At 42.9% G+C, this 72,089-nt stretch overlaps 2 protein-coding genes across 2 annotated transcripts in view; both read right to left on the bottom strand.

The window, feature by feature from the left end:
- Window positions 1-17,937: 17,937 nt before the first annotated feature.
- LOC114569102 (serine protease 33-like) lies at window positions 17,938-31,891 on the bottom strand. Its single transcript, XM_028598936.1, has 7 exons — window positions 31,861-31,891; window positions 31,599-31,672; window positions 27,480-27,506; window positions 22,378-22,540; window positions 21,085-21,356; window positions 19,842-19,981; window positions 17,938-18,188 (listed from the first exon to the last, which is right to left on the bottom strand). Exons 2-7 carry the CDS (start codon window positions 31,642-31,644, stop codon window positions 17,949-17,951), a joined length of 888 nt encoding a protein of 295 aa, XP_028454737.1. The 5' UTR covers window positions 31,645-31,672; window positions 31,861-31,891; the 3' UTR covers window positions 17,938-17,948.
- A 24,981-nt stretch (window positions 31,892-56,872) lies between these two features.
- LOC114569250 (trypsin II-P29-like) overlaps window positions 56,873-72,089 on the bottom strand; it is a 15,823-nt gene continuing 606 nt past the window's right edge. The window contains exons 2-6 of the mRNA XM_028599067.1: window positions 62,232-62,397; window positions 60,959-61,187; window positions 59,606-59,693; window positions 59,117-59,256; window positions 56,873-57,254 (exon numbers count right to left, since the gene is read on the bottom strand). Of these exons, the coding sequence (XP_028454868.1) occupies window positions 57,006-57,254; window positions 59,117-59,256; window positions 59,606-59,693; window positions 60,959-61,187; window positions 62,232-62,397 (872 nt within the window). The 3' untranslated portion in view covers window positions 56,873-57,005. The remainder of the gene's footprint in view (window positions 57,255-59,116; window positions 59,257-59,605; window positions 59,694-60,958; window positions 61,188-62,231; window positions 62,398-72,089) is intronic.

The raw sequence follows: 72,089 nt of genomic DNA, 5'->3' as shown, positions 1-72,089 counted from the left end.
AACCCTTTAAATTCCAATTTTAAATTTTTGAAGTAACAATTATTTATGAAAAACCCAACACAACATGAATTATTTTCCATAAAATAAATCATAGGGGGATGGGGCTTTGGTGGGGATTAGAGTCTTGTATATGTCAAAGATAAGCAACAAAACTGATTTGATTGCATTAGTATTTTTTATGTAGTTCCAGATACTCCCTCGGGACACCTTCGTGGACAAAAATGCCCCATTCACTTCCGTTATTACCACATGTTTTTATCTCACTGCCTTTACAGTGGTCATATTTGACATTTTTACAGTATTTCACCAGATTCAACCATTTTGCCCTTGTAGGCCGATGCAAGAAGTCATTGTATTTTTGCCAGTTATATTATGGAGCCGTGTGTGTGTGTATGTATGTGTTTGTGTGTGTGTTTGTGTGTGTGTGTGTGTGTAAATCTGTAAGCAAGCAATGATCATTTTAGGGCTGAAAAAAGGCTTCTTTTGAAGGATGCATTTAATGTGTCTTTGAAGACGTGCTTGAATAAAAACTTTGTCTCCTGCATTTGCTGTAAACTGGCGCTTATCATTTCAAATGGTTTGTGGGACATGGTGGCCCTGAAGACTGGTCTCCCACTATGGACAGCCCACAGGCTCCGGGTGGATTCCCCTTTGGACCGGTACACACCAGCCAATGTGAAGTCCCACGTATGTTAAAATCTCTTGAGCATCCACATTACTCCATCCTGAGATTGAACTCCTCCCGTGTAGCTTTGTCATTTCCTGAATCAGCTGGATCATGTCAGGAGTGAAGAAAAGGTCGAAAGAGGATGCCACATCATGGATTCTTGATATAGCATATCTCGTGGGCTCTGACATCGTGCCGGTCGGTGCTTGAATATTGCGCAGCGTCTCAGTATTAGATGGAGACCAGACTTGCCAATTCTTCACTGTCCATTCAAGGTTAGGATGGACAGGATCTTCAGTGTCCTCTCCACTTTCAGAGGAAGGGTTAAGGCCAGGACACATCAGGCCAATTATATGGCGAGGTCAGTGACTCAAATCTGTTCGGTGTGTCCCGTGCCGTCGTCCGTCTGGGGGGCTGTCAGCGTTATTTTTGGCCGACCTGACATGTTCGGTTGGCGGCAGGGAAGTCGGGACTCACCCGGAAATGACGAGCAGAATGAGGTGACTACAGTCTCTCAAAATCTGATGAAAATCTTTTAAACCGACCTTTGTTGATCTGAAATGGAGACAGATTCAGCAACTGCACGGCCTATTTCTCTCTTCAGATGTTTTCAGAAACATGTCTCGGTGAACTATTTTAGTACAATATGAGATCGTATTCTGAACGGCCGCCATGACAGTCTGGCTCTGAATTTCCGGAGAAAACAAACCCATGTGACGCGTTCGTCCAATCAGCTGCCGGTTTTCATTTCTTGGGCAACAATACAGAGTAGCGCGGCCTGCTGTTATAGAGATGTATTAAGTCTTGTCTCCTCTCGTCTGTTTGGTCTGTTCTGTGGCAGTTTTTTGGACCTCGGGGACGCGACTGATCATATTGACGGGGTTTCTGTCAACGGTCGCCCGTCGGCTATATGTGTCTACACTATTAGAGGCACTCACCAGTGACCATTTTGTGTCAGACCCCAGGAACTTGTGTCATCTTCAGATGAGTCCTGCAGTTGGCTGGAAGATAAAGGCTCCTTCTCTTTGCTCCAGGTCTTTCTCCTTCTCTAGAGCCAGGTGCATCAACACACTAATAGTTGGTTTTCTTTACAGCAAATGCAGGAGACAATGTTTTTATTCAAGCACGTCTTCAAAGACACATGAAATGCATCCTTCAAAAGAAGACCTTTTTTCACCCAGATTTACACAAACTCTCTCTCACACACAGACACACAGACACGCATGCATGCATGCACACGCACACACACACGCGTGGCTCCATAATATAACTGGCAAAAGTAAGGTGCACATTTTTTCACCCCTAAAATTAGCATTGTTTGTTTACAGATTTACACAAACTCTCTCTCACACAGACATGCATGCATGCATGCATGCATGCACACACACACACATATACATACAAACCCACCCAAACACACACACACACATACATACATACACACACACACACACACACACACACACACACACACACACACACACACACAAAATACTGTAAAAATGTCAAATATGACAAAAAAAACATTACAGAATGCATGGTTTTATACTGTAAAAGCAGTGAGATCAAAACATGTGGTTATAATGGAAATCAATGGGGACATTTTTGCCTCGAAGGTGTCCAAAGGGAGTATCTGGAACTACATAAAAAATACTAAAGCAATCAAATCACCAAAGCCCCATCATTATATGGAAAAAAAATCATTATTTGTTTTTTGTTTTTATTAATAATGACATACTTCAAATACGTAAACTGTCATTTAAAGGGTTAAAATCCTGAAAATGATTGAATGTCTGATGGTTTTGATTAGGTTAGAAGTTGTTTAAGAGATTTATGAAAAAAAAGCTGAAAAGAATATTGATATATGATGATTTAATAACAGTTTTTGTGTGTGTCGACATTTTTGCCTCGAAGGTGTCCAGAGTGTACAAAATGAATCATTTAAGTATAAAAGACATGTAAGAGTAAAAGACACTGGATTTAAAAAATTTGACTAAAAAGAAAGGTTCCCACAAAATGTCATGCCATAAGCAGTAACACGGCAAAAATGATCACAAAATGAAAAATGTACAAAAATGTCCGTGGAGAGCATCAGGGTTAAATTCTTCTCTCCTTGCTATCAGCTGTCTTTTCAGGCAAACGTGCAGCCCTCCTCCACCAGTGTCTAGGCTCCATTGCGAGAATATGTCTGGATCTACCCCTTTAAAATATTTTTAACGATGAGTCTAATCCCCAAAGCCCTTGATAAAACTGAGTGGTGGACAAACTGTTGATGATAACACCACAACATTAAAAAAGTAGGCATGCTTTACTGTATGATTGCATTAGTAGCCTTATATAAACGTTGCACATCATGCTAACTTTCTTAACGAGAATTGAAGCTTTTCTATTTGCATTGGCAGACAAAAACTCATGATAGACCTCTTCAAATTATAGCACAGGGCCTCATGAATGATAATCATAAAACAAGCTATATATATATACATATATATATATATAGCTTGTTTTATGATTCATTAGGAATAAACGGTTTTAGTGTATTAATAAATGGCATTTTGTTGAAATATTTAATGTGTTTAACTCTCACTGATTCTTGCTTACTCATTACATGGCATTAGTAGTTTCAGGAGTAGGACTTGGTATACATATACATTCAGGGAAGCGCAAGGACGGGTACAGCTTTATCAATACTAGTTAAACAACAGTTGTACAGTTTTATTCCCAACTTGTATATATTTTAAATTATTTGTTCTTATATTCTATCATTATTATTTCATTTATATTATGTGTGTGCTGTGTGTCTGATATTGTGCTGCTGCAACACTGGTATTAGTTGATCAAGTCATACCTGAGGTCATGTCCAGGAACGGATCACTGGCCTCGCCGTCATCAATATCAATCACTCAGTAGGGGAGCAGATTTCATACGATGACATCATTGATGATTTTGCATCACAGAAAGGTCAGGTTTTAGTTGTAGTGGGTTTTCTGTTCTTAGTGCTATAGTGTAATAATTAGATTCTCTTTAGTGTGTCTTCACATTTGTGTGATGAAGGATTTGTAATATTTGTAATATTTATTTTATATTGTGTCTTTTGGCAATGTTGGAGGTAGAGATTGTGCACCTTTAAAAAGCTCGGAGGCGGTCTTGTCTTGTCCGGGTCATTAGTAGTGCGCTGAAGCACAGAAGGGAGGGGACGGGATGAGGAGGAGGGAGTGGCATGCTAGTCTTTGTTTTGTTTGAAAATACTTTGAACATCAACAAGAAGTAACGTCACCCAACATCGCTTAGAGCACCTTTAAGAGAACGTTCCGCACTGTTCTCCAGTTAACAACCTTTATCTGACATCCATCTTTGCTGCAGCCGGGGATCGAACCGTGGACCTTCTGCTGCTGTAACTGAGCTAACTCTGGACAACAGTGTCCTCATGTGGCCAAACCACGCAGCTGCAGCCATGTCCAGAGCACGTGGAGAAGTGCATCAGTTCAATGACAACATTCAGGCTTTCTACTTTAGGAGGAAAGCTGCAAACATTCAACTCTTAGATTCATCTCAACTATTTGGATAATCCAGTAATCCATTTGAATCAAAAACTGGTCAACTAGTGTGATGTCAGTGTGTTAAATGTGAATAAGTTCTAGTGTCTTCTCTCCTCTGGGACAGGAAACTCAAGAGTTGGGGACAAAACAAGACATTTGAGGACGTCATCTTGGGCTTTTTGGGAAAACGGGGGGGGCGCAACTCAGGGTTCAGTGTCTTGCCCAAGGACACTTCGACATGGGACTGCAGGGCCAGGGCTGATTGGCAGGCGACCACTCTACCACTGAGCCAAAGCCGCCCCCATACATACATTAAACATGTATGGTTCACATGAATACACTCAGACAGTTTAGAATGGTTAAACATGTATGGTTAGGGTTAGCTCTATATAGTAGTATATAATAGTACATTTTAATAATACATTTTATTTAAAGGCGCCTTTCTCGGCACTCAAGGACACCGTACGGGTTATAAAAGACATTAAAGCAGCAAAAAAAATACAACAGCAATAAAACAACAGAAAGAGGTGTGGGGGATAAGAGAGGGGCGGAGGCGATTGATGTTTCGTAGGTGGAAGTAGGCAGACCGGGTGATGTTATTGATGTGGGGTTGAAAGGATAGTGTGCTGTCAAGGATGACAGCCAGACTCTTAACCTGGGGAGTGGGTGAAATGGGGGAGTTATCAATAGTTAGAGAATAACTGTCGGTTGTGGATAAGGTGGATTTGGTGCCAATGAGGAGAATCTCGGTTTTATTACCGTTTAATTTGAGAAAGTTTTGGGTGAACCAGGTTTGTATGTTGAATAAAGTGATAAAAAGATCCTAATATAGTTTGTCGGAAAAGTCACAGTAAGCAATAGTATATCAAAAAAGTGATAAAAAAGTGATAATATAATATATTGAAAAAAGTGATAAAAAATCACAATACAGTACGTCAATAAAAGTCACAGTATATGTCGAAAAAAGTCATAGTTTAGTATGTCACAAAAGTCATAGTATACTATGTTGAAAAAAGTGATAACAATTTTGTTATATGTCGAAAAGAGTCATAGTATAGCATGTCACAAAAGTCATAGTATACTATGTTGAAAAGAATTATAAAAAAAAATCAATAATATTGTATGTCATAAAAGTGACTAAATAAAGTCATGGTATGTAATAAAAAGTCAGACGAGGTGGCAGAGTGGTTAAGTTGATGGACTGCTAATCCATTGTGGGGGCGGGGGGGTAGTGTTAAGTGTACTGTAAGTCTGTGCTACCAACATTGTCATCTTATGTTCAGCTAGCTTTACGTTTTCTGCCTCTGTCTGTTCTTTCATGATGAAGGATGAAATCTCCCGTGTGCCCTTATGTGTTTTAATGTGCTGGGTGATGTCATTTTCCCCGCCATGCGCTACATTAAAATCAATGCGACACACCATATGAAAAGCGTGGAGGTTGTCGATATGACTAGGTAAGATGCATGTCAATTGTTGCGCCCAACATGTTGAAATTTACAGCTATATTTAGATTTCTTTGCGGGAACACCACCTTCACCTGCCTCTTTATTGGAGCCAAATTCATTGACATGGTACGTACTGTATATGCGAGTCCCACGGCCATAGTCTCAACCAACGGCCTTCATTCACAGCCATTCCCCGTCGCACGGGGCTCGCGACAGGGATGCCCGCTTTCTCCCATGCTATTTGCGATCTCTCTTGAATTCCTACTGACCCGATGGTTTTGTTACTTAATGACGACTCTAAATTACATCTGCTTGGGAGACAGAAGAGAATTTGGTTAGTCGACTCAACCACAACCAAGAAAACCCCCCCGACACACACACTTTGTATAAAACAGATGTCGGCGTATTTTCTGGACATAGTTATGCTTGAGCTCTCTACAGCAAGGATTAACAAAGGAGAGGGTTGTTGTTCTTGTTCTTGTTCAATTGTGTTTGTATGTTCTGTATGTTTAAAAATATATGAAAAAAACAATAAAAAATTGATCATGAAAAACAAAAACAAAACATTGAAGGCCGCTGCTCTAGCTGAAGGGCCGGAGGGACCGAAACGTTAGATTTCTGTAAAGAAACGGTGATGCGATAGCAAGAGGAAGAGCAGAGGGCGAGTTATTCTTTTGTTCCAGTTTATATTTTCAAACGCACCTGCACAGAATAATTTCTGGATGTGCGAATAGTTTCTTAAAGAAATACAAAAAAAATCAATGAACAATAAAATGAGGGAATTAAAATGTGACTTATTGTAACGAACATCAATCATAGTTACTGATACACTCTAAGAAGTGATGTGTTAAAAATGATGTGTTGAATTTCAACACATCTACAGAGTGGGCTCAGGGACAACACATCTTTTACACTCCTATGTAGAAGTAAAATGTGTAACAACACATTTTGTATATATATATATATATATATATATATATATTAAAAAGTGGTGGGTACAAAATGACTCATGTTAACATACATTTGATGAAACCTGCATCAGCGTTGGTTGACATTTGTTAGCAAATATTAACTAACGTTACCTAGAGCAATATATGGTTGCAGACTCTGATGGTTTCTTTCTGTGATTATCTGTCTCTCTTAGTTACGCTGTTATAGTTCTAGACTGCCGGGGGACTTCCTTCCTTTGACACACTGAGCTGCTCTCTCCTCTCCCTTTCTATTACTATTACTATTACTATTTGTGTGTATCCCGTCCCAGAAATGCTTGTTACTAATCCTAGCTTCTGGGGAGTTTACTCCCCGGAGTCCTTATGTTTTTTCCCCCAGCGTATTTCCTTGGAGAACGTTGGCACCAAGATCCTGGTTCCAGCTGTCGCCGTGGTCCTGCTGCACTCCCTGCTGAGCTCAGCGGTGCCCTGCAATGTCATGCTGCTTCCTGCTGAACCCTGCTGCTTCCTGCTGAACCCTGCTGCTTCCTGCTGAACCCTGCTGCTTCCTGCTGAACCCTGCAGCTTCCTGCTGCTTCCTGCTGAACACTGCTGCTTCCTGCTGAACACTGCTGCTTCCTGCTGAACCCTGCTGCTTCCTGCTGAACCCTGCAGCTTCCTGCTGCTTCCTGCTGAACCCTGCTGCTTCCTGCTGAACCCTGCTGCTTCCTGCTGAACCCTGCTGCTTCCTGCTATGTCCATCCATGCTCTGCTGGGCCACGCTACATCCTGTAACGCTCTGCAGCTCCCTGACATGACATGAACTACTACGACTACCATTGAAGTCACTGTTCCATTATTAATGTGACTATTATCGCCACTGTTCATCACACCCCCAACCGGCCCGTCAGACACCGCCTACCAAGAGCCTGGGTCTGTCCGAGGTTTCTTCCCAAGAGGGAGTTTTTCCTCGCCACTGTTGCACTGCTTGCTCTTGAGGGAATTACTGTAATTGTTGGAATTGTTGGGGCTTTGTAAATTATAGAGTGTGGTCTAGACCTACTCTATCTGTAAAGTGTCTCGAGATAACTCTTGTTATGATTTGATACTATAAATAACATTTAATTGAATTGAATTGAATTAAGGTACACATCAGTGTCTTTAAAAAAAATAAAGTATTAAAGCAGTAAAGTATTTTAAAGTATTTTATTCCAGACACCAGCTTTTATTCTGAAAAGTAGAAGCTTGGGGACGGCACCAGGCGGGACGGCATGAGACGGGTCGGCATGACATGGGATGCTCCAGGCTGCAGCCATACAGTCTTGGGCACGACAAGCGAAGAAAAAATAACTGTATATGCAGCTCTATTGATATCGGTAATTGTGCGTGCGTGTATTAGCTTTAAAATGCGTCGTTTCCTTGTCCCAAGACAACAGAAGTCAGCATTAAGGGAGGAGACAAGACCCAGCAAAAAATATAGGAAATATGATCCTGAGTTAAAGTTAGGTTTCACCTGGTGGGGGTCTGAGGCTGCACCTCTGCTGCAGTGTTACAGAGACTGGGAGGAATGTCGATCACGCGTTTCTAGTTGTCTGTGGAGAGCAAGCGATTTCCCCCAAATCTCCACTAAGGCTATGAAAGTCCTAATCCCCTTCACCTCCAACTGCTTGTGTGAGTGTGGGGTTTCCCAAATGTTTTGAGTGTAGCCCCGAATGTATTTTGAAAAGTTGACTGATAAATATGAAACCGGATGTCGCTTGTCCATTCTCGCTGTAAAAACCTGTACAGCTTCAGGTTTATGGATGCGCTCTGCTGTGGACATGCTGCGGCAGATGTGTCCTGTTTGTGCTCCGTGTATTTCTGCCCTAGCCAGCTAGTTTCCGGTTTCCACCTCCGATGTAGAGCAGCGTTCAGCCACTTCCCTAAACTTTGTCTCATTCAGAGACCAGAGTCCCAAACGGGGCTCTGAGTCTGTCAGGAGGTCTGAGATCTACCGTATCAGCAGATATATTACGTAATGCACAGCAGACTATGGTGCAGGTAGATTATTTTCTGAAATATAGTGAATTTATTCTTGTAATAGCCTATTATAACTTTATTTTTCACAAAATATCACGACTCCTCCAAATCTCGGAGAACACGGATGAGATATATTTTGAATGTGCACAAAGTTTTGGACATGAGCAGAAATCTTGTTTAACCATCTGAAATATTACAGTCCAGGGGTTTATTAATAAATTAAAAATGAATAATGTATAATTGAAGTTACTTCCTCAACAAAAGATGCAAAAGAGCAGGTAAGAGGAAGTGATGCCTATAGGCTACATGTGTGCTGACTCAGATATAATTAGAAAAGTCGATCTACAGGAGAATAAATAAAGTAATACAGGAAGCCTGAGAGCCTTACTGCAATATATTCCATTATGTTTTTATATTTGGATTGTAATCTATGTTTCCCTTTACATAAAGATATTTCCAGCATATTGATTCAGAAAAAGGAAGAAACAGGTTCATAAAATTCACCAGAATGTAGGAATTGAAGTGTTTTAATGCTCCCCCCCATCATAACTAATGTATACATGTTTTGTTTACTTATGGATAGGCCCACTGATTTTATGATCAATGATTTTAAAAATAGCCTCAATTAGGCCTGCATGAAGTTGGAAATGATTTGCTGTTACAAAGAATTGTTTATGAATGCACTTTTAAAATTGTGGAAATAAAATGTCTTCAAATAAAAAATAAAAAAATATTTACATTTTATCAGTTGTTATTGAAAGTCATTACCTAGAACACACAAAAGATGGCATTTACTGCAGAGGCGTGTGGCGGACAGGATTTTGGGGAAGGGGGTGCTTGGCTGTCCTTACCTACTCTAAGGGGAGGCTCACATTCACCCAATTTGAAAACCCCTGATCTCATGTTGTTCATGGAGAAGAAGAACCAAGAAATGAGTCAGAGGGGAAATACAACGCTACCAAGCTACAGCCGAACGGTGTGCATCGTTGCAACGTGTAGTTACATTTTTGAGAGGTGCGTGTCAGGCTACGGTGAAGGGTCTGGCGTAGACGCAGAGGGGTCTGTGTGAGTCTGTGATTTTACGCACAGTATAAAATACCTTAAGGCTTCCTGTGGTAATCTGACTGGTAGGCTTATGGAATGTAGTGTTAGGCTAAGGCCTCCACGCTAAGGCCTCCACGCTAAGGCCTCCACGCTAAGGCCTCCTGTGACACAAACTAAGCAGTATGCTCTCTCTTTTATACCTCAGACTATCAGACAGCACAACAAGCACTTTAAATGTACATTTTTTATAATTTCTGTACTGTATTTAGGTTTTGTATTATATTTGTATTTATTGTATTTATGCTCTGTCTTTTTATGGGCATTAAGGCAGGTATGAGCACTGTAATTTCCATTTTTATGGATGAAATAATCTTGACTTGATTATTTACATGGAGTCTGGTGGGTTTGGTGATGGGGGCTGTTTCATGTTAAACTAAAAGGATCTTTCACTTTAACTAAACTAACTCTATCTCTGTAGGGATCCTTTCCATAATGTTGTCAGACACTTAGAATAATAATCTGAGCCTGTCAGCATCAAAAATAAAACTTTTAGTGGACATAAATTAAAGGTGGGCAATTGTCCATTAACGTTACATTGCAACTTGCTTCTCTGCTGCTGACTGCAGCGTTCACGGTTAATACTGGACAAATTACAAACATGAAATAATGTCTAGGTTAAAAAAAGAAAACAAAGTTACCCTATAAGGAACATTTTCTCTGCAGGACTTTAACTCTAACAGAGCATTTATAGTGTGGTATTAGTACTTTTACTACAGTAGGCCTAAAGGATCTAGGGTTCATAGCTCAAGAATAGGGTTCTCAATTTAAAAAAACAAACAGCAGTTTAACATGGTTTTGTACCGTTATTATTACTGTATCTGTTTCTAAAATGTAGGAAAAGTTAGACCAGATAAATAAATAACTCAAAGAAGGCCGACTAAAATCATTAGATCTGAGGAAAATCTTTTAGTTATGAGGATTTTATTCATTCAGTTTAGGTGTTCCACTTTAATATCTGTTTATCTATTGCAGGTAACATCAATATCAAGGTATTCAACAAAGTTGTTGCACATGTTCCTCTCATCGTGCAGCCCTAGTTATTGCACGTTCTTCCAATCGTGCAGCCCTAGTTATTGCACATGTTCCGCCCCATCGTGCAGCTCTAGTTATTGCACGTTCCTCCCATCGTGCAACCCTAGTTATTGCACGTTCAGCCCATCGTGCAGCTCTAGTTATTGCACATTCCTCCCATCATGCAGCCCTAGTTATTGCACATGTTCCTCCCATCGTGCAGCCCTAGTTATTGCACATGTTCATCCCATCGTGCAGCCCTAGTTATTGCACGTTTCTCCCATTGTGCAGCCCTAGTTACTGCACATGTTCATTTGTCTTAGCGGCCCCCAATTCTTTTAAGGTCTTCCACAACTTTTTCGGGTTATCCTTATTATTTAATATATCATTCTTATAGTGAGTTGATTTTGCATCTCTAATAAGATCCTGAGTATTATTTCTTGCTTGCTTATATAAAATAAAATCATCAGGATTTTTTGTTCTATGAAAAGTTTTAAGTGCTTTTTACCTGGTTTTAATAGCATCATGTATAACTTCGTCAAACAATGCACTAGAACGCTGTTTAACTCTAATCTGTCTGAGAGGGGTCACCTTATTGATGATTTAAAAAAATTCTCTTTAAACTGTGACCATGCTATGTTAACACATGAACAATTTACCACAGGGGACCAATCCACATCATCAACCAGCATCTTGAAAGTTTCCTGGGAGTAATGTTTCAATGATCTGGATAGTAGTCTTGTGAGAGCAAACGGTTTTTTTTACCAGATTTTCTTGTGCAAAAAATTATATTATGATCACTTATGCCATAAGTAATAGTACCACTTTGAAATATTTTAGATTTGTCTGAAACTAAAATCAAATCAATAATACTCTCACAAGTCTCGCTTATCCTCGTGGACTTTTTTACCAACTGTTCAAGACCAAAAGAGTGACACAGGTCCTCCAGCATTTTGCCGGAATGATGAGCACAGCCCGACACATTTGTGTTCATATCCCCCATTAATATCAGCTCTGAGCTCTCTTTGTCTGATAAGTTCAAGAGAACCTGTTCCAACTTATCATAGAAGGTGGGATAGCCTGGCGGTCTGTAGCAAGCCCCCAATAAAATAGGATTTGTTTTTGGTAAACATATGTCCAACCAAACAATCTCTAAATCACTAGCAATGTCATCTCTACAGTTAAAGGCCACATCAGACCGCACATATACACAAACCCCGCCCCCTTTTCTATTTCGGTCTTTCGTAACTATACAGTAATTATTAATGGCAATTTCCTCATCACTTATAGTTTCATCTAACCAACTTTCCGTTAAACAGATAACCCCGAGCTCTGATTTTTTTCACCAGTTGTCTAATTTCCTCAATTTTTGTGGCAGACTTCTAACATTAAGATGTAGGAAATGTAAACCTTTCTTACTAAAAGTTGATTTAAAGTCCGATTTAAAGTCCATGGCCTTATCCTCCATCATCTGACCAACCAATGTCTCGTTGTTAAAGGCTGCTGTCATGTGCATGTTGACATGGTTGTCAAGATTCCGGGGCATATTCCCACTTTCATTGAGGTGATGGGAACCAGAGATAGGAGACAGAAAAACCTTGGCGCTGTGGGACCCCGAACCGCGAGCCACTGGACTGCCAAGAGCCATCATCATGTCCCATCTGACGGCAGGGATGTCGCCGCGTCGCCGGCACCCCTCATCAGATGCACCGTCTCCGTCAAAGCAAAGGACCCCAGGAAGCGCGAACAACGAGGCCGCCAACCCACAACTCCGCCTTGGATCAACCAGCTGGGAGGCTAAGTTTGCCAGTCCACTGGTAGTCCCACTGGCAGGTGAAGCCACTTGAAGATGTTGTGCTACGTAGCTAACAACAGGATCCATGCCAGTGGACAGCCGAGGATGTGGGCCCAGATTCAGCTCTATATCACCAGCCAAAAGCAACATAACCGCCATTTGGGTGAGACCCTTGTTAGCTTGTTAGTCTGCCTAACATGGTTAATAAACCAACATAATTTTTTTTTTATTCATGCCGATAACCATCCTCTCCGTGAACCATCACCTTATCGTGGTGGAGAGGTTTGTGTGTCTCTGTGAACCTGAGGGCTGTGTTGTCTGGAGCTGTGTGCTCCTGGTAGGTCTCCCAAGGCAAAGTGGTCTCAGGTGAGGGGCCAGACAAAGAATGGTTCAAAAACCCCAATGAATAAACGAGGTAGAGATGGAGTGACCCTGCCCGGAGGAAGCCCGGGGCCCCCGTCTGGAGCCAGGCCCAGATGGCGGGCTCGTCGGCGAGCGCCTGGTGGCCGGGTTTGCCACGGAGCCCGGTCGGGCACAGCCCGAACAAGCTACGTGGCTCCCATCTCTCCAGCCCATGGGCCCACCACCTCTGGGAGGAACCGCTGGGGTCGGGTGCGCTGCCACATGGGTGGCAGTGAAGGTCAGGGGCCTCGACAGACCAGACCCGGGCGGCAGACGCTGGCTCTGGGGACGTGGAACGTCACCTCTCTGTGGGGGAAGGAGCCGGAACTGGTGCGGGAGGTGGAGCGCTACCGGTTAGATCTGGTGGGGCTTACCTCTATGCACAGTCTCGGTTCTGGAACCATACTCCTGGATAGGGGTTGGACTCTTTTCTTCTCCGGAGTTGCCCAGGGTGTGAGGCGCCGGGCGGGTGTGGGGATACTCACAAGCCCCCGGCTGAGCGCTGCTACGTTGGAGTTTACCTCGGTGGACGAGAGGGTCGCCTCCCTACGCCTGCGGGTTGTGGGGGGGAAAACTCTGACTGTTGTTTGTGCATATGCACCAAACAGGAGTTCGGAGTATTCGGCCTTCTTGGAGACCTTGAATGGAGTCCTGCATGGGGCTCCAGTGGGGGACTCCATTGTTCTGCTGGGGGACTTCAACGCGCACGTGGGCAATGATGGAGACACCTGGAGAGGCGTGATTGGGAGGAACTAACTAACTGATCTAAACCAGAGTGGTTGTTTGTTGTTGGACTTCTGTGCTAGTCATGGATTGTCTATAATAAACACCATGTTCGAACATAGGGATGCTCATAAGTGTACTTGGTACCAGAGCACCCTAGGCCAAAGGTCAATGATCGATTTTATAATCGTTTCATCTGATCTGAGGCCGTGTGTTTTGGGCACTCGGGTGAAGAGAGGGGCAGAGCTGTCAACCGATCACCATCTGGTGGTGAGTAGGGTCAGGGGGTGGGGGAAGACTCTGGACAGACCTGGTAAGCCCAAACGGGTAGTGCGGGTAAATTGGGAACGTCTGGAGGAGGCCCTTGTCCGACAGACTTTCAACTCACACCTCCGGCGGAGCTTTTCGTGCATCCCTGTGGAGGCTGGGGGCATTGAACCCGAGTGGACAATGTTCAAAGTTTCCCTTTCTGAAGCTGCGGCGAGGAGCTGTGGTCTTAGGGTCTTAGGTGCCTCAAGGGGCGGTAACCCACGAACACCGTGGTGGACACCGGTGGTCAGGAAAGCCGTCCGACTGATGAAGGAGTCTTTCCGGGATATGTTATCCCAGAGGACTCCGGAGGCGGTTGCAGGGTACCGAAGGGCCCAAAGGGCTGCAGCCTCTGCCGTGAAAGAGGCAAAGCAGCGGGTGTGGGAGAAGTTTGGAGAAGACATGGAGAAAGACTTTCGGTCGGCACCAAGGTGCTTCTGGAAAACTGTTCGCCACCTCAGGAGGGGGAAGCGTGGAACCATCCAAGCTGTGTACAGTAAGGATGGGACACTGTTGACCTCAACTGAGGAGGTAATAGGGCGGTGGAAGGAGCACTTTGAGGAACTCCTGAATCCGACTAATACGCCCTTTATGTTAGAGGCAGAGCTGGAGGATGATGGGGGATCATTGTCAATTTCCCAGGCGGAGGTCACTGATGTAGTCAAACAACTCCACAGTGGCAAAGCCCCGGGGATTGATGAGATCCGTCCAGAAATGCTCAAGGCTCTGGGTGTGTAGGGGCTGTCCTGGTTGACACGCCTCTTCAACATTGCGTGGAAGTCTGGGACGGTGCCAAAGGAGTGTCAGACCAGGGTGGTGGTTCCCCTTTTTAAAAAGGGGGACCAGAGGGTGTGTGCCAATTATAGGGGTATCACACTTCTCAGCCTCCCTGGTAAAGTCTACTCCAAGGTGCTGGAATGGTTGCAGAATGGTTCAAAAACCCCAATGAATAAACGAGGTAGAGATGGAGTGACCCTGCCCGGAGGAAGCCCGGGGCCCCCGTCTGGAGCCAGGCCCAGATGGCGGGCTCGTTGGCGAGCGCCTGGTGGCCGGGTTTGCCACGGAGCCCGGCCGGGCACAGCCCGAAAAAGCTACGTGGCTCCCATCTCTCCAGCCCATGGGCCCACCACCTGTGGGAGGAACCGCTGGGGTCGGGTGCGCTGCCACATGGGTGGCAGTGAAGGTCAGGGGCCTCGACAGACCAGACCCGGGCAGCAGACGCTGGCTCTGGGGACGTGGAACGTCACCTCTCTGTGGGGGAAGGAGCCGGAACTGGTGCGGGAGGTGGAGCGCTACCGGTTAGATCTGGTGGGGCTTACCTCTATGCACAGTCTCGGTTCTGGAACCATACTCCTGGATAGGGGTTGGACTCCTGGTTGACACGCCTCTTCAACATTGCGTGGAAGTCTGGGACGGTGCCAAAGGAGTGTCAGACCAGGGTGGTGGTTCCCCTTTTTAAAAAGGGGGACCAGAGGGTGTGTGCCAATTATAGGGGTATCACACTTCTCAGCCTCCCTGGTAAAGTCTACTCCAAGGTGCTGGAAAGGAGGGTTCGACCGATAGTCGAACCTCGGGTTGAGGAGGAACAATGCGGATTCCGTCCTGGTCGTGGATCAATGGACCAGATCTTTACTCTCGCAAGGATCCTGGAGGGAGCCTGGGAGTATGCCCAACCGGTCTACATGTGTTTTGTGGATCTGGAAAAGGCGTATGACCGGGTCCCCCGGGAGATACTGTGGGAGGTGCTGCGGGAGTATGGGGTGACGGGGTCTCTTCTCAGGGCCATCCAATCTCTGTACAACCAAAGCGAGAGCTGTGTCCGGGTTCTCGGCAGTAAGTCAGACTTGTTTCAGGTGAGGGTTGGCCTCCGCCAGGGCTGCGCTTTGTCACCAATCCTGTTTGTAATATTTATGGACAGGATAACAAGGCATAGTCGGGGTGGAGAGGGGTTGCAGTTCGGTGGGCTGGGGATCTCATCGCAGCTCTTTGCAGATGATGTGGTCCTGATGGCATCATCGGCCTGTGACCTTCAGCACTCACTGGGTCGGTTCGCAACCGAGTGTGAAGCGGTTGGGATGAGGATCAACACCTCTAAATCGGAGGCCATGGTTCTCAGCAGGAAACCGATGGAATGCCTTCTCCAGGTAGGGAATGAGTCCTTACCCCAAGTGAAGGAGTTCAAGTACCTTGGGGTTTTGTTCCCGAGTGAGGGGACAATGGAGCGGGAGATTGGTCGGAGAATCGGCGCAGCGGGTGCGGTATTACATTCAATTTATCGCACCGTTGTGATGAAAAGAGAGCTGAGCCAGAAGGCAAAGCGCTCGAGCTACCGGTCAGTTTTTGTTCCTACCCTCACCTATGGTCATGAAGGCTGGGTCATGACCGAAAGAACGAGAGCCAGGGTACAAGCGGCCGAAATGGGTTTCCTCAGGAGGGTGGCTGGCGTCTCCCTTAGAGATAGGGTGAGAAGCTCAGTCATCCGTGAGGAGCTCGGAGTAGAGCCGCTGCTCCTTTGCGTCGAAAGGAGCCAGTTGAGGTGGTTCGGGCATCTGGTAAGGATGCCCCCTGGGCGCCTCCCTAGGGAGGTGTTCCAGGCACGTCCAGCTGGGAGGAGGCCTCGGGGAAGACCCAGGACTAGGTGGAGGGAGGTCCAGCTGGGAGGAGGCCTCGGGGAAGACCCAGGACTAGGTGGAGGGATTATATCTCCAACCTGGCCTGGGAACGCCTCGGGATCCCCCAGTCGGAGCTGGTTAATGTTGCTCGGGAAAGGGAAGTTTGGGGTCCCCTGCTGGAGCTGCTCCCCCCGCGACCCGATACCGGATAAGCGGACAAAAATGGATGGATGGATGCCGATAACAAACTGGTCTAAAATGCGCCTGATCCAGACTGAATGAATGAATGAGGAAATGAAAGCGCGTTGTGTCAGAGGGAGGAGACTGAGAGAAACTCAACGTTTCTTGAAGAAAACCTGCTCCTGACCAAGTTAGGTTCACAGGCTTGGTTACCATAGTAACTGACTCTGAGGTGAAGTTACCTCTCTTTCTGAAAGTGAAAACCCAGTTTCTCTCATCTCAGGGTTAACAAACTGAGTTTTCACTAAACCTTCTTTCTGAAATAGGGCCCAGATTCTTAGGCATTCCGTTATCAAATGAGTTGAAAATTAGAGCACATAGCTGCCATAAATGGGGACCCCTGCAGGGTTTGGGCTGAGCCCCGAATGTTTCCGTCTGGCTCCGCCCCGGCATAAAGTTCATAAATACATTCATCATCTTAACTGCAATTCACAGTCCGTGCAAAACATTAATATTTGTGATCATAAACAATTAAGAATGTAATGAGTTTCTTCAGGTCAAAATATTATCTTTATATTTAATCATTTTCAGTTTAAATGATTTCAATGAAACGCAGAAATGTTTCACCTTCACAATAACGTCTTTAATTTAACTTCATTAAAAAACTACATCAAGTTTCCACAGCAGATTAAACAATTTCACATTTTAGCAGCAAAACATCCAAAACATCCAAATATTCTCTTACTCAGCTTCTCTAATGTGAAGATTTTATGCTTTTCTTAGATTGATGTGACCATTAAGTAATTATCTTTGAGTTTTCAATAAACCATTTAAATACATGTCTTTGGGCGATGGGAAATTATATATTTGTCAAATTTTTTAAGAACATTTTATAGAAATAAATGATGTATTGATTAATCAAGAAAATAATGTGCAGGTTGATTTGTTGATGAAAATAATCATCAGTTGGGGCCCCAACGGAAAACATAACAAGACATCTTCCCGTAATACAGAAGTTATAACATTATATACACATTTAAAACCGAAACAAGAAAAAGAAAAGATGCGACAATCCAAAAGATTAGACTTTTTCTATACTTTGTTATTAAAGACAAAACAATTTATCAATTAAGAGAGAAAATAAACAGCAGACAAGGCAAGTTTTTGCATCAATGATTGATCCAGATCCAGTGATACCGACTGTTAGACGTTCCTATGAAAGCACAAAGAGAGAGAAGAGAATAGGGAAGAAGGAGAGCAGCAGAGGAGCTGAGAGGGAAACCAGATGAGTGGTTCCAGATGTTATCTGGCTGTTGATCCAGGAGGTGTACTGGGACACTCGGGCGTAGACTCCTGGGAAGTTGGGCTGAGCACAGCCTTTTCCAAAACTCACTATTCCGACCTGGACCCACACAGAGCCGACTTTAGTCACCAACGGGCCGCCAGAGTCCCCCTGAACAGGTCAGACACAACGCTTATAACACCAGCACACTGCAACTATACATTTACTAGAGTATTGTACATTTTGGAGGTACTTTACTCAAACGTTTCAATGTTCTGCTACTTTCTACTTGTACTCAAGTACATCTTAGATAAAATATTGTACTTTTTACTGCACTTACCGAAACACATTATTATGATTTATTGTATGATATCGTATGAAGACCTATGTACAACAATTTCTATGATATAATAAGAAAATACGGCGACCGCCGGCCGGTCACATGACAGATAAGTTCAGCGTTCTTTACGGTTACATTTAGCCGACAAACGGTGACTCTGAGCCTTGGGTACAGAGCTCTGTTAACTTTAGTGGCTGTTACAGTGGAGTGTAGCCGACACAAAAGTGAGCATCATGTGGTGACGTAGTAATGTAGATGTACACTAAAATGAAACCAAAAAAGTCAAAAAAATAAAAGCTAAAATGAATTAAAAAACCATAATAGCCTTGTCTTGCATTTGCACTCCTTCCTTATCTATTCCCACCCCCACATATCACGTACTGTTACATTTAGCACCACTAGATGGCAATCCTTTCAGAGTTGAGTTTAGCCGACAAAGAGTGAGTCATGCGGTGACGATAGTTAAGTTTAGGCACCAAAATGACTAGTTAAGGTTAGAAAAAAAGATCAGGGTTTGGATTAAATCAGTCCAGGGGAACAAACACCTGTTTTACTGGGAAGAGAACTCGAATGCTTGAAAGCGCTGTTTTTTGACCCACTCACTCAACCTAAGTCCTGATTTATGGTTCTGCTTCTTGACTATAAAAAAAAAATCTGAATCTGTGAAGTCACTTAAAGCTATAGTGCACAGTTTTCCCCATGAGGCCGTGGTGGCCTAAAGGTTAGAGAAGAGAGCTTGAGACTGGGAAATTCAATCCCCAGACCGACAGGATAAAATCTGGGTTGGGAAAGTGAAAGAGCAGCACTTGTCCCTCCCTCATTACAACCACTGAGGTGCCCTTGAGCAAGGCCCTTAACCCGAACCGCTCCAGTGGAGCTGCTCAGTGGCATCAGATCAGACTGTGGTGGTACTGGGCAGATTCCAGTATGAATGTGTAACTGTGTGAATGGGATCAGGGTGTTCTTGCAAAAGAGAGGCTTCCTCTTAGTGAACCTTCCCGGAATATATGAAAAGGTAAAAAAAAAGAGGAATTCTAAGTAATGACAACAAAACTGTTGGTGCGTCGACATGATACAAACCCTCCGTGAGTGATAGTAACCAAGGAGGACACGGACGATTATAAAAACATGATGGACTCTTCAGAAGAGGTCATTATATTCACTTGAGTTTCTGGGCACAAAAATCGCCGGACGCAACAATCTTCTGAACATAGTCATACTGAGAGATCCAGAGAGAGTTGTGAGGAGCTGATAGTCTTAATCAGCTTTGTAGCAACTCATTTGGTAACGGCTTGAATGTAACAGACGTTTATTAATATCAAAAAGTTACACACTAAAGCTTTAAGCTGTGAGATAAATGTATTGCAGTAAAAAGTCATGACACCATGATGCACCATGACATCCAGGAACAGCTCTTTTGAGCCGTGCCGTTTTAAATGTGTTCGTCATCAGGTGTTGGAGCAGAGTTCTGCAGACAGACTCACCTGGCAGGAGTCCTTCCCTCCCGCGGTCACACCGGCACAGATCATGTTGCTTGTGATTGCTCCGTAAGCAGCGTTACACTGCTTGTTGGACACAAGGGGAACGCTGACCTCCTGCAGCGTCTGAGGGAATGGAAGAGAAACTGAAATAGAAGAAAAGAGATATTAATGTTGAGTTGTGTCACAGCCCGATTCATCGTTAAAAAACAAACCAGTGAGCCACAGTGTTGCACTGGTTGACACGTTCCTTCATCACCATGAACACAGCAATGCATTCTCATGAATGGGTTTTTGTTATAGTACAAAAACTTGCGCATAACAACTTTAGCGGTCTTTACAGCTAAATGTAGCCATCAAAATGTAGTGGAGTAGAACTACGGTATAAAGAAGCACAATATGGAAATACTTATGTAAAGTACTTGAACAACTGTAGTTACATTCCACCACTGCATCTTTTACTTTTGGTGTTTTAAGCCCCCAACGTTGCCTTCCAGGCAGTGCTGCCTGCATATCCTAATCATTCAGCTAGCTAGCTAGCTAGCAAGCCATGCGGCAGAGCCGCGAGCGCTAAGGTACATGTCCATTGATAAGCGGCATCTCCCCGCGTCACATTCATTGTCTATGCTAGCAGCCAGGCAATGCATTCTGGGATCGTCACGGGGACTTTGGAGAATCAGCAGTGTCCAGTTCGACTCACCACCTCTGGAAAACTCCTGAAAATCTTTTAAATTGACTGTTATTGAGGAAAAATGAAGACCGATTATTTAGCACTTACTCATTTCAGTAAACTATTTTAGTAAAATAAGGTTTCTAAACGAATGGCCATGTTGGCTCTGTTTTAAAAATCCGGAAGCAGACAGCCCACAACTGAGGAGTTTGTCCAATCAGATGCAGTCATGGCAGCTGTATTTTTCCTGTAGTGAGCTTCTGATTATTTAGCTAAAGATTTCTATTTCTTTCTATCTACCTTGCTGATGGAACCACTAAGCTTCATGCAAATTATTGGCAATGATGTCGCAAATATGCAAGAGGGCGTATGACATCATCTAGCTACTTTAAGCGACTTTTTAAGCTAGTGCTAGTTACTTTAATTGGCAAAGAATTGGCAACACTGGGTGGAAAGAACAATAAGAGTCCTGGGGAGAAGCTGAGTACTTCTTCAACCTCTGCAGGTTTTCTTCAACAAACAACCTGATTGAATCCATAGGAGCATTCACTATTAGTAATACATGAAAAATAAACTCACTGCCGCTACTTGAGATGGTTCCCCATCCGGTGACCCAGCAGACTGTCCCGTCCGGGTAGGTGCTGCCATCCGGCGCCAGACACACTGGACTGATGAAGTCGGTGAAGTTAACAGGAGAGGACAGAAGCAGCAAGGAGACGTCATTGTTGTTTGTGTCAGGGTTATAGTCTGGATTTATGATGATCTGAGACAGCGACCGGGACACCTCTTTAAGATTTAGGGATTGTTGGGTTTGACGTCCGAGATAAACGGTTAAATCTGATGTGCTGGTGCTGAGAAACAGAACAGAAACAGGACAATGTGATTAATACAGAGGTGGAGGAAACATAAATATATCTATAGATCTCGATAGATATTCCTAATGGTAAAATATTATAAAACACCTTTTATGAGTTTTTATAGAGCTCAGTGTGGTTCAGTGGAGTAAGAATCACGTTCATTTTCTCTATAAGGATTAAGATTATCAGCCATAATGTCTAAACCATCCCATAATGTCTAAACCATCCGAGGTAGATGGACTACGAGCTGTGAGATTGTGAAATGAAAGTCTTCTGCTCCTATAAAAGCTAGAAGTCTGTATGATATCAACATGGTTTTAAGAAAAATATGTTTTATTTGCTATGTCACGGAGATGTACTACACTACCCACAATCCTTCTAGTCTTACTGTAACCATGGAAATGTTAACGGCACACGCGAACAGCTACAGCGAGCTGCTGCCATTGAAGTCTAGGATAGTTTCTGTTCACAGTCTTGTACCTTTTGACTTGTTTTTGCCGTTTTCAAAATGTTTTTTGTACCAAATTAAATGTTTTATGGTCAGGATTAATCTGGTAGCTGGTTGGATCGGTTCCAGGCTTAAAACTCTTTAGATCAGCCTTTAATGAAACGCCAACGGAGATATTAAATCACTCTGGAACCAGAACCATTAAACAAGCAGGCGGTCACTGTTGAGCTGTATGATCAGAACGGGTCAGATGTCCGTCCCAAAATGGCGGCTGCAGCAGAGACGTGTCCCAAGATCCTTTATTCTAAAGATAGCACATTTCACACCCCCTCCAACTTGTTTATATCTAAAAAGGTGCGACGTCATTCCCAGCGCCGGCTTCCGAGTTTGAGGTAAATGGAACGCACTATAAGGTGATCCACTACAAGTAAAAGTCTAGCATTTAAAACCTGTGTGTATAATGCAGTAAAATGTTCCCTGTCAGGGTTTACAATAAAGTTCCTCCACTTAGTACTTAAGTAAAAGTACTAAGTTCCATTCTGGTCATGTATCAGGATCGGAGCTAACCTGGAGAAGCAGTGAGCAGCACACAGGATCCACTGGCTGTTGATCAGGGAGCCTCCACAGAAATGTCCATTTCTGTTGTGTAGACTGACCTGCCAGGGCCATGACCCTGGAGGAGCATTTACACCTCCTACGATCCTGGTGTTGAGCGGTGCAATGCCACAAACTGCAGGGAAACCGTCAGAAACTGTTATCAGTGTGCAGGAGGGTTGAGCTTGATAGCTTGAATGAGTGAATGACCAAATCATGTCAAAAGTTAGACATTTTGCGAAAAAGGTTTTTTTTCCCCCCACTTTCTTGCTGTGACTGAGCTGTTCAGATGGGTATCAATGTTAAAGATAGTTTGGATGTTTTAAAGTTAGGTCACGTCCACACATACCAAAATAATCTTTTTTTACCCGTTTTCCCTGCATTTGTTTCAAGAATAGTTGCGTTCAATTGAATCCATATGTAAATGACTCAACGTGCTACTTCATACTCCAGGCCTATAGGCGGCACTGTTTCTGCTACAGAAATTTACCCGAAAACAGAGAAGAAAGAAAGTGGTGCGCTGTATACAGAGAGGAAGAGGAAGTGACGCGCTGTATACAAAACAAACAAGTAGAAGAGGAGACCATAACACAAGACGAAGATGACAAAAATAGGTAGTTCAAGGAAACCAGCATCCTTTGTGTGGACCGATAGTGATGTTGAACTGCTGCTGCGACTCACACTCGACTACAAGGCGAGCAAATAACAAGAAAATGTTAACTGGGAGTTGTGCCAGTCAAAATATATGGATTTGACCAACGCCTTTCGGTCACAGTGTCCAGCGAAGGCAACAGAGGACTTCACTCACGAGGCCACGGCACTTTCGAAAGCACAGGTGACCACGAAGCTAAAGAATATTCGTGGAAAAAATACAGACGGGCCGTGGACCAAGGACGTCGAAGTGGCCAAGGACGGGTGGTAATGATATTTTACGAACTTTGCTAGGAGATCTGGGGTGGGTCGCCTGCTACACGCTCTATCGCTTCAGGCATCGAGACGGGTGACCTAGTGGAGTTGTCGTCCGAGTCATCAACAACAACAGGGGAGATGCCTGCATCCCCAAAGTCAACAGAGTCACCCGACTGTCTTCCTCCTGCAGTGTTGAAACAGCGCTGAGATTTGCTCCAGGTATGCTCATGATTTCAAGCTTAGTTAGCTATCTATGCTACAGTGCAGTGTCGTTGTGTTTATGTAGGTGTGTTGGCATCAGTACGTAATTCACAATATAGTTGTATATTAACTTGCCCAATACTAATGCTCTGCTTTGCTTAATTCTAGGCCAAGCTGGACAGCCACAGAAGGGATTGATTAAAGAGGAAAGCACACACTGACCCAGCAGAGGAGGATCTTAAAATAAAGAGGAGGATGTTGGAGCTGAGAAGTCAGCAAGAAGCCACGCTGAAAACATGGCTCAAATAAACACCAACATTGCAAATATAACAAGCGCAATCAGAGGTGGGTAGTAACGAGTTACATTTACTCCGTTACATTTACTCCGTTACATTTACTTGAGTACATTTTTGAAAAGATTATACTTCCAGGAGTAGTCTTAAATCACTATACTTTTTACTTTTACTTGAGTAGATTTGTAAAGAAGAAACTGTACTCTTACTCCGCTACATTAGGCTACAATGAGCTCGTTACTTTTCTTTTTACCTCTTTGGTATTCTACGTGTCATTGTTTTTATCCCCCCCGCGTTCGCCTCATTTTAATGTTTTATTGCACAGAGAGAGAGACTTCCGTTAAAGGCTCTACCACGTGACTGTGTTTCACCCAATCAAACGTAGTTGTGCAGTCTCGTCACGGCCATGGATGTATTAAGAGAACGGCGGGACGGGTTAGCTTTACAGTCAACCAATGAGGAGGAACACCCCAGAGGCCAGATCCACATGTCCTGGATCTCTTTCAGTTACCCGGCTTCAACTAACCTAACCACCGCGGTCCCGCAAGCTGTGTCACGACCACTGACATATATAACGGTGGTTAACAACTAGTTCAACCAACCCAGGGTTTCCCAATCCAGCGCCGCGTGTTTACGTAAAAGAGGCGATGTTTGCACAACATGACCAATAGCCACATATTTTACATAAGAAGAGCAAACTATAATTCTACATAAATATGAAGAACACAGACATGGTTTTACAGGGAAAATGCAATCCAGTTACTGCTTCCTAAAACAGGAGGACAGCTGGCAAAAAAGAAAAAATAGGCGACGCAATTTTACTTGAGTCATATTATTCTGAAGTAACAGTACTTTTACTTGAGTACAATTTTTGGCTACTCTACCCACCTCTGTGCAATACAGGATGGCTTTTCCCTGATGAGGGAATTGCTTATCAGACCCCAGTTCGTACCCCCCCACAGTAACAGCGGACCATACCATGGCTACCCGCCATCATATATTCATTCCACACCACACCCAGTCTTTCGGCAGACAGCTACACCCAATCAGCCTGGACAATACACACCCACACCAAGACACAGCCCAGAGAATGAACGGTATTCATTCAGAAGAGCACTGCTGCAAGACCATGTGGAGTGACATTTGTTATAGTTGCACATTTTTAAAACTATACTTATACTTTTATAACTATACTTATAGCTTGCTGGAAGTGATTGCAGTCATTTGTTTATTTTCACTAGACACATTATTCAAAATACTTTTCAAAATGACAATTAGTACACTATTCTGCCTGAATCATGTTATGACCTAGTGGAGTTTAGAAACATTGAGCAGTCGTTCAGAAAAGAGCAGCAGGTAGGAACTGATGACATTTTTGTGGAAAGACTTAAAATATGTTTCTCACTATCTGGTATATTGTATCTGGTATATTGAAGGATATTATTTGATAAGTACACTATATATATATATATATATATATATATATAGTCAATGTTCTGAACAATTTGTATTTTGTAGCGACAGATAAGTGTGACTTCTGTATTTATTATTTCGATCATGTTTACAAGCGATGCGTCATCTTGAAAACAGTCATGAGCAGTTGAACAACGAACGTAGTGCTACCAGCAACCACTAACGTAGGTCAAACACAGCGTTCGTGGTTCGATTGCTCAAGACTGTTTTCAAGATGGCTGTTGTGCCTCTTGTAAACATGAACATAATCTCTTTTTAAATAAACAGTCTCTACACTTACACATGTCTCAATGCTTCGATTTACATGTAGGCACCCTCATTATGCTACCATTGAAGTTAGTACATATATTAGTACATATGTTAATAACCCCTAGGTTCATTTAGCGTTATAAGACCAAGAGCTAACTTAAATTTAAGTAGCAAGATGAAACTTCCGTCTTTTGTTAAGGGTCAAGGTACTTTGTGAGTACTCTTCTTCCTTCCCCCTCATTACAGTCTGTGATGTAGTTGTTGCGTTGTAGTGGTGGCTGCAAGTCGCTACAATACAAATCACATTGTATTGTTCCCGACACAGAATGATCAGCCACAGTCTCCTTACTGTCCTCACAAAAGTTATGGAGAACAAAGCAAGCGTAAATTACATGGGGCAGGTCCTGCAAATTCATATCCATAGGCCTTCTCAGTGCAGAAAATCTGGCTTTAAAGTGACCAAAAGCACATTTGATAACCATGCGCGCCCTACACAAACATAGGCCAAACTATTGTTCTTGTGGTGAGGAGCCACCACTGGAATATTCCTTAAAGTAAGGAAGCAGAGGGTAGGCTGGGTCACCCAGAAGGAAAATGAGTATGGCCTCCTCATCGTCCACAAACTGCTTTTTCAGAGTAGGGATCTTGCCAGTCTTAAAGTAGGAGTTGAGCTTTGAATTAGCAAAAACTCACGCATCATGTACTCCCAGGCCACTTTATCACGATGTCCATGAATTTAAACTTGTAGTCACAGACAGCCTGTACATTAAGGGAATGCTTGCCTTTCCTGTTGATGTAGTCCATGGAGTTGGTAGATGGCTGCTTTATTTCGATGTGGGTACCGTCGACCACTCCCAAACACTTTGGCATGCCATGAGTGCGATGGAAACCCAAAACCAAATCCTCAGCCTCTGGCTCCGTAAAAGGCAGCTTTACATATTTTGGACCAAGGTGGATATTGATCGCTTTGCAGGTCTGCCTGACAACAACGGACACAGCCTGTCGCGACACGCCAAAGGCATTAGCAGTCTTTCGTAGCCGTCCTTCTTCGCTCAAATAGTAGAGTGTCAATGCAACCCTTTTCACCGTCTCAATTGGGTCACGCATGACTGTTGTTTGCCCATCGATGTATGGACGGAGTTCTTCACTCAGGGAGAGGAGAGATGTCCTGGACATGCGGAAGTTCTCCCTCCATTCTTCGTCCACAACAACACCATTGATGACGTTGTCCCACCAACTGCTGGTTCTACCTGTTCTAACCCCAAATATTCTCCTTTTTCACCCTGGGACCAGGTTTCCAAAAAGTGCGTTTTCAGGCAGTGCGTTTACAGGATTTGTTTGGATGGTTGGCCCAAACGATGCAAAACATGTGCGTTTGCACAAAAAAACTTTTCCGTGTGGACGACCCCTTAGTGTTGTTGTAGCAGCCTTTACGATGGGGAACTGAAGCCGTTATCTCTGCTCTCTTCAAAGCCACCAGACTCCTTTGACAAAAACAGTGATTTTACCTCGCCGTACATGGGGAGTTCCTGCTCTACTGCTGCCTCCATCTGGCATCTACTGACTGATAAGTACCTTAATACAACCAATTCATACACTTCAAAAAATCCATCCTTCAAAAAATGTGCCAAGAGACAGAAAGGGATTAGCTTTGATTAGCTTAGCATAAAAGACTAGAGGCAGGGTGAACTCTGTTCATTGTTGAAAATGTAACTGCCAAACATCGTTTGATTTAATCCGTACACCAATATGAATGTAAAAATTAGCAGAAGTGTGGCTGAAAGCTGCTGTAGACTATCAGATTATTATTTTATTATACTGTATATTATGACTCTTCAAACCTGGACTGGATTCATGTTGATAGTTGCTCTTTTGAAATCTGTTTGAAACCTTTACTATTGTGTGTGTTGTGTGTAATCTCTGCAAAAGAGAAATGAAAACATGACTCACCATTTGATGTGTTCTGTGCGTTGCTTCCTGTAGGAGAGACAAAGAACAAAATGTTTGATTCATTGAGTACACACACCATACTCCGAAGCAACAGTCCAACATTTCCAAGAAGTTTTTTTAAGAAACCTAACCAACTGGTTGGGATTGTTCTTGATAAACTACAGTGTGCATAGTGTCCTCTTGTTGGGTGAAGCTGGTATTTGTGGTTTGAGGTCAAGTCAAGTCAAGTCATTTTATTTGTATAGCACAATTAAACGAACAACTGTTGACCCAAAGTGCTTTACAGGTAGAGCAGGGAACGCAGAGACAATATGCCTTAAAAATACATAATCGTATGTGCGAGGTACCATGAATATAAATAGGCAAAGAAAGAATTAATAAAGTAACATAGAATAAAACAACAAAGCAACAATGTTTGAGGCAAAAAGAAAAAAAAAAAGAAAGTCAAACAAGGTTACCAACTCAAGACAATAGACAGAAAAGACAAATAGAGCAACTCCGTCATGAAGAAGTGCTACGTATACTACCTACCAAGGGTGTAGGTTTTCTTTCAACTTTTATAAAATAAATAAAAGTTGGGCATCAAATACTTTCTGGTGAATTTATTATGCAACAATTTACGGTTGAAATGTCTGTAGAGAGTAGTATGTAGAGAGACAACAGTAGAGTAGTATGTAGAGAGTAGTATGTAGAGAGACAGCAGTATGTAGAGAGACAGCAGTAGAGAGTAGTATGTAGAGAGACCGCAGTAGAGAGTAGTATGTAGAGAGACAACAGTAGAGTAGTATGTAGAGAGTAGTATGTAGAGAGACAGCAGTATGTAGAGAGACAGCAGTAGAGAGTAGTATGTCGAGAGACCGCAGTAGAGAGTAGTATGTAGAGAGTAGTATGTAGAGAGACCACAGTAGAGAGTAGTATGTAGAGAGACAGCAGTAGAGAGTAGTATGTAGAGAGACAGCAGTAGAGAGTAGTATGTAGAGAGACCACAGTAGAGAGTAGTATGTAGAGAGACAGCAGTAGAGAGTAGTATGAAGAGAGACAGCAGTAGAGTAGTATGTAGAGAGTAGTATGTAGAGAGACAGCAGTAGAGTAGTATGAAGAGAGACAGCAGTAGAGAGTAGTATGTAGAGAGACAGCAGTAGAGAGTAGTATGTAGAGAGACAACAGTAGAGAGTAGTACGTAGAGAGACAGCAGTAGAGAGTAGTATGTAGATAGACAGCAGTAGAGAGTAGTATGTAGAGAGACAGCAGTAGAGAGTAGTATGAAGAGAGACAGCAGTAGAGTAGTATGTAGAGAGTAGTATGTAGAGAGACAGCAGTAGAGAGTAGTATGAAGAGAGACAGCAGTAGAGAGTAGTATGTAGAGAGACAGCAGTAGAGAGTAGTATGTAGAGACACTTGATGAAACTGAGCCATTGTTAAGGTTTTCAGTTTCAGCTGTGCTTTTCCTGCTATGACAAGTCAACATGTCTGCTGTGAAAAAGGTCTATAGTCACAATAAAGATAATGGATCACTGACTAGAAATAGTAGTTGTAGTAGTTCATGGCGTAGCAGAGTACTGCTTGGTAAAGTTATTTTGTTGTAAAAAAACTGCATTAACTAAACAAAACGGAATCATTTGTTAATCAAATGACCCTGAAACACTCCAATCAGATCAGTGAGTCAGCCTGAAACGCTTCAATCAAATAAGTGAGTCAGCCTGAACTTTCAACACCGAGAGTCAAACTGGCTCGTCTGGTTTCACACGTTGACTGAGACGGTATTTGTTTACAGGGCTTGACATTAACTTTTTGAAACATTTGTCCTTTGGACAAGTAAATTTATGTTTCACTTGTCCATGCACGCAAGTCACTTGTCCAGGTTTTGCTAATGCAGAATTCGAACAAACCGTTTAAAGCATCCAAACTCTATCAACATTAATAAAATTCAGTTGAAACAGTAGAAACAAACGTGTCACAACAATACATTTCCCCTTCAACAAGAAAAAAGGATCTCCAGACTCCATAATACAAAGTAATACGTTGCAGGCCGGTGTGCAGAAGTTAATATATTGAGATACTAAGTCAATATTTTAAAGTTTGTCATTACTTTCAGATTCCAAGTCAATATTTTGACCAGAGGTTAGGGGTGACTTGAACTTATACTATATCTAAAAATCATTTTGTAGACATAACAATGGATTTTGTCACCAAATGGTGTTAACTTTGTTTTTTCAGCAGAGGCTGATTCACCAAGGGATCCTTTAAAAAGGTGTAGCTACTTTACAGTTGATTATTAGCTGATATTTAATCCGGTGAGTCGCAGAGCTGAGGTTTTACAATAACTGAGGGACAAACGAGCAGCGGAGTAGTAACGCTACGAGGCAGAGAGCCAGCCGCTAAATGAGTCAGATTAACTTCATGCTTCATCCACACGAGTGACAGCTTTATTCGGCTCGTTGTATTTGTTAAATGTATTTGTTTCAAATCAGTAACATAGACATAACGAGTGGCACATAACGTGAAGTAACATGGCATTTTATTTTGTTTGAGTTTTAACTTGTCCAGTGGGGCAAGTACATTTCTCTTCCACTTGCCCTACAAAATATCCACTGTACCGGACAAGCAGATAAGGGTTAATGTGGAGCCCTGATTTAGTATCTATCAGATCAGCTGTTCTTCCATTTAGTATCTATCAGATCAGCTGTTCTTCCATTTAGTATCTATCAGATCAGCTGTTCTTCCATTTAGTATCTATCAGATCAGCTGTTCTTCCATTTAGTATCTATCAGATCAGCTGTTCTTCTTCCATTAAGTATCTATCAGATCAGCTGTTCTTCCATTTAGTATCTATCAGATCAGCTGTGGAACCAATGATCAGTACTCTAATAACACCATGTGACACTGAGTCAAGTAAAGAAAATCTTGTTTACATATTAGAGTCAAAGGTCTCTTTATCCCTCCATAAATCAGAAAATACTGTCAACAAAAAAACAAAAATCCATTTCCTCCATGTTTTTGTGAATGAAATGTTTAAATCAGGCTGTGAATGATATCTCTAAAAACAGAAAAAGCTTCAGAAAACTTAATTGTAGCATCTGTCTGTCTGTCACTAACCCTGTAATTACTGACATTAAGACAATGCTTTTTTAAATTAGGAGTTAAGTTCCTCTTTGTGTTTCCGCGTTTCATTTGATGCAGGTAGATTGTACAGCTCCTGATCTAAATGGGCCTGTTAGGAGCAGGTAGATTGTACAGGTCCTGATCTAGTCAGTTACCTGACAGAGAACATGGCAGATTCAGAATTTATTCACAAAATATCATAATAAAAAATAGAGGGAGAGAGGGAGGGAGAGAGACAGACACGGAGAGAGAGAGAGAGAGTTTTCTTTCTTACATTTGATACTAGCGATTTTACTGTATATTGATATACTGTTCTTGCTTTCCTGTTTTTATTTTTTAAATGTATATATATTTTAGTTTACTCAGTGAATTGTATGTATGTATTTCTTCTCACATTATTGAAATGCTTTGGCAATATTGTTATTTCTGACATTTATGCCAATAAAGCATTTTTAATTGAATTGAGAGAGAGAGAGGGGGGGAGAGAGAGAGGGTGGAGAGAGACAGAGAGAGAGAGACAGAGGGTAGAGAAAGGGTAGAGAGACAGAGAGGGGGGGAGAAAGAGAGACAGAGAGTGTAGAAAAGGTGGCAAAGAACATAGACAGTTTTTGTTTAACTACATTAGCGTTTTCGATACATGTTGATAACCGTCTCATCAGAGTTTATTTAACACACCCCCACACACACACACACACACACACACACACACACACACACACACACACACAATTAGAGAGAGAATCTATTTCTGAAATGTTGTTTACATATGAGGCATTATCTGATTTTTGTAGTCTCGCCTTACGTAAAGAAAAGTAATACTAGAGTGTAAAAATACTAAATACACAAGTATATCAGCATCAAAATGTAGGCTACTTAAAGTAATCTACCAAAAGTATTTAAAAAACAAATCTAAATTGAAAGATTGTGTTTTTGCCTGAAAAACAGGGAATGAAAACATTGTGTTGAGGTTTTCTTCTCATTATAACTCCAGATTAATAACCGGACGGAGACACTGACCTGCAGCAGTTAGAACCAGGAGCACGAGCAGCAGCTTCCCCTCCATGATGTGATGTCACTGTTCTGACTGTGGTCTGTAAACATTGCAGGAGATTATCATGCAGGCTGGAGGGGTGGGGACTCTCAGAGACTCTTGTCAGGTGTGCTGGTTTCAGGCCCGGTTTCAACACCTCACATATCACACATGCCCTTCTTCACAATCATAGCCTGCAGACGGCCAGAGCTTAATGCTGCTGAAGGGACTGAAACATAAACTCCTAACCTGTAACAGCCTGAAGCGTCTCTGGGCTGACTCGTGGGACTAGAAATACCTGCCCTTCAGGACGGAGGTTTAAAAACTCTGAATCTGAGTCTGATCTCTGAGTCTGACTCTGATCTCTCACAATAAAAAGGCAGCATGAATGGAGCCATGATTCTAACAATCACAAACATCTGGGCAGAGGAAATACTCATGTGCACATACCGAGAGTTTGAACATGTATTTCGTTAAAAAAACAACACAGCGGCTGCTGTAAAATAGAAAGAATTTGCGTGAGAGAAATTGCTGCTGGAGTCAATGCGTAAGCTCCAATAGAGTGTATTAATATAATATTTAATCATAAGTCTAATATTACTGGTGAAATGGTAGTGGACCTATAATCTATAAAAGTCCTAGTCCTACTACTCCCATTCTGAGGCTGCAGCAACATAATTAACAGAATTATTATTCATAATATTTTATTTCAAAGAGCCAGGTGTAGGTCTATTATGAAAAGACATTGATGGTAATCAAGGCACCTGTTGGGGCCGTAATATCTGTTCACCTGTTCTAGTTTTTGTAACTAAGAGAAGGGGGGGGGCTGTAGCAGCGTCTACTTTCGCATCTAATTTCGTAGACGCTGCTACAGCCTGCCTGCGGACAACTTTAGACTTGTCAAATCTCACGAAAACTTGAAAGTAAATGGCGTTCCACTAAACTGGAAGAATCTCGTGTAGATTGGCAAGATAGTCTGAAAACCTATAGGAAGGCCCTCAGACTATTACTCATCACTAATAGAAGAAAACAAGAACAACCCAAGGTTTCTTTTCAGCACTGTAGCCAGGCTGACAGATAGCCACAGCTCTACTGAGCCATCTATTCCTCTAGCTCTGAGTAGGGACGACTTCATGAGCTTCTTCAATGATACAATTATAACAATTAGAGATAGAATTCATCACCTTTCGCCCTCAACTTCTAACAGCTCACCATTGGGCGCAGGAGGACTGGAGAGAACGATAAGACCTGATACATACTTAAGCTGCTTTAATCCTATGGATCTTCAACAATTAATGTTAAAGGTCTCCTCAGCCAAGCCAACTACCTGTCTCTTAGATCCCATTCCAACAAGGCTACTTAAAGAAGCACTACCCGTGGTCAACACCACAATACTAGACACGATCAATTTGTCTTTATTAACAGGTTATGTACCGCAGTCATTTAAAGTAGCTGTGATAAAACCTCTTCTGAAAAAACCCACCCTCGATCCTGAGGTCTTAGAAAACTATAGACCTATATCCAACCTTCCCTTTCTCTCCAAAATCCTTGAGAAGGTAGTCGGTAACCAATTATCTGACTTTCAACATGAGAACAGTCTATTTGATGACTTTCAATCAGGATTTAGAAAGCATCATAGCACAGAGATGGCACTGGTGAAAATTACTAACAACCTTTTAACTGCTGCTGACAAAGGACTTGTCTCCATTCTTGTTTTACTAGATCTTAGTGCTGCATTTGACACTATTGACCATTCAATCCTGTTACAGAGACTGGAACACTTAGTTGGCATTAAAGGAATCGCACTAAGCTGGTTTAAGTCCTATTTCTCTGAGCGATCCCAATTTGTTAACATTAACGATAAACCCTCCAAGTACGCTAAAGTTTGCGATGGCGTTCCTCAAGGCTCAGTGCTTGGACCAATTCTATTCTCCTTATATATGCTTCCTCTAGGCAATATTATTAGGAAACACTCAATTAACTTTCACTGTTATGCAAACAACATCCAATTATATCTGTCAATTAAACCAGACGAAAGTGGTCAGTAAGCTAAATTTCAAGCGTGTATTAAAGATATAAAATCCTGGATGAACCACAATTTCCTGATGTTAAACTCAAACCAAACTGAAGTTATTGTGCTGGGACCCAAGCACCTCCAAACTTCATTATCTAAAGACATAGCTACTCTGGATGGTATCGCCCTGGCCTCCAGCACTACTGTCAGAAATTTAGGAGTTATTTTTGATCAGGATATATCCTTCAATGCCAATCTAAAACAAACCTCAAGAACAGCCTTTTTTCATCTTTGTAACATTGCCAAAATTAGGAATATCCTGTCTCAAAATGATGCTGAAAAACTAGTCCATGCATTCGTTACTTCCAGGCTAGACTATTGTAATTCCTTACTATCAGGTTGCTCAAATAAAACCCTTAAGACTCTCCAGCTGATCCAGAATGCTGCAGTTCTAGCTGTAGTTCTGACGAGAACTAAGAAAAGAGATCATATTTCTCCTGTATTAGCTTCTCTGCACTGGCTTGCTGTAAAATCTAGGATCGAATTTAAAATCCTTCTCCTGACCTACAAAGCTCTAAATGGTCAAGCATCATCATACCTAGAAGAGCTCTTAGTACCTTATTGTCCCAGTAGAGCACTACGCTCCCAGAATGCAGAGTTACTGGTGGTACCTAGAGTCTCTAAAAGTAGACTGGGAGCCAGAGCCTTCAGCTACCAGGCTCCACTCCTGTGGAACCAACTCCCACTTTGGGTTCGAGGGGCAGACACCGTCACCACATTTAAGAGTAAACTGAAAACCCTCCTCTTTGATAAAGGTTATAGTTAGGGAGTAAGGAGTTGCAGCATCCGCCTAACCCGGCCCACCTGCTTCTCTTTGTAGTCATCAGATTTGTTTATTATATATTCAATAATATAGTGAGAGTAGAGGGAGGCAGGCCAGTACAGCCCGATCCGGCAGGGGAGAGTTCTAGCCCGATCCGGCACCTCTCTCTAAGCTGACCTGCCTCTCTTAGTCATGCTGTTAAAATGCTAGACTGCCGGGGAAGTCCCTTCCTTCCTATGACACACTGAGCTGCTCTCTCATCTCTATTTTCACCCGTTTCCTTTTGTATGCATCCTTTCCCAGAACTACTTGTTACTAACCTAGCTCTGGGGAGTTTACTCGACTTATTTCGAAATGATTAGTTATTTCACACTTTTTTGTTAAGTACATAATTCCATATGTTCATTCATAGTTTTGATGCCTTCAGTGAGAATCTATAATGTAAATAGTCATGAAAATAAAGAAAATGCATTGAATGAGGTGTGTCCAAACTTTTGGCCTGTACTGTATATACATATATATATATATATATATATATATATATATATATATATATATATATATATCTGTGAGGTTATTTAACAAAAAGGAAATGAAGCAGGATGTTAAATGTTTAATCAAGATTGAATTAATTACCCTATGGTAAGAAAAAAGCGAAAAGACATGTTTTGGGCAGTAGCAGGACCTTCATCAGCTCCTGTGGCCGATGATAGTGGTGCTGGTGTCTGCACAGTGGGGAGGAGAGTCAGGAGGAGAGGGACAGACATGAGGGAGTGAGAGAAGAACCTGGCCCTTTGCCTTTGGCCCATGATAAAACTGAGTGGTGGACAAACTGTTGATGATAACACTACAACAATAAAAAAGTAGGCATGCTTTACTGTATGATTGCATTAGTAGCGTAGATAAACGTTGCACATCATGCTAACTTTCTTAACGAGAATTGAAGCTTTTCTATCTGCATTAGCAGACAAAAACTCATGATAGACCTCTTCAAATTATAGCACAGGGCCTCTTGAAATGATAATCATAAAACAAGCTATATATATTTATATACATATGTGTGTGTGTATATATATATATATATATATATATATAGCTTGTTTTATGATTCATTAGGAGTATACAGTTTTAGTGTATTAATAAATGGCACTTTGTTGAAAAATTTAATGTGTTTAACTCTCACTGATTCTTGCTTACTCATTACATGGCATTAGTAGTTTTAGGAGTAGGAGTTGGTATACATATTCAGGGGAGCGCAAGGACGGGTACAGCTTTATGAATACTAGTTAAACAGTTGTACAGTTTTATTCACAACTTGTATATATTTTAAATTATTTGTTCTTATATTCTATCATATTATTATTTAATGTATATTCTATCATATTATTTCATTTATATTCTGTGTGTGCTGTGTGTCTGATATTGTGCTGCTGCAACACGGCAACCCACAGAGTCCATTACATCTCACAAACAACAGAGGGAGCCAGAGCTGTTGGCCGCAGAGCCCTGTGGGGGAAACCCAATCACTGAGGTGGATACCAAAACAATGATGATGAAGGGAAAAATGAAAAGCAAAAAGCTGATTACAGCCCAAACATCTGAGTTATCCACCTCCATCCCAAACAGGGTTTCTGCGGTAGCACCTGGCTCCCCAGGGCGCCTGGAACCACACACACATCCACGCACCTTCAGAAAAATACAGGACTGGTCGTTGGAGGTGCGGAGGCCGACCCTCTTTGTTGGGGACTCCAACCTCTCACGTATTCCATCTTTCACAGATCCAGACATACAGGTTGACAGTTACCCCGGAGCAACTCCTCATCACATAACAGCCATTTTAAAGAAACTACAGCCACAACCAGACACACAACATGTCATACTCTCTTTTGGACTCAACAACTGCCTATCAGAACACGAACAGACTACCATACTTAAACAGCTACAGCAGATGGTAAAAACTGGTCATACTACTTTTCCTAACGCCACCATTTACATGCCTGTAATAAACTTCTCCACCAGGTTGAACAGACGCCAACAGGCACTACTAACCACTCTGAATGAAACAATAACTTCAAAATACACCTTTCTTGCAGAAATGAATCCACTTCTTTTTCAAACAGCCAGAGACAACATACATTGGACTACAGACACGGCCGGGATTCTGTTCAAGTACTGGAAACAACAATTAAACTACTAAGGGGGACAAACTGTCATAATACAACCCCCATTCACTCTAACATAACACATCTTTCTGCTGTTTTCTCCCTTACACCCACACAGCTGGAGATACTGGAAAAGGGACTCACCTTCATTCCAACACCAAAACCTCCCACCCGGCCGGAGCTCAGGGGGGACCTACACACCTTTCACAGGAGGCTGAAACTTCTGGACCATTTTCAGGGAACGCAGAGGCGGGAGCCTGTGCTCTTTACCGGACCGTCCCACTGGGAACCACACATAGACACATTAACACCACAAATTGCACAATTAATCAATAAAAACAACCAAGCACTCACACATTGGCGCCCCTTACCACACAAAACACCCAACATTAGTCAGGAAAACAAAGACATTATTAAATCATTAGGTAATAACAAATACATAGTCATAAAACCAGCAGACAAAGTGGGCCAAATAGTCACACAGGATAAAAACAACTACATTTTAGAAGCCCACAGACAATTAAATTACAACACATATTACAGACCACTCATTCACCCATTACAGTTAGAAACACAAACACTTACAAAACAAATACATTAACTTTAAACAGAAGAAATACCTGGAGGGTCCGGATGAGCCCAGGCCTCGCCTCTTTTACCTCCTCCCTAAGATCCACAAGCCTCCTGTGACTTGGACAGTCCCCTTTGTTGTTCCGGTCGGCAGACCAACAGTAAGTGACTGCGGATCAGAATCATACAACATCACAGAATACATAGACAATTTCATTAACCCACTTTCTAAACTTCACCCTAGCTATATCCAAGATACATATGAATTTGTTAATAAAATAAAAAAACCTCAAGGTAACAGGTCACACACTCCTTTTTTTCAATAGACATAGACTCACGGACTTTGGTGCGCGTTCTCGCGAAATTCGAAGGGCTTAGGGTTGTCCCAATGTCGAATGTGAGTGTTTGAGTACACACTTACCGAGCCCTTTCCATGAGTCTGCATCGATGCAGACTTCACCAAAGGGAATTACCCACAGTTCAAAGCGTTGCGACGTTTACCGCGGAGACCGTATGGAAATCTGGAAAATACAAAGGTAAACAACAGCATGACACACGGCCACGGAACAGACCAACCTGTTTTCCAGCTTGTAAAACAAGAGCTTGAAATAATGTGGAATCACGCAGCCGTCTCCTGTGCCTTGGGCGTGTGGAAAGCAACAAACTTAAAATGAAAATTCCCAAACCGGCAAGTGTCAGCAACATCTTTGTTATTAAACGTCGCCAAGGTAACATGTGATCTCGTGTGAAGTGCTGTCCCAATCCCATTTATACCTATTTGAGCCCATGTGGCCTCACACACTCACTCACTCAGCACCTGAGATCAATTAAGTCTGTGAGTCTTTAGTCCTCAGTCCTCAGGGCTCACTTTGGGATTGGGCCATTATACACAAACATAGAAACACCACATGGCCTCGCTGCAATAAAACACATTTTTGATAAACACCCAGACTCCAAGTCCAAACTGCCTGTGAGCTTCTCCTGAACTCTCAGTTCAGAGGCTAGTCGGGTGCTGACGTGCTGACGTGTAAGGTAAGCGTATTGTGTAATTTCCCGTGTTACAAACGCTAGTTTGCTGCTCCAGCAAAAACTTACTCAACTCTGCTTTATTGTTTAAATTTGCCCTATTTGCCTGGATTGCATTTGAATTACAATTGTTCTACTCAAGCACTTATATTTAGCTTCATTTACAGCGACTGACTCGCTGAAATTACAATTGTTAAAACGCTGTTAGCTACTTATCTTAGCCATTAGCAATGGCTAATTCCTCTCCCTCTCCTGCTCTCTCTTGCTCTGTGTGTCAAATGTTTAGCTATTCCTCGGCCTCCTTTAGTGATAACGATACATGTAATAAATGTAGTATATTCGCTGCTCTGGAGGCAAGGCTTAGTGACTTTGAGGCACGGCTCCGCACCATGGAATCAGAATCGTATGCTTCCGTAGCTAGCCAGCGCCATGTAGCTAACGCGGGCCAACATACTGTAGCTTCTATAGCTTCTGCTAGCTGTACCCCGGCAGACCCTGAGCAGCCGGGCGAGTGGGTGACTGTCCTTCTCAAATTGATACATTTGTAGACGGTGCTACGACTTGCCTACGGACAACCTTAGACTCTGTCGCTCCCCTGAAAAAGAAGATGATGAAGCAAAGGAAACTAGCAACTTGGTATAACTCCCAAACTCGCAAATTAAAACAAATCTCGCGAAACCTCGAAAGTAAAGGGCGTTCCACCAAAGTGGAAGAATCCTGTTTGGATTGGCAAGAAAGTCTCAAAACCTATAGGAAGGCCCTAAGAAAGGCCAGATCAGACTATTACTCATCACTAATAGAAGAAAATAAGAACAACCCAAGGTTTCTTTTCAGCACTGTAGCCAGGCTGACAGATAGCCACAGCTCTACTGAGCCATCTATTCCTCTAGCACTGAGTAGTGATGACTTCATGAGCTTCTTTAATGATAAAATGACAACAATTAGAGATAAAATTCATCATCTTTTGCCCTCAACTTCTAACAGTTCACCTTTAAATGCAGGACCGCTAGAAAGAACGACTAGTCTCGACATATACTTAGACTGCTTTTATCCTATAGACCTTCAACAATTAATGTTAAAGATATCCTCAGCTAAGCCATCTACCTGTCTCTTAGACCCCATCCCAACGAGATTACTCAAAGAAGCGTTACCCGTGGTAAACACTTCATTACTAGATATGATCAATATGTCCTTATTAACAGGTTATGTACCGCAGTCATTTAAAGTAGCTGTGATAAAACATCTTCTGAAAAAACCCACCCTTGATGCTGAGATCTTAGCAAACTATAGACCTATATCTAACCTTCCCTTTCTATCCAAGATCCTTGAGAAGGTGGTTGCTAATCACTTATGTGATTTTCTACATAGCAATAGTTTATTTGATGATTTTCAATCAGGATTTAGAAAGCATCATAGCACAGAGATGGCACTGGTGAAAATTACTAATAACCTTCCAACTGCTGCAGACAAAGGATTTGTCTCCATTCTTGTTCTACTAGATCTTAGTGCTGCATTTGACACTATTGACCATACCATCCTGTTACAGAGACTGGAACACTTAGTTGGCATTAAAGGAATCGCACTAAGCTGGTTTAAGTCCTATTTCTCTGATCGATCTCAATTTGTTAATGTTAATGATAAATCCTCCAAGTACGCTAAAGTTAGTCATGGCGTTCCTCAAGGCTCAGTGCTTGGACCAGTTCTATTTTCCTTATATATGCTTCCTCTAGGTAATATTATCAGGAAAAACTCAATTAACTTTCACTGTTACGCAGACGATACCCAATTATATCTGTCAATTAAGCCAGACGAAAGTGGTCAGTTAGCTAAACTTCAAGCGTGTATTAAAGATATAAAATCCTGAATGACCCACAATTTCCTGATGTTAAACTCAAACAATCAATCAATCAATCAACTTTATTCAAGACACAGAGGTCCATAGAAAGAACACAATACAAATATATATATATAAATATATATAAAAAAAACACAATACAAAACATTTAAGAATGGTGCCGATGAGGCATCATTTTTTAAAACATATACAGGCTTTGAGTCCATTGTTTCCAAAAGCAAGATGTATACCTTGTGTCACTCTTAGAAACGTCAACTATGGACACAATGATCATATTCGTTGACCCTGTCAGTCTGCACATTAATCTATACATAAAAGTTCTTCAAACAGCATTAAAAGTGGGCACATTGTTAGACACAAACATTTCACTGGCACTACTCCCCCTAGGAATTTTAAGCCCAATTCTCAGTGCATCATTGTAAGCCACTTGAAGTTTTTTCATTTTCAACTCTAAAATTACACCACAGGTGGGAAGTATACAGTGGAGTGCAATAGGTTTTGAAGAGTGAGATTTTAACATCAGGGGTGCACATGCGGAATTTGCGTGCCAGCATATTTGCCTGCCCATACAGTTTTCCACACTGACGCTGCACATCATCATCATCACAAAGGTCATCTCTTATCACATGTCCCAAATATTTAACTTTCTTTACAACCTCTAGTGGTTCACCTGCCAATGAGAAAGCAGGATAGACACACTTCATATCCTCCTTGGTTCTATCAATCAGTACCATACTCTTTATAGAGTTAAATTTTATATCAAACATTAGTCCATATTGAGATCATATTCTAAGAAGTCTAAGAGGGAGACAGTACCACCAATCAGCATAAAGCATATGATTACTGAGACTATCCCCCACCAAGCAGCCAGTCCTACAGCCCTTTAACTCCATAGATAAATCATCCATGTACAGATTGAATAGCAGCAGAGACAGAATTCCGCCCTGCCGCACTCCATTGGAGACATAGAAAGGGGTTGACAAACTCGTCCCCCACTTGACTTGCATAGTTTGGTGAGAGTACCAGAACTGCAGTATCCTGATTAAATAAGAGGGGACACCACGCTCATGTAGTTTACCAAACAGTTTTCCATGATTAATATGATCAAAAGTCTTTGACGCATCCAGGAAACACATAAAGACTGTGCTATTGTATGATCTGTACCTATAGACAATTTGTTTAAGTGCATAAATACACAGATCAGTTACATGCTTGTTCTTAAAACCAAACTGATTATCTGTTGACGCTATGTATTCTGCAAGCCTATCCATAAGGATCCCCTCTAGCACCTTGGATAGTATACTTGCAAGTGCAATAGGTCTATAGTTATCTATACTAGTTAATTTACCAGTCTTATTTTTAACTACAGGTACTAGCAAGACAGATAACATGGATCCAGGAAGTATGCCATGCTTCATTAACCCAGAAAAGCATAGAGCAAGTAAAACTGAGATATCTCTCCTATGTTAAACACATCACTATTCACACAGTTAAAAATGTTCTCATAGTGTCTCCTCCATAGCTCTACAATGTTTTCTGGTTCAGTAATGCCATCAATACTAGAAGGCAGTGGCATTTTGCTGTTGTTAACCACTTTCACCTCCTTCCAGAACTCATAAACATTATTAGTTTGTAACTTTCTCGCCATAGAGTTTGCCCTCATAGTCTGCTCATTTCTTTTTATAAAACGCACAGCATATTTGAACCTAGCATTATGCTCCATATGAACATCATGGACATAGTCATTCCACCCTGGTCTTACAATATGTTATTTCACCACTTTACTTCTTAGTGGTTTACTTCCATCAACTAAACAGTTCACAATTCTATCATACATTGCACATAGGTCATTATTGTGACTTACATTCTTACAGCTGCCATCCACACATATAATTGCATCAACAGGTAACTCAATATTTTTCAAGTGCACATCAGTCAATAACCTGTAATATTACAGGTCATGTTCTGTGAGCCTTGTCCAGTCCAGTATCTCACCTGGTTTATGGCTGTCACTACAAACAATCTCAGGTAGACCCTTAATATTTATGGACATAAAGACAGGAATATGGTCTGCTGTGGCCAAACCATATAGGATCTCAGCCTCCTTTATACAATCATGTGCAACAGCTGTAGACATACAATGGTCCAACCAGGATGTAGTATGCCAAGCTTCACTCACATGTGTATAGCTATCAGCTGGCAGTAATTCCTTTGTGGACAAAATAACCTTGTTATCTTTACAGAATTGTGTCAAGTGTTGACCAAAAAGTGAATTGGTATCTGATATATCAGCATTCAGATCCCCCAAGACAAATATGGATGTATATTCACTTTCCCTTATGTAAAACCCTATAAAAGCAAGCTTATTCAAGTACTCATTCTCATTTTTGTGACATTCATACGGAGTGTATACATGTAAGATTATAAAAACATTCTTATTATGCACCACCTTAATTCCTATGCACCAGTCCACATCTAACCTGATCACCGTGACCAAAGGGTCAAGTTTCTTATGCCAGAATATGGCCACACCTCCTGGGATCCTGCCACGCAGAATTCTGGTGTTTAAGTCTGTCGTAGATTCCCCTGCCCCATGGAAATCATTATGCACAATATTAAGTTTATCCAGATCTTGAATAGCTAAAAAGGTCTCTTGCAAACACACCACATCAGCATTCTCAAAGAGCTTGTCAATATCAATGCGTTGGGCTCTCGCTCCAGCATCCTGGCCAAGCTGCAGACCACGGGAGTTATAAAACACAACCCTCATAGCAGTTTATAATTGTAGGGACGCCCGTGGCTCAGGCGCACTCATCTCTGTGTCAAGTGGTGTTTTAATACCAGCCCCTACCGCAGCCCCCCAATTCTCATAGAAGCGCCTTACATAGGTCCCTTCTGGCCACAGCTGCGGCGCATACATCTCTGCTACTTCCTTGCATTCAGCTGTAACTTTGAAAGAGCTATAGCGAGTATACTCAGCGTCAATCCTCTGACAAGTCACATCTCTGGAAAGTTGTTCTTTTAAATAACTAGCCAGAGTCTCTGAGTCTAGGTCAGGAGCAAGCTTTGTCACAAACACACTCACCAGCTTGGTTGTCACTGCATGTATGTTCTCCACTGCACCAGCTCCAACTATTCCATAGGTCTTCTTCTCTCTGGGAGGATTCATGCTGGTCTTGTTCAGTGCTACAGCAGCAGATCGTTTTCCAGACCGTTGCTTGCGCTTGCCATCCTTTAATACACGGCTCCATGCAGGGGACATCGCCACCTCAATCCCCCCACCAGCTGTCTCCTCAATGACGGGCAACGCCGAGGGTCCAGGTGCAGGCTCCCTGTAACTTGGTCCATGGAGCTTATCCTCCTCACTGGCCATGGTTGTAGCTGCATTCCCCTTGCTGGCACTGGGTTGCTCAATCACACTCAGTCGTTTACTAATGTCTGTAGTTATTCCACGAAGGTTCTCACATTCAGTCGACTGCTTACTCACAGTATTCTTTACGGAGGCCAACTCCACACTTAGGCGATCAACCATGCTAACCAGACAAGAGACATCGAGGCTATTAAAAGTCACTGATGGTAAATCATCCAAATAATAGGACACAAAGCGAGGAGCATTCTCACCAACCTCATTCAGTAGTTTTAGACAGCTCTTAACATTGTTGACATCTTTCAGTTGCCCTTTGTGAGCTACACAACGCTGCCCCGTGCCAGGACACAGTTCAAACAGGGCCTTCTTGGAGTTTTCAATCCACTCAGATCCAAAGTGATTTACAACCATCAGGATAATATCATCCTGAGGCACCGTCTTCAATTTGACAGAAAGGAAGCTCAACAGTTCATCTTCCACTATAGTTTTGCCATCAATAGTGGTGTAAATCTCAGGTTTAATCCTTTGTTTGATAACATGCCGTGCTGCTCTGTCATCGGCGGCCATCTTGAAAAGGGGCAAGTATTATAGTAATTTAGTTAGCCCAAAACTGAAGTTATTGTGATGGGACCAACGCACCTCCGAAATTCATTATCTAAAGATATAGCTACTCTGGATGGTATTACCCTGGCCTCCAGCACTACTGTCAGAAATTTAGGAGTTATTTTTGATCAGGATATATCCTTCAACGCCCACTTAAAACAAACCTCAAGAATAGCCTTTTTCCATCTTCGTAACATTGCCAAAATTAGGAATATCCTGTCTCAAAACGATGCTGAAAAACTAGTCCATGCATTCGTTACTTCTAGACTAGATTACTGCAATTCCTTATTATCAGGTTGCTCAAATAAGTCCCTTAAGACTCTCCAGCTGATCCAGAATGCTGCAGCACATGTTCTGACGAGAACTAAGAGAAGAGATCATATTTCTGCTGTATTGGCTTCTCTGCATTGGCTTCCTGTGAAATCTAGGATCGAATTTAAAATCCTCCTCCTGACCTACAAAGCTCTAAATGTGATATCGGGTGTTGACTCAGAAATGATGTTGGGAGACCTCAAAGATGACGACCAGTCCGAAGAGTACAAATGAAATGCAGCTTTATTTACACAGTGAACAAACTTTCATGACACTCGGACAAACATGAGCATACAGACGTGTCTGCCCAAGGATGAACAACATGTACATCAGAATGAATACCTTTTAAACTTTTTTTGTGCTTACACAGCATGAGATATCTATGTCAGCGCACAAGTTTTACTCTTAAACTACACCTTTTATGGCCGATGCTCCTAATAGATTCCATAGCATGTGGAGGAGGCCACTAGTACACTTTTTAGTGCGATGAGGTTGAGGGGTTACTAAAGGCGCTTCCTTAGAGGTATAAAGACGGAGGTCATCGGCAAGTTTACAAACAAAACAGAAACCATCATCCAGGCGCCCAATTCCGCCCTCGTACCCCTGGTGATTACATACTCAGAAAATCTTAGGAATTTTTTACCTACTATCAGAGCTAATTTCCAGGGGGCGGGGGTTGGTTGTGACGTCCTGAGGAACTGCCGTATGGAACTGGAACTGCCCGTTTTATATGCACATTTTAAACTCCATGGTTATCAAAATGTTCAAAGCATGGGCCTGGAGAGTAACAAGGCCTGGACCACAGGAAGTGGATCCATCTTTTAAAAACCATAGACCCTACGGGTCTAAATGAAAAATATTAAAATGGATCCACTTCTCTTTTTAACCTAAGTTTTACAGGGTATTTTCAGAAATATTTCCTCCTACTGTTCTGGTCTCCTCTCTCCCCAGGTTTTATCTGGACCTCCTCTGTAGTGCATTATACCCAAATCTTCTTTTCCTTTCCTTGTTGTTTCCATCTTTTTCGATTTTAAATGACTTTTTATTGTTTTATGATAAAAATTTTTTTTTTTATATTTACTTCTTTTATAGCATGTTTTTCTCCAATTTTACTATTCTTTCCTTTCGGGGGTTTAATCTATTCCTACAGAGGAGGTCCTACCCAATACTTTAATTTTATTAATTTTAATAAATATTTTGAAGATGCCTTGTTTGTCCTTTTATAAACTTTTATTCTGTCTTATCTACATTTTAAGAATTTGATTGGATTTTTTGTCTGTCGCTAATATATAGTTTATATTTATTATTATTATTATTTTAATTTTATTTATTATTACGAACTGAATTACTTGCCTCAAGATTTTAGCATAATTATACACATGCCATTGATTTTATGCAATTTTTAACTAACAGTTTGGTTTTATTCATATGATGTATTTTAAATAATTTATGTTATTTATTGTATGGCACTTTTTACTTCTTAAAGCACTTTTAAACATAGCACTTATTAACCCTGAATGGTATGTGTATGGATATTTTTAACCTCAAGAGCAAGTAACTTTTAATTTTTTTATTTAAATAACATGGTTTTAAGATTGTAATAGAGTTTATTTTATATTGGGACACCAACCTTTTTCTAATTTTATTTATTACACAACTTTGTATATATGTATTTAGGTATGGTGGTGTTTTTTATTTTATTTATTTTTTAAATTTTTTTACCTTGATATTTCTCTGGGAGAGTCACCGGAGTTGTCGTAGAGTTGACCTTTTATTTAAAGTTTTAAATTCCCGCTGTCCTTCCTTTCCAGTGGTACTTTTAACCTCCTGGCCGTTTTTTTAAACAGCCCCATCTTTTTTTATTTAACCGAACCTGTTTTTTTATGGAGCTTTTTTAAAGTGTTTTATTCACACCAGTGGTCCCCTAGTGCCCATGCCCCTCTCCCCAGAATGGTTAAACATAACCCAAAAAAAGTGGTGGGTACAAAATGACTCATGTTAACGTACATTTGATGAAACCTGCATCAGCGTTGGCTCCCATTTGTTAGCGAATATTAGCTAACGTTACCTAGAGCAATTTATGTTGCAGACTCTGAAGATTTCTTTCTGTGATTTTCATTAAGGTACACATCGGTGTCTTTAAAAAAAATAAAGTATTAAAGCAGTAAAGTATTTTAAAGTATTTTATTCCAGACACCAGCTTTTATTCTGAAAAGTAGAAGCTTGGGGATGGCACCAGGCGGGACGGCATGAGACGGGTCGGCATGACATGGGATGCTCCAGGCTGCAGCCATACAGTCTTGGGCACGACAAGCGAAGAAAAAATAACTGTATATGCAGCTCTATTGATATCGGTAATTGTCCGTGTGTGTATTAGCTTTAAAATGCGTCGTTTCCTTGTCCCAAGACAACAGAAGTCAGCATTAAGCCTAACCCAGCAAAAAATATAGGAAATATGATCCTGAGTTAAAGTTAGGTTTCACCTGGTGGGGGTCTGAGGCTGCACCTCTGCTGCAGTGTTACAGAGACTGGGAGGAATGTCGATCACGCGTTTCTAGTTGTCTGTGGAGAGCAAGCGATTTCCCCCAAATCTCCACTAAGGCTATGAAAGTCCTAATCCCCTTTACCTCCAACTGCTTGTGTGAGTGTGGGGTTTCCCAAATGTTTTGAGTGTAGCCCCGAATGTATTTTGAAAAGTTGACTGATAAATATGAAACCGGATGTCGCTTGTCCATTCTCGCTGTAAAAACCTGTACAGCTTCAGGTTTATGGATGCGCTCTGCTGTGGACATGCTGCGGCAGATGTGTCCTGTTTGTGCTCCGTGTATTTCTGCCCTAGCCAGCTAGTTTCGGGTTTCCACCTCCGATGTAGAGCAGCGTTCAGCCACTTCCCTAAACTTTGTCTCATTCAGAGACCAGAGTCCCAAACGGGGCTCTGAGTCTGTCAGGAGGTCTGAGATCTACCGTATCAGCAGATATATTACGTAATGCACAGCAGACTATGGTGCAGGTAGATTATTTTCTGAAATATAGTGAATTTATTCTTGTAATAGCCTATTATAACTTTATTTTTCTCAAAATATCACGACTCCTCCAAATCTCAGAGAACAAAGATGGGATGAGATATATTTTGAATGTGCACAAAGTTTTGGACATGAGCAGAAATTTTGTTTAACCATCTGAAATATTAAAGTCCAGGGGTTTATTAATAAATAAAAAATTCATAATGTATAATTGAAGTTACTTCCTCAACAAAAGATGCAAAAGAGCAGGTAAGAGTAAATGATGCCTATAGGCTACATGTGTGCTGACTCAGATATAATTAGAAAAGTCGATCTACAGGAGAATAAATAAAGTAATACAGGAAGCCTGAGAGCCTTACTGCAATATATTCCATTTTGTTTTTATATTTGGATTGTAATCTATGTTTCCCTTTACATAAAGATATTTCCAGCATATTGATTCAGAAAAAGGTAGAAATAGGTTCATACAAATTCACCAGAATGCAGGAAACAAAGTGTTTTAATGCTCCCCCCCCCCCCATCATAACTCATGTTAAGCATGTTTTGTTGACTTGTGGATAGGCCCACTGATTTTATGATCAAATAGTTTTTGAATGCACTTTTAAAATTGTGGAAATAAAATGTCTTCAAATACAATATTAAAAAAATTTACATTTTACGGAGTGTCTATTTGCACCCCCGGTACGAATAGCCTCAGCCACACAGCTGAGCTATTCACACCCTGTGACGTAACAACAAAAACACGTTGCTCGCGTGCACCGAAATCATGGCGGACATTCATCTTCCATGGCCGCAGAAACTGGCATATTAGGGAAGTTTTGTCTCTAAAGTTTATAACAATTGAATTTCTAGTGGAAAATGGATACTACAGTTGCACTTTCTGTTTTCAGTGAAAGCATACAACCGTTGGTTTGTTAGTATCGTTTTTTTGTATACAGTACAGTTACTTAGCAACCAAGGATTGAAGAAAGCAAGTGGTAAACGGTTGCTCAATGTCCTGTAAGAACTGCTAGCTGAGTGGTTTGAATGCTTACCTTTGGTATGGGAGATAGGACTTCGATTCCCCTGTGAGGTGTTTTTGATTTTGTAATTTTGGATTAGATAATTTGAATGCAATTGCGAATTACCTTTTTTTTTTGCAGGGTGGTAGGGGAAGACTTGTGAATATGCCTGCTCTGGTTGGGTTGATTAGGTTTAGGCAAGTGGAGTGGGATTGGTTATGGTAAAAATGTGAGAGCAATAATATTCCAAAAAGGTGTAATACATGAGTAGTATGGATAACTGTGTGTAAATATATGCCAAGGTACTGTAAATGCACAGGGGTGCAAATAGCATACATTGATATTTGTACCAGACGGGGTATTAATAATAAACTTCTCCGTGAACCATCACCTTATCGTGGTGGAGAGGTTTGTGTGTCTCTGTGAACCTGAGGGCTGTGTTGTCTGGAGCTTTGTGCTCCTGGTAGGGTCTCCCAAGGCAAAGTGGTCTCAGGTGAGGGGCCAGACAAAGAATGGTTCAAAAACCCCAATGAATAAACGAGGTAGAGATGGAGTGACCCTGCCCGGTGGAAGCCCGGGGCCCCCGTCTGGAGCCAGGCCCAGATGGTGGGCTCGTCGGCGAGCGCCTGGTGGCCGGGTTTGCCACGGAGCCTGGTCGGGCACAGCCCGAACAAGCTACGTGGCTCCCATCTCTCCAGCCCATGGGCCCACCACCTGTGGGAGGAACCGCTGGGGTCGGGTGCGCTGCCACATGGGTGGCAGTGAAGGTCAGGGGCCTCGACAGACCAGACCCGGGCAGCAGACGCTGGCTCTGGGGACGTGGAACGTCACCTCTCTGTGGGGGAAGGAGCCGGAACTGGTGCGGGAGGTGGAGCGCTACCGGTTAGATCTGGTGGGGCTTACCTCTACGCACAGTCTCGGTTCTGGAACCGTACTCTTGGATAGGGGTTGGACTCTTTTCTTCTCCGGAGTTGCCCAGGGTGTGAGGCGCCGGGCGGGTGTGGGGATACTAACAAGCCCCCGGCTGAGCGCCGCTACGTTGGAGTTTACCCCGGTGGACGAGAGGGTCGCCTCCCTACGCCTGCGGGTTGTGGGGGGGAAAACTCTGACTTTTGTTTGTGCATATGCACCAAACAGGAGTTCGGAGTATTCGGCCTTCTTGGAGACCTTGAGTAGAGCCCTGCATGGGGCGCCAGTGGGGGACTCCATTGTTCTGCTGGGGGACTTCAACGCACACGTGGGCAATGATGGAGACACCTGGAGAGGCGTGATTGGGAGGAACGGCCTCCCTGATCTAAACCAGAGTGGTTGTTTGTTGTTGGACTTCTGTGCTAGTCATGGATTGTCTATAACGAACACCATGTTCGAACATAGGGATGCTCATAAGTGTACCTGGTACCAGAGCACCCTAGGCCGAAGGTCAATGATCGATTTCATAATCGTTTCATCTGATCTGAGGCCATGTGTTTTGACACTTTCGGGTGAAGAGAGGGGCAGAGCTGTCAACCGATCACCATCTGGTGGTGAGTTGGGTCAGGGGTGGGGAAGACTCTGGACAGACCTGGTAAGCCCAAACGGGTAGTGCGGGTAAATTGGGAACGTCTGGAGGAGGCCCTGTCCGACAGACTTTCAACTCACACCTCCTCCGGCGGAGCTTTTCGTGCATCCCTGTGGAGGCTGGGGGCATTGAACCCGAGTGGACAATGTTCAAATTTTCCATTGCTGAAGCTGCGGCGAGGAGCTGTGGTCTTAGGGTCTTAGGTGCCTCAAGGGGCGGTAACCCACGAACACCGTGGTGGACACCGGTGGTCAGGGAAGCCGTCCGACTGAGTCTTTCCGGGATATGTTATCCCGGAGGACTCCGGAAGCAGTTGCAGGGTACCGAAGGGCCCGAAGGGCTGCAGCCTCTGCCGTGAAAGAGGCAAAGCAGCGGGTGTGGGAGAAGTTTGGAGAAGACATGGAGAAGGACTTTCGGTCGGCACCAAAGTGTTTCTGGAAAACTGTTCACCACCTCAGGAGGGGGAAGCGGGGAACCATCCAAGCTGTGTACAGTAAGGATGGGACACTGTTGACCTCAACTGAGGAGGTAATAGGGCGGTGGAAGGAGCACTTTGAGGAACTCCTGAATCCGACTAATACGCCCTCTATGTTAGAGGCAGAGCTGGAGGATAACGGGGGATTGTCGTCGATTTCCCAGGCGGAAGTCACTGATGTAGTCAAACAACTCCACAGTGGCAAAGCCCCGGGGATTGATGAGATCCGTCCAGAAATGCTCAAGGCTCTGGGTGTGGAGGGGCTGTCCTGGTTGACACGCCTCTTCAACATTGCGTGGAAGTCTGGGACGGTGCCAAAGGAGTGGCAGACTGGGGTGGTGGTTCCCCTTTTTTAAAAGGGGGACCAGAGGGTGTGTGCCAATTACAGGGGTATCACACTTCTCAGCCTCCCTGGTAAAGTCTACTCCAAGGTGCTGGAAAGGAGGGTTCAGCCGATAGTCGAACCTCGGGTTGAGGAGGAACAATGCGGATTCCGTCCTGGTTGTGGAACAACGGACCAGCTCTTCACACTCTCAAGAGTCCTGGAGGGAGCCTGGGAGTATGCCCAATCGGTCTACATGTGTTTTGTGGATTTGGAGAAGGCGTATGACCGGGTCCCCCGGGAGATACTGTGGGAGGTGCTGCGGGAGTATGGGATGAGGGGGTCTCTACTCAGGGCCATCCAATCTCTGTACGACCAAAGTGAGAGCTGTGTCCGGGTTCTCGGCAGTAAGTCGGACTCGTTTCAGGTGAGGGTTGGCCTCCACCAGGGCTGCGCTTTGTCACCAATCCTGTTTGTAATATTTATGGACAGGATATCGAGGCGTAGTCGAGGTGGGGAGGGGTTGCAGTTCGGTGGGCTGGGGATCTCATCGCTGCTCTTTGCAGATGATGTGGTCCTGATGGCATCATCGGCCTGCAACCTTTAGCACTCACTGGATCGGTTCGCAACCGAGTGTGAAGCGGTTGGGATGAGGATCAGCACCTCTAAATCGGAGGCCATGGTTCTCAGCAGGAAACCGATGGAATGCCTTCTCCGGGTAGGGAATGAGTCCTTACCCCAAGTTAAGGAGTTCAAGTACCTTGGGGTTTTGTTCGTGAGTGAGGGGACAATGGAGCGGGAGATTGGTTGGAGAATCGGCGCAGCGGGTGCGGTATTACATTCAATCTATCGCACCGTTGTGACGAAAAGAGAGCTGAGCCAGAAGGCAAAGCTCTCGATCTACCGGTCAGTTTTCGTTCCTACCCTCACCTATGGTCATGAAGGCTGGGTCATGACCGAAAGAACGAGATCCAGGGTACAAGCGGCCGAAATGGGTTTCCTCAGGAGGGTGGCTGGCGTCTCCCTTAGAGACAGGGTGAGAAGCTCAGTCATCCGTGAGGAGCTCGGAGTAGAGCCGCTGCTCCTTTGCGTCGAAAGGAGCCAGTTGAGGTGGTTCGGGCATCTGGTAAGGATGCCCCCTGGGCGCCTCCCTAGGGAGGTGTTCCAGGCACGTCCAGCTGGGAGGATGCCTCGGGGAAGACCCAGGACTAGGTGGAGGGATTATATCTCCAACCTGGCCTGGGAACGCCGATCCCCAGTCGGAGCTGGTTAATGTTGCTTGGGAAAGGGAAGTTTGGGGTCCCCTGCTGGAGCTGCTCCCCCCGCGACCCGACACCGGATAAGCGGACGAAGATGGATGGATGGATGGGGTATTAATAGAACACATTGCTGTGTGCACCGGCGGGGTACAAATAACATTCATTTCTAATTGCACTAGGGTACGAATAGCATTCATTTCTAATTGCACCAGGGTACGAATAGCTTATACTGCTAATTGTACCAGGGGTGCAAATAGCCTCACCCTACATTTTATCAGTTGTTATTGAAACTCATTGCCTGGAACACACAAAAGATGGCATTTACTGCAGAGGAGTTATGGCAGCCGGACGGGATTTTGGGGGAGGTGGGGCTCGGCTGTCCTTACGTACTCTAAGGGGAGGCTCACATTCACCCAATTTGAAAACCCCTGATCTACAGGACAAATCACCTGACAGACTAAGATTATTATTCTAAGAGTCTGACAACATTATGGAAAGGGTCCCTTCAGTGATAGACCTTTTAGTTAATGAGTAAGATTCTTTTAGTATAACATGAAACAGCCCACCATCACCAAACCCACCAGACTCCGTGTAAATAATCAGGACTTTTAGCATGTATAGAGCCATCATATTTCCACCAGACTACAATAATCACTTTATCAATAACTGAGAAGGCCAGGATTGATAAAGTGACTGAAAGGGCTGGAAAAATGGTGGGAGAGTTAAATACAGTTGATCAAGTATAGGATGACTGCCTGGCAAAAATGACACAGAAAATAACGAGGGACCCCGGGTCACCCTCTTCATGGTAATCTGACTGGTAGGGTTATGTAACGTAGTGGTAGGCTAAGGTCTCCTGTAGTAATCTGACTGGTAGGGTTATAGAACGTAGTGGTAGACTAAGGTCTCCTGTAGTAATCTGACTGGTAGGGTTATAGAACGTAGTGGTAGACTAAGGTCTCCTGTGGTAATCTGACTGGTAGGGTTATAGAACGTAGTGGTAGGCTAAGGTCTCCTGTGGTAATCTGACTGGTAGGGTTATAGAACGTAGTGGTAGACTAAGGTCTCCTGTGGTAATCTGACTGGTAGGGTTATAGAACATAGTGGTAGACTAAGGTCTCCTGTAGTAATCTGACTGGTAGGGTTATAGAACGTAGTGGTAGACTAAGGTCTCCTGTAGTAATCTGACTGGTAGGGTTATAGAACGTAGTGGTAGACTAAGGTCTCCTGTAGTAATCTGACTGGTAGGGTTATAGAATGTAGTGGTAGACTAAGACCTCCTGTAGTAATCTGACTGGTAGGGTTATAGAACGTAGTGGTAGACTAAGGTCTCCTGTAGTAATCTGACTGGTAGGGTTATAGAACGTAGTGGTAGACTAAGGTCTCCTGTGGTAATCTGACTGGTAGGGTTATAGAACGTAGTGGTAGACTAAGACCTCCTGTAGTAATCTGACTGGTAGGGTTATAGAACGTAGTGGTAGACTAAGGTCTCCTGTGGTAATCTGACTGGTAGGGTTATAGAACGTAGTGGTAGACTAAGGTCTCCTGTAGTAATCTGACTGGTAGGGTTATAGAACGTAGTGGTAGACTAAGGTCTCCTGTAGTAATCTGACTGGTAGGGTTATAGAACATAGTGGTAGGGTAAAGGCCGTTTTACAGTTGTGTGGAGGCTCCACGCAGAGCTCTCGCCGTAGCCTACTTAAGTGACCTGATGTTTATACTGGTGCGCTGGTGTGTGCGTCGAGCCGGCATGTGTGTGTGGGGAGGGAGTGATAGAGCGAGGGAGAAGTGAGAGAGTGACTGCAATTAGCTTTGGAGCAAGTAGCGACTCTAGAGCAGGAGAAGTTAACCCTCTCCTTGATCTCATGTTGTTCATGGAGAAGGAGAACCAGGAAATGAAATACAACGCTACCAAGCCACAGCCGAGCGGCGTGCGTCGCTGCGACGTGTAGTTAAATTTTTTGAGAGGTGCGTGTCAGGCTACGGTGAAAGGTCCGACGTAGACGCAGAGGGGCCTGTGGGGATCTGCGGGGCTACGCCGTTGATTTTACGCACGAGTATAAAATAGCTTTAAGGCTTCCCGTGGTAATCTGACTGGTAGGGTTATGGAACGTAGTGTTACGCTTAGGCCTCCTGGGACACGCTAAGGCCTCCTGGGACATGCTAAGGGCTCCACGCTAAAGGACTCAGACTACCTCAGACTATCAGACAGCACAACAAACACTTTAAATGTAATTTTTTTATAATTTCTGTACTGTATTTATGTTTTGTATTATATTTGTATTTATTGTATTTATGCTCTGTCTTTTTATGGGCATTAAACGTACAATATGTAACTTTCTGCCGCTAGGGGTCTCTCAACCAAAACAATGGATGGTAAAACTGGACTTTTGATGACGTTGTGAAGTTGCGTGGAATTATGGGAGTTTTTAGTGTTAAACACCTTCGCTGTCGGTTAGAATGCATCAGTTCACGGACGAGTTTACCCATTCAAGTTTATTCACGTTACGTTTATTTATGTTATTCTAATAAAATAGCTGCAGTTTCCCCAACATAATTACGTTTTTCTTGATTAGATTTTTATTTGTAGCTGACCAGTTAGCTAGTGAGCCAGCAAGCTAACAGTAGCCAGCAGCTAAAACACAAAATATTTCACATATCAATGTCACCTTTTGGATGGTTTCAACACCGGGGCGGACGGGGTTTGTTGTAACGCTAGCTAGCTACTAAACGAGGCTGAGAGACGGTGTGGGGGGGGATTGTCGGGGAAATCTCCGCAATAGCGAGCCAGGACGTTCGATGCCTGTTGTGCAGCAGCAGAACATCTCCCAGCTGACCCGAATGATCTCCCCTTCACTTTTCAGTAATCTTAACTTTTCGTTTTGGTGCTTAACCCACCTTTTGTCGGGTTAATTTAGCTAACCGTAAAGACACCTTTTGTCGGGTTAATTTAGCTAAAAGTAAAGACAGCTAAACGCGGAGGGGGATAAATTCGGCAGGGAGGAGATTTTCGGCACATACACCGGTAGCGCTACGGAGATGTAGCTAGCTACCGCTATGGATGCTATGGACCTCTCTTTATGAAATAGGGCCCAGATTCTTAGGCATTCCGTTATCAAATGAGTTGAAAACTAGAGCACATAGCTGCCATAAATGGGGACCCCTGCAGGGTTTGGGCTGAGCCCTGAATGTTTCCACCCCGGCATAAAGTCCATAAATACGTTCATCATCTTAACTGCAATTCACAGTCCGTGCAAAACATTAATATTTGTGATCATAAACAATTAAAAATATGAGTTTCTTCAGGTCAAAACATTTGAATATACATTATCTGTATATTTAATCATTTTCAGTTTAAATCATTAACGAAACACAGAAATGTTTCACCTTCACAATAACGTCTTTAATTTAACTTCATTAAAAAACTACATCAAGTTTCCACAGCAGATTAAACAATTTCACATTTTAGCAGCAAAAATTCTCTTACTCAACTTCACTATTGGGAAGATTTTATGCTTTTCTTAGATTTATGTGACCATAAAGTAATTATCTTTGAGTTTTCAATAAACTATTTTAATACATGTCTTTGGGCGATGGGAAATAATATATATTTGTCAATTTTTTATGAGAGAGGTGACGTTCTACGTCCCCAGAGCCAGCGTCTGCTGCCCGGGTCTGGTCCGTCGAGGCCCCTGACCTTCACTGCCACCCATTTGGCAGCGCACCCGACCCCAGCGGTTCCTCCCACAGGTGGTGGGCCCGCTGCTCTTTGCAGATGATGTGGTCCTGATGGCATCATCGGCCTGTGACCTTCAGCACTCACTGGATCGGTTCGCAGCCGAGTGTGAAGTGGTTGGGATGAGGATCAGCACCTCTAAGTCTGAGGCCATGGTTCTCAGCAGAAAACCGATGGAGTGCCTACTCCAGGTAGGGAATGGGTCCTTACCCCAAGTGAAGGAGTTTAAGTATCTTGGTGTCTTGTTCGCAAGTGAGGGGACAATGGAGCGGGAGATTGGTCGGAGAATCGGCGCAGCGGGTGCGGTATTACATTCAATCTATCGCACCGTTGTGATGAAAAGAGAGCTGAGCCAGAAGGCAAAGCTCTCGATCTACCGGTCAGTTTTCGTTCCTACCCTCACCTATGGTCATGAAGGCTGGGTCATGACCGAAAGAACGAGATCCAGGGTACAAGTAGCCGAAATGGGTTTCCTCAGGAGGGTGGCTGGCGTCTCCCTTAGAGATAGGGTGAGAAGCTCAGTCATCCGTGAGGAGCTCGGAGAGCCGCTGCTCCTTCGCGTCGAAAGGAGCCAGTTGAGGTGGTTCGGGCATCTGGTAAGGATTCCCCCTGGGCGCCTCCCTAGGGAGGTGTTCCAGGCACGTCCAGCTGGGAGGAGGCCTCGGGGAAGACCCAGGACTAGGTGGAGGGAGGTCCAGCTGGGAGGAGGTCTCGGGAAAGACCCAGGACTAGGTGGATGGAGGTCCAGCTGGGAGGAGGCCTCGGGGAAGACCCAGGACTAGGTGGAGGGATTATATCTCCAACCTGGCCTGGGAACGCCTCGGGATCCCCCAGTCGGAGCTGGTTAATGTTGCTCGGGAAAGGGAAGTTTGGGGTCCCCTGCTGGAGCTGCTCCCCCCGCGACCCGATACCGGATAAGCGGACGAAGATGGATGGATGAATTTTTTTATGAACATTTTATAGAAAAAGATGATGTATTGATTAATCAAGAAAATAATGTGCGGGTTGATTGGTGATGAAAATAATCGTCAGTTGCTGCCTCAACCGAAAACATACGACATCTTCCCGTAATACAGAAGTTATAACATTATATACACATTTAAAACCAAAACAAAATGTTGCAGATGAAAGAAAAAGATGCGACAATCTGAAAGATTAGACTTTTTCTCTACTTTCTTTTATTTAAAGACAAAACAATTTATCAATTAAGAGAGAAAATAAACATCAGACAGCAAGTTTTTACATCAATGATTGATCCAGATCCAGTGATCCGGACTGTTAGACGTTGCTATGAAAGCACAGAGAGAGAGAAGAGAATAGGGAAGAAGGACAGCAGCAGAGGAGCTGAGAGGGAAACCAGATGAGTGGTTCCAGATGTTATCCCGGTTATCTGGTTGTTGATCCAGGAGGTGTACTGGGACACTCGGGTGTAGACTCCTAGGAAGCCGGGCTGAGCACAGCCTTTTCCAAAACTCACTATTCCGACCTGGACCCACACAGAGCCGACTTTAGTCACCAACGGGCCGCCAGAGTCCCCCTGAACAGGTCAGACACAACGCTTATAACACCAGCACACTGCAGCTATACATATCTTAGATAAAATATTGTCCTTTTTACTGCACTTACCAAAACACATTATGATTTATTATATGATATTGTACGAAGACCTATGCACAACAATTTCTATGATATAATTAGAGAATACGGCGACAGCCGGCTGGTCACATGACCGATAAGTTCAGCGTTCTTTACGGTTACATTTAGCCGACAAACGGTGACTCTGAGCCGGGTACAGAGCTCCGTTAACTTTAGTGGCCGTTACAGTCGAGTGTAACCGACACAAAAGTGAGCATCATACGGCGACGGCAGTTAAATTAGGACACCAAAAACAACCACCAATAAGACTGACTGCCGTGCGTCAAATGTCTCCGTTTGGGTCCGTCCAGACTACAAAGCAAACAAACCAAAAGAGGGGCAGCAGAGTTTCCAAATGTTAAAGTTTTAGGAGCTTGGAAACACCAGAGTAGTGTGTTCAGATGTGAAGCATAAACGTAGCTAAAGATATTAGTTTTCAAACGAAAATGTAGTTGTATAGATGAAGACTAAAATGAAACCAAAAAAGTCAAAAAAATAAAAGCTAAAATAAATTTAAAAAAACTATAATAGCCTTGTCTTGCATTTGCACTCCTTCCTTATCTATTCCCACCCCCACATATCCCGTACAGTTACATTTAGCACCACTAGATGGCAATCCTTTCAGAGTTGAGTTTAGCTGACAAAAAGTGAGTCAAGCAGTGACGATGGTTAAGTTTAGGCACCAAAATGACTAGTTAAGATTAGAAAAAAGATCAGGGGTTGGATTAAATCACTCCAGGGGAACAAACATGTTTTCCTGGGAAGAGAACTTGAAAGCGCTGGTTTTTGACCCATTCACTCGACCTAAGTCCTGATTTATGGTTCTGCTTCTTGACTATAAAAAAAAAATCTGAATCTGTGAAGTCACTTAAAGCTATAGTGCGTAGTTTCTGTCTCCCCCATGAGGCCGTGGTGGCCTAAAGGTTAGAGAAGCGAGCTTGAGACCAAGACCGGGAGGTTCAATCCCCAGACCGACAGGATAAAATCTGGTTGGAGAAAGTGAAAGAGCAGCACTTGTCCCTTCCTCATTACAACCACTCAGATGCCCTTGAGCAAGGCCCTTAACCTCCAACCGCTCCAGTGGAGCTGCTCAGTGGCAGCAGATCAGACTGTGGTGGTACTGGGCAGCTTCCAGTATGAATGTGATCAGGTCAGACTGTGGTGGTACTGGGCAGCTTCCAGTATGAATGTGATCAGGTCAGACTGTGGTGGTACTGGGCAGCTTCCAGTATGAGTGTGTAACTGTGTGAATGTGATCAGGGTGTTCTTGCAAAAGAGAGGCTTCCTCTTGGTGAACCTTCCTAGAATAAATAAAAAGGTAAAAAAAAAAGAGGAATTCTAAGTAATGACAACAAAACTGTCGGCGCGTCCACATGATACAAGCTTTCCGTGAGTGATAGTAACCAAGGAGGATTACAAAACATGGACTCTTCAGAAGAGGTCATTGTCTTCAATGAGGTCATTGTCTTCTCAGTTTCTGGGGCACAAAACCCGCCGGACACGACAATCTTCTGAACATAGTCATACTGAGAGATCCAGAGAGAGTTGTGTGGAGCTGATAGTCTTAATCAGCTTTGCAGCAACTCATATGGTAACGGCTTGAATGTAACAGACGTTTATTAATATCAAAAAGTTACGCACTAAAGCTTTAAGCTGTCAGATACATGTAGTGCAGTAAAAAGTCATGACACCATTTCAGGAACAGCTCTTTTGATCCATGCCGTTTTAAATGTGTTTGTTATCAGGTGTTGCAGACAGACTCACCTGGCAGGAGTCCTTCCCTCCCGCGGTCACACCGGCACAGATCATGTTGCTTGTGATTGTTCCGTAAGAATCGTTACACTGCGTGTTGGACACAAGGGGAAGGCTGACCCCCTGCAGATTCTGAGGGAATGGAAGAGAAACTGAAATAGAAGAAAAGAGAGATTAATGTTGAGTTGTGTCATAGTCCGATTTATCATAAAAAAACAAACCAGTGAGCCACAGTGTTGCACTGGCTGACATGTTCCTTCATCACCATGAACACAGCAACGCATTCTCATGAATGGGTTTGTATTGTAGTACGAAAACTTGCGCATAACAAAAAAGACTAGTGGTCTTTACGGCTAAATTTAGCCACCAAAATGTAGTGAAGTAGAAGTATGAAGAAGCACAATATGGAAATAGTTATGTATGTGGTAATGTGTAGCGGGAGGATGAGGAACACAGGAATTTATTAACTGAAAACGGCAGTACAAAGACTGGAAAACTCACAAAAATTAACAGACGGGCAGAACACAAGCAGGAGTAAAACTGACACGGGAACGGACACAAGGCACAGGGAGGAAACACAAGGGCTAGGCTACAAAACAATCTGACAAGACACAAAGGGATTCACAGAGGTTAAATACATGAGGTAAGGAGCAAACAAGGAACAGGTGGTAACATCAGGTGAAACACATTAGGGCGGGGCAGGACAATCAACAAAGGCGGGAAAACTCAGGAAGTAAATTGGACAAACTATCAAAATAAAACAGGAAGCGGGAACAACAGACAAAAAACATGGCATCAACTAAACACAGAAACTTAACACTAGACAACACAAGGGGGAACAGAACACAGGACTCAAAACACAATACACAGAACAGTAATATACACAACAGAAATAAACCAACAGGTAACAGAAATGGAACAAAATGCAAAGCAAAACACTGAAACCATAACAATGTAAAGTACTTGAACAACTGTAGTTACATTCCACCACTGCATCTTTTACTTTCGGTGTTTTACGCCCCCATCGTTGCCTTCCAGGCAGCGCTGCATGCATATCCTAATCATTCAGCTAGCTAGCTAGCTAACAAGCCATGCGGCAGAGCCGCGAACGCTAAGGTACATGTCCATTGATAAACGCCGTTTCCCCGCGTCACATTCATTGTCTATGCTAGCAGCCAGGCAATGCATTCTGGGATCGTCACGGGGACTTTGGAGAAGAGGGGCATCTGGTTGCCCGCTCCTCATTTGCATAAAGTTAAATCCAGGTTACTTTATGCAAATCTGTAGTGTCCAGTTCGACTCACCACCTCTGGAAAACTCCTGAAAATCTTTTAAATCGACTGTTGTTGAGGAAAAATGAAGACCGATTATTTAGCACTTACTCATTTCTGTAAAGTATTTTTGTAAAATAAGAGAAGGTTTCTAAACGAGCGGCCATGTTGGCTCCGTTTTAAAAATCCGGAAGCAGACAGCCCACGACTGAAGAGTTCGTCCAATCACGTGTAGTCATGGTGGCTGTATTTTTCCTGTAGTGAGCTTGTGATTATTTAGCTAAAGAGTTCTATTTCTTTCTATCTACCTTGCTGACACAACCAGGGTGGCGAATGACGTCATCTAGCTACTTTAAGCGCCTTTTTAAGCTAGTGCTAGCTACTTTAATTGGCAACACTGGGTGGAGAGAACAACAAGAGTCCAATGCTGGGGAGAAGCTGAGTACTTCTTCAACCTCTGCAGGTTTTCTTCAACAAACAACCTGAATGAATCCATACGAGCATTCACTATTAGTAATAGATTAAAAAAAATAAACTCACTGCCGCTACTTGAGATGGTTCCCCATCCAGTGACCCAGCAGACTGTCCCGTCCGGGTAGGTGCTGCCGCCCGGCGCCAGACACACTGGACTGATGAAGTCGGTGAAGTCAACAGGAGAGGACAGAAGCAGCAAGGAGAAGTCATTGTTGTTTGTGTCAGGGTTATAGTCTGGATTTATGATGATCTGAGACAGCGACCGGGACACCTCGTTAAGATTTAGGAATTGTTGGGTTTGACGTCCGAGATAAACGGTTAAACCTGATGTGCTGGTGCTGAGAAACAGAACAGAAACAGGACAATGTGATTAATACAGACGTGGAGGAAACATAGATCTATATCTATATATCTCGATAGATATTCCTAATGGTAAAATATTGTAAAACACCTTTAATGAGTCTTTATAGAGCTCAGTGTGGTTCGGTAGAGTAAGAATCATGTTCATTTTCTCCATAAGGATTTTGATTATCAGCCATAATGTCTAAACCATCCCATAATGTCTAAACCATCCGAGGTAGATGGACTACGAGCTGTGAGATTGTGAAATGAAAGTGTTCTGCTCCTTTAAAAGCTAGAAGTCCATATGATATAAACCTAGTTTTAAGAAAAATATGTTTTATTTGCTATGTCATGGAGATGTACTACACTACCCACAATCCTTCTAGTCTTACTGTTACCATGGAAATGTTAATGGCACACGCGAACAGTCTTACGACATCCACGAACAGCTACAGCGAGCTGCTGCCATTGAAGTCTATGATAGTTTCTGTTCAGAGTCTTGTACCTTTTGACTTGTTTTTGCCGTTTTCAAAATGTTTTTTGTACCAAATTAAATGTTTTATGGTCAGGATTAATCTGGTAGCTGGTTGGATCGGTTCCAGGCTTAAAACTCTTTAGATCAGCCTTTAATGAAAACGCCAACGGAGATATTAAATCACTCTGGAACCAGAACCATTAAACAAGCAGGCGTCAATGTTGAGCTGTATGATCAGAACGGGTCAGATGTCCGTCCCAAAATGGCGGCTGCAGCAGAGACGTGTCCCAAGATCCTTTATTCTAAAGATAGCACATTTCACACCCCCTCCAACTTGTTTATATCTAACACGATGTGACGTCATTCCCAGCGCCGGCTTCCGAGTTTGAGGTAAATGGAACGCACTATAAGGTGATCCACTACAAGTAAAAGTCTAGCATTTAAAACCTGTGTGTATAATGCAGTAAAATGTTCCCTGTCAGGGTTTACAATAAAGTTCCTCCACTTAGTACTTAAGTAAAAGTACTAAGTTCCATTCTGGTCATGTATCAGGATCAGAGCTCACCTCGGGTAGAAGCAGTGAGCAGCACTCAGGACCCACTGGCTGTTGATCAGGGAGCCTCCACAGAAATGTCCGTTTCTGTCGTGTAGACTGACCTGCCAGGGCCATGACCCTGGAGGAGCATTTACACCTCCTACGATCCTGGTGTTGAGCGGTGCAATGCCACAAACTGCAGGGAAACCGTCAGAAACTCTGTTATCAGTGTGCAGGAGGGAGACCAATAATGAGGTGTTATTCAGAGGTTTTAGAGAATAGTTTGAACGAGGTGGCAACAAATCATGTCAAAAGTTAGACACTTTGTGACTGAGCTGTTCAGATGGATATCAATGTTAAAAGGATAGTTTGGATGTTTTAAAGTTAAAATGTTGTTGTAGCGGCCTTTATGACGGGGAACTGAAGTAGTTATCTCTGCTCTCTTCAAAGCCACCAGACTCCTTTGACAAAAACAGTGATTTTAACTCGCAGAACACTGGAAGTTTCTGCTCTACCACTGCCTCAATCAGTTAGTGAGTTTGTTATTGGGAGACTTTGGTGAATCTGGACTAACCCTTCAAAACACCAAACTCACACTAATACAAAGTAACTAAGCGATGGAGGCAGCAATAGAGCAGCATTTCCGTGTTCTGCGAGGTAAAAATCAATGTCTTTGTCAAATGAGTCTGGTGGCTTTTAAGAGAGAGGCTTCCATGTCGAGGACTTCTGCCTACTTCTTCAAACTGGGTGCGTGTTGATCGTCATCTACTGAGTGATAAGAACCTTAATACAACCAATTCATACACTTAAAAAATCCATCCTTCAAAAAATGCACCAAGAGACAGAAAGGGATTAGTTTTGATTAGCTTAGCATAAAGACTAGAGGCAGGGGGAAACTCTGTTCATTGTTGAAAATGTAACTGCCAAACATCGTTTGATTTAATCCGTACACCAATATGAATGTAAAAATTAGCAGAAGTGTGGCTGAAAGCTGCTGTAGACTATCAGATTATTATTTTATTATACTGTATATTATGACTCTTCAAACCTGGACTGGATTCATGTTGAGAGTTGCTCTTTTGAAACTTGTCTGAAACCTTTACCATTGTGTGTGTTGTGTGTAATCTCTGCAAAAGATAAAGGAAAACATGACTCACCATTTGATGTGTTCTGTGCGTTGCTTCCTGTAGGAGAGACAAAGAACAAAATGTTTAGTTCCTCCTATAGAAAGCTATGATTCGTTGAGTACACACACCATACTCAGAAGCAATAGTCCAACATTTCCAATAAGTTTTTTTAAGAAACATAACCAACTGGTTGGGATTGTTGGTGATAAACCACAGTGTGCATAGCACAGTGTCCTCTTGTTTGTAAATTATAGAGTGTGGTCTAGACCTACTCTATCTGTAAAGTGTTTCGAGATAACTCTTGTTATGATTTGATACTATAAATAAAATTGAATTGAATTGAATTAAATTGTTGGGTAGGCTGGTATTTGTGGTTTGAGGTCTCAAGACAATAGACAGAAAAGACAAATAAAGCAACAATGTCATGAAGAAGTACTACGTATACTACCCACAAAGGGCGTAGATTTTCTTTCAACTTCTATAAAATAAATACAAACTGGGCGTCAAATACTTTCTGATGAATTTATTATGCAACAATTTACGGCTGAAATGTCTGTAGAGAGTAGTATGTAGAGAGTAGTATGTAGAGAGACAACAGTAGAGAGTAGTATGTAGAGAGACAGCAGTAGAGAGTAGTATGTAGAGAGACAGCAGTAGAGAGTAGTATGTAGAGAGACAGCAGTAGAGAGTAGTATATAGAGAAACAACAGTAGAGAGTAGTATGTAGAGAGACAACAGTAGAGAGTAGTATGTAGAGAGACAGCAGTAGAAACAAATTCTAATTTATAAAACCGTGCGTACGCACATCTCTATCCACAAGCGACAGCAGTCGACGGGAATGTCGAGTGAGTGTGAACGAGTGTGAACTATTTGATAAAGCTTATAGTTAGGGAGTGAGGAGTTGCAGTGTTCACCTAACTGGCCCACCTGCCTCTCTTCATAATTGTTAGATTAATAATACATAACAAAGTAGAGGGAGACAGGCCAGCCAAGCCCGATCCGGCAGGGGGAGAGTTCTAAGCCCGAACAGGCTACCTCTCCTTATGACCTGTCTCTCTTAGTTACGCGGTTATAGTTACGCTGTTAAACATCCCTCCACTCTCATCTTTCGAAGGACAGGTGAGTATTGTGAACGACACTCCAGTTTCCGCCTGACTTCCTGTTTCTTGTTGCAGACGACAACGGCAGACGCTTAACGTCTCGCGATTTAAAGTCCTCCACAACGAAATACAGTCACTAATTACACCGTTTCGCTGTATTTTAACCGGACCTGTCTGGCGCAGTTTCTCCGTTGTTTGCAAAACTTTCCTCCGCTCCGTTTGCTAACGTCTAGGTATTTGTTGTGCTAACGGCTAGTTAGCCTACCTGCTAGCGGGAGTTAAAACGAACCACTCAGGATTTTGCCTCCTGGGAAATCTATTGTATATTTTGGCAGCAGTAACGGGCTATCCACTGCTTGCTAAACACAAGCAGGAGCCCTTGCATTGTATTTCGACTTGTGAAGGTTTTTAGGTTTTAGGAGAAGGCCTCCATCAACGTTGCTACTAGCTAAACTAGCAAGCTACACGATGCCCCCCCTCAGCTGTTCACCTGGCTGCGACTCGTGCCACCTTTTCAGCCAGAAGATAGTGGAACTTGAAGCCAGAATATCGACTCTCCTCCAGATCAAGGCAAGTGAAGAGTTCCTCGACTCCATTATCATTGGAAGTTCCCCCACACACACACACTGATGGATGTTTTGATTCCACTGTGCCCTGCAATACTCTCACCCCACCACACACTAATACAACCTCTGTCCCTGCTGTCTCTCCTCGGCTTCTGCCGAGGACCCAGCCAGCTCTGCTGACCAGCTCCACTCCACACCAGCCTGAGCCATGGCGTGTAAGCAAGCACCAGAGCAGGCGGTCAGGACAACGCCAGCCCCAGCCCAACCCCTACGACTAGAAAACCGCTACAGCATTCTGACGAACGACGAGGAGTTCCCTTCTCTGCCACGTCCCCACGCAGCTCATCCTGGTCCATCCACACAGTCGAGCGCCCCCATTGAGGGCGGACTCTCCCCCTCGGACTCATCAATCTCCACGCTGGTCATCGGAAGCTCCATGGTAAGGGATCTCCACATTCCCCCTTTACCCAGCGGTCCCTCCAAGGTCTACTGCTTCCCCGGTGCCAAGGTCCGTGACATCCAGCACAAACTTCCCGGCATCCTCGCCCGCCACTCCAAGGTCGACAACATCATCGTGCATGTGGGCACAAACGACATCAGAGAGAGGCGGTCGATAGCACTCCAGGAAGACTTCACCACTCTCATCACCATCCTGATGGGCACAGGTAAGCGGATTGTCATCTCTGGGCCTCTACCTACCTACAGGAAGGGTGCGGAGAGATGGTCCAGACTGTTCTGGCTCCACACCTGGCTGGAACCACTCTGCACTTCCCTGGGCCTTCCCTATGTCGACAACTTCAACTTGTTCTGGGAGATGCCCAACCTGCTGAAGCGTGATGGTCTCCACCCAAACCGACACGGAGCCAGGCTGCTATCTGACAACATAACGACCACACTAACAGAAGGCAAGTATTGACATTATGTTGAAAATATCACAGATTCATGTCCCCAGGTATTGATCCTGATAGCACTATACAAGTGGATGGATCTGAAAATGTTTTCTGTAGGATAACATGTAGTACTAGTATTACTCCAGTAACATGTGGTACTAGTACTATTCCAGTAATTATCAACAACAGACCACACAAAGTGGTGAATAGAGAGGCAACACTTAACAACCTAATTGGAATTAAAACTACCACAGCAATGATAGAAAAGGATAGGAAAATTAGATGTGGATTACTAAATATCAGATCTTTGTCTTCTAAAGCAGTACTCGTAAATGAATTGATATCTGATAATCAAATTGATCTATTCTGTCTTACTGAAACCTGGCTGGGCCATGAAGAATATGTTAGTCTAAATGAAGCCACCCCTCCCAGTCATATTAATACTCAAATTCCTAGAGGCTCAGGCCGAGGAGGGGGAGTTGCAGCCATATTTGATTCAAGCCTGTTAATTAACCCTAAACCCAAACTAAATTATAACTCTTTTGAAAGCCTTGTTCTTAATCTTCAACATCCAACACGGAAATCAGTACAGCCAATTATATTTGTTGTTGTCTACCGAGCTCCAGGTCCATACTCAGAGTTTTTATCATGTGTAGTCCTTAAATCAGACAAAGTACTTATTGTTGGTGATTTTAATATCCATGTGGACGTTGACAGCAATAGCCTTACTACTGCTTTCAACTCATTACTGGATTCAATCGGTTTCAGTCAGAGTGTGCACAAGGCGATGCACTGTTTTAACCACACCCTCGACCTTGTGCTGGCATATGGTATTGAAATTGAGGATTTAATAATATTTCCGCAGAATCTGGTATTATCAGATCATTTTTTAATTACTTTTGAATTCTTGCTACCTGACCATACTAAACCAAATAGCAGCTTCTACACTAGATGCCTATCTGACAGTGCTATAGCTAAATTTAAGGAAAATATTCCTACAGCATTCCAGTCTATGTCTTGCCTTAACATAACAGAGGACCTCTATGTTAACCTCAGTCCCTCTCAAATTGATACATTTGTAGACGGTGCTACGACTTGCCTACGGACGACCTTAGACTCTGTCGCTCCTCTCAAAAAGAAGACGATAAAGCAAAGGAAATTAGCTCCTTGGTATAACTCCCAAACTCGCAAATTAAAACAAATCTCACGAAACATCGAAAAGTAAGTGGCGCTCCACCAAAGTGGAGGAATCCCGTTTGGAATGGCAAGACAGTCTGAAAACCTATAGGAAGGCCCTAAGAAAGGCCAGATCAGACTATTACTCATCATTAATAGAAGAAAACAAGAACAACCCAAGGTTTCTTTTCAGCACTGTAGCCAGGCTGACAGATAGCCACAGCTCTACTGAGCCATCTATTCCTCTAGCTCTGAGTAGTGATGACTTCATGAGCTTCTTTAATGATAAAATTATAACAATTAGAGATAAAATTCAACACCTTTTGCCCTTAACTTCTAACAGTTCATCTTTAAATGCAGGACCGCTAGAAAGAACGACGACTCCCGACATATACTTGGACTGCTTTTATCCTATAGACCTTCAACAATTAATGTTAAAGATATCCTCAGCTAAGCCGTCTACCTGTCTCTTAGACCCCATCCCAACGAGGCTACTCAAAGAAGCGTTACCCGTGGTAAACACTTCATTATTAGATATGATCAACATGTCCTTACTAACAGGTTATGTACCGCAGTCATTTAAAATTGCTGTGATAAAACCTCTTCTGAAAAAAAAACCCACCCTAGATCCTGAGGTCTTAGCAAACTATAGACCTATATCTAACCTTCCCTTTCTATCCAAGATCCTTGAGAAGGTGGTTGCTAATCAGTTATGTGATTTTCTACATAGCAACAGTCTATTTGATGATTTTCAATCAGGATTTAGAAAGAATCATAGCACAGAGACGGCACTGGTGAAAATTACTAACGACCTTCTAACTGCTGCAGACAAAGGACTTGTCTCCATTCTTGTTCTACTAGATCTTAGTGCTGCATTTGACACTATTGACCATACTATCCTGTTACAGAGACTGGAACACTTAGTTGGCATTAAAGGAATCGCACTAAGCTGGTTTAAGTCCTATTTCTCTGAACGATCCCAGTTTGTTAATGTTAATGATAAACCCTCCAAGCACGCTAAAGTTAGCCATGGCGTTCCTCAAGGCTCAGTGCTTGGACCAATTCTATTTTCCTTATATATGCTTCCTCTAGGTAATATTATTAGGAAACACTCGATTAACTATCACTGTTACGCAGACGATACCCAATTATATCTGTCAATTAAGCCAGATGAAAGTGGTCAGTTAGCAAGACTTCAAACGTGTATTGAGGATATAAAATCCTGGATGACCCACAATTTCCTGATGTTAAACTCAGACAAAACTGAAGTTATTGTGATAGGACCAACGCACCCGAACTTCGTTTTCGAAAAGATATAGTTACTCTGGATGGTATTACCCTGGCCTCCAGCACTACTGTCAGAAATCTAGGAGTTATTTTTGATCAGGATATATCCTTCAACGCCCACTTAAAACAAACCTCAAGAATAGCGTTTTTCCATCTTCGTAACATTGCCAAAATTAGGAATATCCTGTCTCAAAACGATGCTGAAAAACTAGTCCATGCATTCGTTACTTCTAGACTAGATTACTGCAATTCTTTATTATCAGGTTGCCCAAATAAGTCCATTAAGACTCTCCAACTGATCCAGAATGCTGCAGCACGTGTTCTGACGAGAACTAAGAGAAGAGATCATATTTCTCCTGTATTAGCTTCTCTGCATTGGCTTCCAGTGAAATATAGGATTGAATTTAAAATCCTCCTCCTGACTTACAAAGCTCTAAATGGTCAAGCACCATCATACTTAGAAGAGCTCATAGTACCTTATTGTCCCACTAGAGCACTGCGCTCCCAGAATGCGGGGCTACTTATGGTTCCTAGAGTCTCTGGAAGTAGACTGGGGGCCAGGGCCTTCAGCTATCAGGCTCCAGTATTATGGAACCAGCTCCCAGTCGGGGTTCGAGAGGCAGACACCGTTACAACATTTAGGAGTAAACTGAAAACCCTCCTCTTTGATAAAGCTTATAGTTAGGGACGAGGAGTTGAAGCGTCCACCTAACCCGGCCCACTGCTTCTCCTCGTAGTCATCAGTTTTTTTTTTTTTTTTTTTTACTATACTGTATAATTAATAATCGAGCGAGAGTAGAGGGAGGCGGTCCAGTACAGCCCGACCCGGTTGGGGGGAGTTCTAGCCCGACCAGGCACCTCTCTTTAACCTGCCTCTCTTAAATTATGCTATTACAATTCTAGACTGCCAGGGAGGCTGTTCCTCCCTAAGACACACTGAGCTGCTCTCTCATCTCTACTTGTTACTTTTGTATGCATCCTGTCCCAGAAATGCTTGTTACTAATCTAGCTCTGGGGAGTTTACTCCCCGGAGTCCTTATGTTTCTTCTTCGCAGAGCTATGCTCTGCGATTCTCTGCATTTCCCTGCTGCATCCTGCTGCGTCCTGCTGCATCCGCAGCCTCCCCCCGTGCTCTGCAGCGCCACGTTACATCCCGCAACGCCCTGCTGTGATGTTCATACGCACAGAGTAGTCAGGATCCGGTATAGGAGACTGCACTACTCAGTATGACACGATGTGCCCTGCTATGACATGAACTTCCACGATAACCTTCAAAGTCAATGTGACTTCTAATGTGACTGTTATCACCACTGTTCATCACGCCCCCAACCGGCCCGTCAGACACCGCCTACCAAGAGTCTGGGTCTGCCGAGGTTTCTTCCTAAAAGGGAGTTTTTTCTTGCCACTGTCGCAATAGCCACTGCTAATGCTTGCTCTTGAGGGAATTACTGTAATTGTTGGGCTTTTGGAATTTATAGAGTGTGGTCTAGACCTACTCTATCTGTAAAGTGTCTCAAGATAACTTTTGTTATGATTTGATACTATAAATAAAATTGAATTGAATTGAATTGAATAGTATGTAGAGAGACAGCAGTAGAGAGTAGTATGTAGAGAGACAGCAGTAGAGAGTAGTATGTAGAGAGACAACAGTAGAGAGTAGTATGTAGAGAGACAGCAGTAGAGAGTAGTATGTAGAGAGACAGCAGTAGAGAGTAGTATGTAGAGAGACAACAGTAGAGAGTAGTATGTAGAGAGAGAGCAGTAGAGAGTAGTATGTAGAGAGACAGCAGTAGAGAGTATGTAGGGAGACAGCAGTAGAGAATAGTGTGTAGAGAGACAGCAGTAGAGAGTAGTATGTAGAGAAACAACAGTAGAGAGTAGTATGTAGAGAGAGAGCAGTAGAGTAGTATGTAGAGAGACAGCAGTAGAGAGTAGTATGTAGAGAAACAACAGTAGAGAGTAGTATGTAGAGAGAGAGCAGTAGAGTAGTATGTAGAGAGACAGCAGTAGAGAGTAGTATGTAGAGAGACAACAGTAGAGAGTAGTATGTAGAGAGACAGCAGTAGAGAGTAGTATATAGAGAGACAACAGTAGAGAGTAATATGTAGAGAGACAGCAGTAGAGAGTAGTATGTAGAGAGACAACAGTAGAGAGTAGTATGTAGAGAGACAGCAGTAGAGAGTAGTATATAGAGAGACAACAGTAGAGAGTAGTATGTAGAGAGACAGCAGTAGAGAGTAGTATGTAGAGAGACAGCAGTAGAGAGTAGTATGTAGAGAGACAACAGTAGAGAGTAGTATGTAGAGAGAGAGCAGTAGAGAGTAGTATGTAGAGAGACAGCAGTAGAGAGTATGTAGGGAGACAGCAGTAGAGAATAGTGTGTAGAGAGACAGCAGTAGAGAGTAGTATGTAGAGAAACAACAGTAGAGAGTAGTATGTAGAGAGAGAGCAGTAGAGTAGTATGTAGAGAGACAGCAGTAGAGAGTAGTATGTAGAGAAACAACAGTAGAGAGTAGTATGTAGAGAGAGAGCAGTAGAGTAGTATGTAGAGAGACAGCAGTAGAGAGTAGTATGTAGAGAGACAACAGTAGAGAGTAGTATGTAGAGAGACAGCAGTAGAGAGTAGTATATAGAGAGACAACAGTAGAGAGTAATATGTAGAGAGACAGCAGTAGAGAGTAGTATGTAGAGAGACAACAGTAGAGAGTAGTATGTAGAGAGACAGCAGTAGAGAGTAGTATATAGAGAGACAACAGTAGAGAGTAGTATGTAGAGAGACAGTAGTAGAGTAGTATGTAGAGAGACAGCAGTAGAGAGTAGTGTGTAGAGAGAGAGCAGTAGAGAGTAGTATGTAGAGAGACAGCAGTAGAGTAGTATGTAAAGAGACAGCAGTAGAGAGTAGTGTGTAGAGAGACAGCAGTAGAGAGTAGTACGTAGAGAGACAGCAGTAGAGAGTAGAGAGTAATATGTAGAGAGACAACAGTAGAGAGTAGAGAGTAATATGTAGAGAGACAATAGTAGAGAGACAGCAGTAGAGAGAGAGACAATGAACATAAAGACAGTTTTTGTGTAAGTACATTAGTGTTTTCTTTTTCGTCAACGATGCATGTTGACCGTCTCATCATTATTGTTATTACCCACACACACACACACACACACACACACACACACACACACACACACACACACACACACACACACACACACACACACACAGCAAGATAATCTATTTCTGAAATGTTTACATATGAAAACGAGGCATTATCTGTAGTATTTTTGTAGTCTCGCTTTAAGTAAAGAAAAGTAATACTAGAATGTAAAAATACTCAATACACAAGTATATCAGCATCAAAATGTAGGCTACTTAAAGTAGTCTACCAAAAGTAGCTTAGGCTAAAGCCACTGTAGAGCCGTCAGAAAAGTGTGACTCGCTCTGAAACGTTTTTTAAATGTTTTTGTAGTGTTCCCTGGACACAAACCAGTGAGAGCCATTACAAAGAAATAAATGACTATACATTATAGTTCTGTTAATGATCATGGTGCTGCAGCCTCAGAAAGGGATTAGTATAGTTTACTTTTGCCCGCAGGATTGCACCTAAATAAAATTATAGATGTAATACAATTCCAGTTTTCACCTGTAATATTATAAGTTAACTGTGATTAAATATGAAATTAATACACTGTTAATGCTTTCGCATTGACTCGAGCAGCAATTTTCTCCCACACCAATTCTCTCTCTGTT

This window comes from Perca flavescens, chromosome 15 (assembly GCF_004354835.1).
Source record: "Perca flavescens isolate YP-PL-M2 chromosome 15, PFLA_1.0, whole genome shotgun sequence".
Lineage (NCBI taxonomy): Eukaryota > Metazoa > Chordata > Actinopteri > Perciformes > Percidae > Perca > Perca flavescens.
The sequence above is the reverse complement of the archived record's forward strand: the minus strand, read 5'-3'. Positions and strand labels throughout refer to the sequence as shown.

Excerpts from the sequence above, each read along its gene's own strand:
- LOC114569102 (XM_028598936.1), bottom strand. The coding sequence starts at position 31,644 with ATGGAGGGGAAGCTGCTGCTCGTGCTCCTGGTTCTAACTGCTGCAG. Across the intron at positions 27,507-31,598 it reads CCTGGTTCTAACTGCTGCAG|GAAGCAACGCACAGAACACA; the intron begins GTCAGTGTCTCC and ends TCTCTCCTACAG. Across the intron at positions 19,982-21,084 it reads AACCATCTCAAGTAGCGGCA|TTTCTCTTCCATTCCCTCAG; the intron begins GTGAGTTTATTT and ends CTTCTATTTCAG.